The following is a 72,089-nucleotide window of genomic DNA, read 5'->3' as shown; positions in this document are numbered from 1 at the left end:
GTGTTCTCAGTCTATCTAAACATTACATAGCTTGGTTCTGATTACCTTTCTCTTTCTTCAATAAAAAAATAACATAAATCATTATACAGATAATATGTATATTCAGATCAGAAATTCAATTTACTTTAATTTGTATACTTACTGGTTGTCCTGGGGGTCCGGGGGGTCCCCGTGGTCCGGGTTGACCCTGAAATAAAGAAGGAGAGTCAGAAAACGAAACATAGTCCTATATAAGGTGAATTGTTAAGGCAGTCCAAAAGGTTTGTCGCATTTACAAAAAAACATCCTAAAATTTGTATTGTTATTGTCCTATGATTCCTCGAGTTCAAATCTTATTCCTAATAACTTGGTGGGGGGCAATTCCTTTTGGCCCACTCGGTAGGTTACGGGTTTAATTCCCGCTTTCTCTATAACACATTATCAAGTAACTGAGAAAATACAGCAATTCGAGTTAGGTGATAATATTCGTCTTTGTTTTTATCCGGTATACCGGTACTGTCAATCATGAGGATAACACTGCAACTAGATATCAAAATGTATCGATTAATTGTAAAAAAAATAATTAACAGATAGAAAGTCCGATAAATAATATATCAACTTACAGCTTGATAATAACCAGTCATGGCAGGTCCAGCTTTATTAGCAGCTTGTTGATTCCTAAATCCAGTATCCGCTACAACACCCTACAACGAAAATGATATAATCATTAATATTTACTGATAAAAGCACACGTAATATATCGGGTCATATTTAGATGGAAATAAAAAGAATATGTGAAACATGATTAAATCTGTATTTAAAGAGACATTATGAATTAACCGATTGGTCAAAAAAGTTCAATTTGACGTGAGGTGACTAAAGCCTTATATAAGATATTAATGGTAATTACTGTCAATTTACTAGTTGTCCTACAAATGTGTTAGTAGGTTTCATGATTCAATATTGGTCAGTGCTTAGATTTTCGACATTATTTTCTTAGTGAGGGCGATAATGCCTCTTTAAGACAATCACATCAGTTTTAAGGGGCTGTTTGTGGGAACGGTGGGGTAAAAGCTTATTTTTAGAAGTCAGTAATTTTCAATGATATATCCATGATTAATTATAATATACATTTTAGTAAGAAACTTACACTATCGCCAACAGGTTGTCTTCTAACCTATATAACAGCAAAACAAGAAATAATTATTAAAATCGTGAAGGCCTTTATTTATTTTTCATGCACATAATTGTTAAATATTTCTGAAATTGGTTGTCAAATATTAACCATGTTGTCCACATGTTCAGTATCCTTATGTGTTCCAGATGTCATTTCCTGTTCAAAGGACACGGTGAACCGAGTGGTTTCGGCTAGACTATTTGACAACACAATAATATAAATATATTTTGCATAAATTGACATTTCTATCAAATTTTATACAGTATTAACAGATAGATGGTTATTTATGTCTAACGTTGTAATTAGGCTCCCATAGAGATAGATTTAGACTCTTAGATTTAGTTACGATATGTGAACATATTTCTAATTGAATGTGTATTTCTTTATACGTCTTTTGAAACTATGTTCTAGAATAAAGTGAAAAGATGCTTTTCCCCCTCGAAGAAATTGTCCTTACCTCAGCTTCTACATTATTATTTTCTGAAAACAAAAGAAATTTATATTAATCATCTTGGCTTATGAAACTTAACACTATTTACTGACCATTTTAGATCCAGTTAAAACAAACTTAAGATCCCCAAAACTGGAGCCAATATTTGTGTTCTTTTGAAATCTCTAACTTGACCAATCTATTATGTTTACATTCATATTTTAATGTTTTGATTAAAACACATATCACTCACAGATCAATTAACAAATATGTTTATAGAAATGCCAGATCACGTGGTGGCACGTTGTAAACAAAATCATTAAACTAGTAATATTCCATATTTCATGTTGTAATCAAAATCATTCAATTGTAAATGTATTTCATACAATTCTGTCCTGTATAAAATCATTAGAAATTGGAAAATCCTGATAAAAGAGTTCGTGATAGGCCTAGTCAGGAGCAAGTTCGTGATAGGCCTAGTCAGGAGCAAAGTGTGGGGAACGGATCTATAATCTAATTTCGCAGTGGTCGTTTGGACAAGAATGGTTAGTTTATTATATTGGTGAGAATTTGTTTAGTTCTACAAAACATGCATCTAAAACTAATTTCGTTCTATAAATAATTCTAATCTAAAACTAATCCCGTTCTACAACTAATTTCGTTCTACAACTAATTTTGATTGACAAAAGTTAACAGTTATAGTTCGTCTCACGAAACAAAACTTTTTATCTAGTTCTTCTTGTTCAAGACTCATTCATGTGTGTTTGGTTTACAAGAAACCGCCCAAAGAATCATGATACTGGAATATTCGTGTCGATAGGCCGTAACAAGCATTCATCGGCAACAGGAAATGATACCAGAAAGTAAACCTAGCCATACATGTACAACTATTCTAAGACTATAAGCAATGAAGCTTTGTCCTAGGCATAATACAAGAAACATTCGCCAAATTTTATAAGACATCATATGGTGATGCTGTGTGTTGTTAATCATATTTCTGTATTATTAGTCAATACAGCGAATAGAGAAAGCACATCTATATGATATGCCTATTGTTATAACTTCTAATCTGCGTTCTACGCAAGACTCATTCCGACAAACTTACGTGGGCAAACAGCACAGCACTCTCCAGGGACCTTTACTGGCACAGCGCCGCCTGGGCAAGTGAGCTCTTGGCAGTCTATGTAATCACATTGCCTTTCGCCTTTAACGCATGTACACTGGTAACAGGGGTCCTCCTCCGGAAAGGGCAAAAATATGTCCCCATCATTAGCACCATCACATGTGATCTCATCTAGAAGGTTAGAATGTTGGTAGTTAAAGTTAGTGTTAATATAAATCAAGGATAAGGCTATATAGTAAGTTAAAGTTAATAAATAGATTAAAAGGGAGATCCAAGATGATCAATTATATTATTAATTACTATTAAAAGTGAAAGTGCTTTTTTAAACAATAAAAGTAAAATCAGTATATGTTTTGTTATTTTTAAATGCATGCTGTTAAATTGGCATTTTCCAAAGAATAAACACAGTGGCATCATTCTATCAGCCCGGATAGAGCAGAAAAGTAGGACCTTAAATCCCATTTCATTCTATCATGTTCTATTCTATTCAGTATATTAAATTAATGGCTTCAGCTTATCACATTCTATATTAATCAGTGAATTAAATTAATTATTTTATCATATTCTGTTCATAAAATTATATTTTGTCGTATTTTTGTAACTTGACATTGTAAAAGACAGTAGTCGAAATGCTCAACAATACATAGAACAAAATGAATATGGTACAGATAATGTCAACTGTGGTAGGAAATCAAGTTGTTGTCTACGTAAACCCAGTACTAGACGTCATCTCTTTAAGATGTACCATCTGGCAAATGATAACAGGCGTTCCAAGAACAGTAAGCATACCCCGTATTGGACACGACACCAGTCGTAATTTGTTGTTAAGAGACTCAATGCATTTTAGAGAGGTGAGGTTTTATAGCTGGGGATTATTGTTCTAAGTAATTGTCTTAAGTTACGAAACTTTGTAGGTGACATGCTGCTTTACATTTTAAGGGTTGAAAGACGCTGAAACTAAATATGTTCTAGTACAAATTTAAATGTACTAGAGTTACAGAAAACTAATTATAAACTGATGTGTCCATGGATATCATTGACTGACGTATTTATTTCTAACATATGTAATAAAGTACACGATCACGTTAGCGTAACCTTTTATTAATTAACTGCTTATTTGGATTTCAAATTTGAAATCAAATTCTACAGGCCAATATTAAAGGAAGTGCAAGTAATGAAATTCTACAGTCCAATATCAAATGAAGTGCAAGGCCATAATAATAATGGGTAAGGGCGACTTAAGTTGTATTTCTATCAGTGGTTGTGGCTTCATACTAAATTGCTGACGTTAGCTTTAAGGAACTATTTTAAAGCAAAATTCAAAGTCAAATTAATTGTATTCACAGCGTCAACTGTTTTGTCTTTATACATGAAGGAGGGGCAACACTGAGGCGTGGAAGGAGGAGGGGCTTAACTGTCGTTTAGAATGATGTCAACGAGCATGATGTATAGCCAAGTTCTGCAAATAGGTTTATTTATTAAACTTTAGATTCCCTTACTATTACGGTTCTAACGCGTTAATTAATAAATAGGTTATGCACACTAACCATTAACTTTGACTTTTTATGAATAAGTAATATAACATGATCTTGATAGAATTTTTAAAATAAAAAGCTTAATAAAAAAAAAGGTTCCAATTTTAGCAAGTTTTAAATATCAAAAGAAATTGAATTTAAAATCTATAAGACTTGAAGCGTACAAGAGAATTATTAAAATATAAGTGAACCATGTGTTAGTCCTGAATGACCTAGTTTGTGTAGAGCTGACGTTAAACCTCAACTTCTCTTATTCGTTAATCAAAGTTTTGCTAGAAATATAATTCAAGGGTTGTCGAAGAGACCCGAGATATAAAATCTGAATGGAAAGTTTTAAGTTTATTTCCCACAAGAAACACATACGTGAAAAACTGCTTGCCACGTATTGCAACGTTCCTTGTGTGTGTGTGCTATACCATTTAACCCCATGACACTTGAACTGAGACCTTTGACCAGGTCACGTGACTATTACCAGGAACATTTCTGCAGACTTGGTAAAATTCACTCTGGACAAGTTTGTTAGTAAACACGTAATTCTATTATAATATTTGACATTCACGCCAACAATTCACGAGAAACTTTATGGAAAATTTTCAGATTTAAATCCGATTTATAGAAAAATGGAAATTAGAAATAACCATCTTAGTGGAATGGAATATTATTCTTTTCCACAGAAACAAATATGATTATGCCAAAGCAACCGTGGATAGTATTTGCAGCCCCAAAAGGGCCGATTTTAGAGAAAGTCATAATATTAGAGAAAGGTTATTGTAGAATTAAAAGTAGTCAAAATCGAATAAAATGCGTCTAATAAATTGACGTTTTGGATATTTTAACGTCAAAAAGGTGTGATAAATGAATATACACCTGGCATGCCATATTAATATGACCGCTATTTTACTACCATGGTACATTTATAATGTGCTCACATTAGGAAACTGGCGTCTTAAAGTGCTGTAATACATGCAACATGCAATGTCAAATGGTGAACTCCTATTATTATTATTATTAGTGTAAATTAATCATGTTATAATTGTTATACTTAAATATTAATTAATATGCATTCACTTACCTTGAGCAGTTGCTAGGGCAACTAGTGCCAAACATCCTAAAAGCACCTCTCTCAACATCTCTTCACTTTTTCAGTTTGACCAACGGTCAAGAAAACATCCGAGTTAATAAAAGTAAAATAAATGTTTTCTCTAATTACTTTTGGAAGCCTGTTTCTAGGCCCCACTTACTAGGAAGAGCCGTGCTACCGCTTTATTTTAAGCGTAACAACGGATTCCTAGGGTATACGTGTTATTGTCTGACAATCTATAATGCCAACACGAGTCTAATATCGCCAACACATTTTATATCCCTTGCATAAAAAATGGACCAATCGTAGCTGGCAGAAGACGGCAGCAGAGTCTTGGAGACGAGGTCTACCGACTCTCTCGATGCACGATACGAGCCATGAAATACAATACCCCTCTACGTTGAAGCTAGCAAATTTTTAGCAAAATCAACTTTATTTTTGTTAATATTTGACAAACTTGTCAAGCTTTCAATTAAAATCTTGCATCCATAGAAAGTATAATTAATTATGCTAACGTTTAAATGGTAATAATTAGTTCAAAAATTGATAATCGATGCCCTTGCATATAATTTTGGTGTAGCGGGTTGGTGATGATTTATTTATTTTTCTCAATTGTTTTCATTATCTTTTAAAGGTTTCTTAATATAAGTATTTTGATACTGATGTTATGTTTCATTAGATTAAAAATCAAATTACTTCCCGAATTTGATTGCAAATTATTAGCCTAGAATTGCAATTTAAAAATGATCATTAGGTTTCAATATTAATTCGATCATAAATTAAATCTTTAAAAATTTTCCCATGGATTCTTTTCATCATTATGTACATTATTATTGAAAATTTCTATGTGAAAAAATGGGTCTAATTTAGCGTTTTCTTTCCAAAAAAATTATAAAAATTTCAACGCTCGTGGTTAAAAGAGCATGATAAAAATCTACAAATCTTGGTTTCTCATTTTCTTTAGATGAGAAACAATTGATTCATACTTTATTATTTACTTTTCGAAATGATTTAAAAAACATATGGTTATTTATTGTCGCGCATATACCGCGATTCAGACATGGCCATTTTAGAAATGTTTCATTTATCGGGTAGTTTTGCCGAGTAATGGTCTAACTGCAGGAATATGGGTCAAGTCTGTTAAGCATCTTGTTAAATTTACGGGTTGACCTCACAGGTTATGGCTTCTTACAAAACCACCCTCGTGTTCTAAAAATGGGGAATTATTCTCATCTCATGTCAAATATGGCTACAAATGTACTTATTTGGCTTATATTTAGGCTAAAAAAAAATAATAATCGGGACGTCTTGCAGTTACGTTTGAGTAGTGACGACAAAATAATAATCAAAACCTGAAATATCTATGGCATTGTTGGAACACGCTGACAGGAATAAAAATGCTGTTTCAAATGCTGAATAAACAGAAAATACCATATGTCTGGATTGTTGCAATTGTGACTTGGTACTTTCTAAAGAAAATGTTATGGCTAGAATTAGATGCAACAGGTGTCGGTTTATTCCCTAATTATTTGATTATTCTTTCTTTCAGAAATTTTAGCAAAAATTTCAAATAGAAACACAGATCTCAAATTGATCAAAATAAGTACAATATAGCGTTTTGGACATTACAATTGTTTATTACTAAATTTTAGATAACGAAATGGTAACGTTCCATGAGTTAAAAAAAATATATATATATATATATATATATATATTATACAATGGGGAAAACCATCATGTCCCTTACATCGCATCGTACTTTTTTTTTATCTATACAGCTGTTAACAATCAAAGGAACCTAGAGTTTTACGGGTTCTCAGGCATACTCTTTCTTCCAAAACACAAATATATATGATCACAAAAGATAAGACATCAAGAGCTGAAAAATGATGAATGTTCATATTCCTATGTTTCCACTACATTCTGTTTCGTTAAGTTTGTTTCCCCGACCAACTTTATGAAAATAGCCCGCAGGTAATGAATCCCAATCCGTTACATTTAAAATGTATCCAAATTTGGATAAAACAAAACTTTGGGTTGAGATCTAATGATTAATAAAATTGTGACACTAAGTAATATTTCAAAATGTTGATCTGCTAGTTAGGCGCTGGCTCACTAATGAGGGGCCGAAAAAGTCCCCCCCCCCCCCCGGATTTTCCAGTTTGCTTTCATTTTGTCAGTAATATACGATGAGGACTGACTAAGAACAACGTCTAGTTTTCGGAAGAAACGATCCCCCACCAGCACCCTCCGAGTTCCGTCTAATGAGATACTGCGTGCGGCAATTTTAAGCCAAGACATACGTGTGGAAGGTTTTATGGATATATACGTTGTATTTTCGCAATCAATGAAATTTCATCCATAAACAAAACATTGTATTGTAGAAGAGGGAAGTGTGGTTTTACGTCCACTCGACAGAAACGAGGCCATACATTTGAGAATAACATTATATTGTATCCATGTATTTTATTTTAATACTCAACTTGTGCTCAGTGGCAGGGCTGGATTAACTATAAAGCCAAATAAGCACGTGCTTGGGGCATCACGAGAATGGGGGCACCAAAGAATGTCTGCATGCTTCGTTATTTTTTTTAAAAAAATATATATTTCTTTGAAAATTAATTCAGAGATGGGAGAAAAAAACCGAGGTCCCAAGAGTTCGGCGAAACGTCATTGTTTGGTAAAAAATTCTCGACCCCCACCTTCCACACTTAGCCATGTAAATAAAATTACTTTTATCTGGGCTTTGCTAGCGTTTCTACCAAGAATCTATATCCGGGCAATGATAGGGACCAAGTCTGATCAAATCCGGAATCGTTTAATCCAGAAATCAATTTCCTAACCGGTAGACTAAAATGTTCGAGGTTCGAATCTTATTTTGCCTATAATCGGAAAAATGGAATGCCGGACGTGTAAATTGTTGACGTGTATGTAAAAAGACCCTTAACTGTTAGAATTCGACGATTTGTTCCTTCGTTCGTGGGAATTAATTTGATAAAAAAAAACTTGTCAAAAAAATAAATAAATAATTATTTAAGAGAGATTGCTTGTTGTGGCGACACCAGTTAATGTCCTCTGACGTTGCAGTGTAGTGACGCAATATTATGGGAGCAATTTTATAAAAATAACCTTGGAAACCAATGTTTTCTTTGGCTGGAGTGTTCGATACAAAATAAGTTTTAAATACTAACTCAACAGGTGATTAAAAGTATGCCCTTTAGTGATCTTTCTGGATCGAGTTCTGAAATAATGCTTACTTAGATAATTCTTTGTTTACATGAGCTGATTTTAAGGAATACAATAAGTAATCTGAAATGTCCTCGGAATGTCTTCTGTTTCGGAAAATCATCGACAATAATCGGGGCCTTATCTCCCATAACTCGCAAAACAGCGAGGCGATGAGTCAAACGATCGGATTACTCAATAAATGACCCTTTTTTTTTAGCTTCTTGACCACAAAAGTTGTTTCAGATTCGGTGTCACAATTCTCCCCACTGTGTTTAGTCTAGATGGTCAGTTCGTGTGATTAATCTACGATTTATTTTTTTCCCCGATCTTGGTTTCTTCTGGGTCCATTATTAGTATTGTGTTCTGGTTGTATTTAGCAATAACGGGGTAACGTACGTAATTATTCTCACTTATAAAATGTGATACTACCTTCCATTAAATATACTTAAATCTTAACAGGAATTGGACGATGCTCACTAAATCAGAACTGTTCGATTATTTTATGTTTTGCAATTGGAAATCTTTTGATTTAAAACATCGAAAATTTTTCAACATGCATCGAAAACTAAAGATAATGGGTACCTTTGTTGTAAATATTTATAAAGACTTTTTGAAAAGGCTTTAAGGCCCAGGTTCGGACATTATAGATTACTTTTGTTTGTAAAGATCTAAACTGACCGACATTTTGATCAGTCATGTTTGACCATTAGCTTTCCTTCTTGACCCTGAATACATAGTAAAGATAAGAGTTCGAGTCTGGCATCTGTAGGGTCATTCCAGATATACAAGCGGGAACTGTGTTTATAGGCCAGATTTTAATGTAAATAACCCAGACCTTCGTTACCAGATTAAACTTGGTTTATTTTTCAGGTTTAAAGATGCCGTAAAAAACCTTAATTGGATAGGTTAATGAACTTTATCCGACAGCGTTTGCAATATTCATATATAGGCTAATAATCGAGTTATTTGTCATCGAAGATTATCTTGGTCAGAAAAGTGAAAATCAGTCGCTCCATAGAAAAACACATTCTGGATTAAGAACTTCTTAAGCAGTTGACAAAAGCATTCTGTTGGAATTATGAAATAAAACAATCCTCAACCCGATGACCTTAGATGATATGTCTACTATAGAATCTGGAAAGGGTCATGTTAATGGTAGTATTTATCCCACACTAGGCTTAAATTCTAACAACTTCTTTAATATTTTAGCTAATGAACTTATGCATTGTCTTATTAGACAACAATAACTTTAACCAACCACAGTGGTTAAACGAATTAATTAAGAATATGTTAGATACAATTGCCAATATTAAACTTTATTTAGAGATGGGTGGGTTAGATCTTTTAATATTATTTATTAATAATTAAATTGTTGGGGTTAGTAGGGGCGTTTTTTTTTAAAATTCGATTTTACTTATTTCTTATTTTTATTTTCCGCTGTCTAAATTATACCATGTGGTCGAAGATATTAGTGTAATATACAAAAATAATAAAACATTATTATAACAACATTGTCTTTTAGAATACTTCTGTACTATGAAACCTTAGAAGGGCTATTTGATATTTTCTTGTAATGTCATGATAGTCAAAACAGATGAAAAAGTAGGGCAGTTTAGGACAAAGGCTTTATTGTGAAAGGGTCAGTAACCTAGCAACATATAATTATTTATAATTGTGTGGCCATTATTAATATGTATGTTTGGTAAAAGTATTTCCATTGTTAGCCTACCTACTATAATTATATCTTTTATTAGTGGGAACTGTTAAGTAAAAGTCCTGCTATTTAGCCGAAATTCTGCTACGATGTACATCATGTAGTGCTTAAACTAAAACAAACACATCTTAAGAAAACTCGAGAGAGTTAGCGAGAGAGAGAGAGAGGGGGGGGGGGTAACTTCTACCGAAAAAGAGTAACAACATATCCCTGTTTCGATGGGTATGTGCACAATGGCGGGAGACTGGAGATGGGACGTTTAACTTTGCCAGAATATCTTCTACATGCATAACTAATTTATAAAAGGGTGTTCGGATGTTCCCATTCGAATAATAGAAAACTTGTCGTTTCTGATATCTGCCCATTTTTTTCACAGGAATTTGTGTCATAATTCCGATGGTTCTTCTCGGCCCATGTAATCGTGTTATTGTCCGCGACCACACAATCACTCTATGAATAGTTTAATGATATAATCGGAAGATATCCCCTTACATATCCCCTGACATCGGAAATGAGTGTAATAAAGCCGTTTGGATAAAACGAAAATTCGAGGATCATGCCTACATTGGTGCCGACTAAAGAGAACACTTAAAAATTGGAATTAAAAAATAATAAGGTAGAAACGTCGCTGTGCGGTAAAAATCTGCTCAACGTGCACTAAGCATAACCAATATCTATTTATTGTCTAGAAACAAATTATGTTCTCGAGCAGGCGTTGAACCCCATTCTTGTTTATTTGTTTACAGGTGTCTACACCATATGGTACATCATATCACATACTGTTCATAGACTGTATATACTAATTACTGATATAGACCGTTAAAATACATGTTCCTGCAGGTGGTACCTCTTTGAAGAATCTGTTTTAACCTCAAAGTTAAAGTTTATGACCTTGTCAATTAGTGATTAGTCGGAGTTAAAAGTTTATATTTGTTGTTTATTCGCAAAAATACACAGCAGGCTTTCCTGTAAAAATATGATTAAATGTCTTCATAATAGATTTTTAATAATGGGGAGAAGAAGCATTAGTTTGGCCATTACAGTCCGACAATCGGTTTCGCGTAACTATTTGGATTATAACTTTACAAAGGGGTGGGGGGAGGGGGTCCGAATGGTTAACACGTGCGCGCTCTGCCATAAGGTCTGTCATTGGATCAACTGGAATGGTTTCGATTCCCCTGTTGTACGTGACGAGTAGCGTCGCCTGTCCAACCTTGTGGGGTTTCTCCGGGTCCTCCGGTTTCCTCCCATTGCTAAAGACCCCTACGCGCAAGCGAATTATTGAAACGAAATTGAACCATGTGTTAGTCCCGAAATGACCTAGTTTGTGTCGAGTGGACGTTAAACCCCATTTGTCTTTCTCTCTATATAACTTTACAAATCTATGTGTGTCTTAATGCAATATGGGAATTTACTGACTTTAATGTCTCTGTGTAATCCTTCGGATGAGCGATAAAATGATTATCTTTCGTTTTGTTTGTTCCTAGTATAATAATTAAACAAAGTAAATTAGAAACTATTTTACAATTGTGGTAAAACCGCAAGAAAGTTCAACTACATGTAAAGTCACTTGACAAATTCGGTTTATAAATTTGTCTTTGTTGCCAATAGTTCTTTCTTTTTGATTTTTAGCTGAATTAAGGCAATGACAAGTGTAAATATAACCTGACGTTGCCTATTCTTATCGTTTACAGATAAACATTTCGTAGTGAAGAAATGTAATCTTGTGGAATTTATATTTATTTTGTATTTTATTGGCATCCCCTGTAGGACTTTAATCAACATGTCTGTCACGATTCGAGATTTCACCGATACGCGTGAAAGACGACTCCAGATTTGAAATACCAAAATCTTAGCGAAAAAGAAAGACGATATGTTCTTTTAAATCTGCTTAGCAGGCGTTTTGTTCAATTTGGTTGGAAATTGTTTCGTCTTATTTACTGTCTTTTAATCGTGACATAAAAATTGTTAATAAAATCAGTCAAAATACGAAATATTATGGTGTAAAAATAATCCAAATAATATTGGTTTATGCTGTGTCTATTTTTTTTTTTGTCCATTCAATAATTGTTTTTAGCTGCAAGATATGTAAACTTTTGCCATACGAAGCAAATTTACTTAAGCTTGTTTTTGTATTATATAATTAAAATTTCAATTATGAAAATTTGTTATTTTATGAATATGAATAAATATTCTTTAAACCATTCAATGAAAAACAGATTTTAAAGCAAAATAGATGTTGAAGAAAAAAAAAGTTCTTCTATAAAGTTTTTCATTTTGTATACTCTTACGTGTTTATAGGATTAAGCATGGCGTGAGTTTTTGTGTTCATAAAATTCGATACTTTTGATATACATGGCATGTGCTATTAGCGCACAAAAATATTAATGTCTGGTTTTTGGGTTGGTTTTTTTTTAATCAAACTGCAGAGGCCCAGTTGCATATTTCAAATGCCGAACTTTTGACATCTCTTGCGGTGTTCGGGCAGATTTTTAACATTATGACTCGAAGAGTTGCCTCCCATTATTTTCAATAAACTTTATCTATCATGAATTTACTTATAAATTCATTCGCTTAATTATGGAATAGTTACATTAAAACCTGACAGAGTATATATATTTTTGTAAATAATGAAAGAAAAGATTATCTTGTGTTATGAGCTTAATTTTATTAGTAAGTATTTCATTGAATCAGTTTGAAAAAAAAAATTGTTTTCTTTTTTTAGAATATCGGCTGTCAATGGGTGCTACCAATTTACAGTATGGATAAATTATTAACAATGTTTGACATACAAAGAAATACACGAATGCATGTAATTGATTTCAGTAAATTGTTTATCAAAACATGATGTACTAAATTCGTTCATCTGTCTAAAAGCGGATTTATTTGGATGCATGAATTGTCAGCGTGAAATTGGTATTTCATAAAAAACGTAATTTATTAAATTTCTTTTTTCTGATTGTTTTGTTCCCGTGAACACGCCCATTTCCCTGCTCATTTCATAATTGGCTACTTTTTTAAAATTTAAGTTGTCTTTTATATGGCAGCTGTTAGCCCGACGTTTCCGATGATTTTGTCTCCAGCTTTTTTGATGGTTGACAGCCAAGGGAAGAGTTTGAAGATGAAGTCCTGTTCTCGGTCAGTTTTGTTTGAACCTCTAAAAATTCGGTGGGAGTGAAATGATAATTCTCATATAAATTACAATTCCGACATAAGTTATACAAACCACCAGCACCCCACCAGCACCATCAGCCATAAAAAATACGACTACTGAAAGAGTCATTTTGAATTAAGATAAGGACTGATTTAAGCATTGGACAAAAAAGCGTCTTAGAATACGGTCTAAAAACGGCCCATGGTCATATTGGTCCAATGATACAATAGTCGTTATTTTGAAGTCAAAGATGTCATCAAAAAATCTGTGATAATTGCCAAAATGCGGAACAGCGGTTCCATGAAAACTGTAGAAATTGTTGGTACGGTGGTATGGTGGATTTGGTAACTATATTTAATGAGGCAAATTGTTTAGTTTTCAACAAACTAATCTTTAATTAGATCCACATAAAATACGGGGTTTGGCTGAAAAGTTTTAAGTCTATCTGTGAAAGACCTGTACAAAGTCGATGATTTCCATTTAATTTTCTAAATAGTCCACCCGAGGTGTACATAATATGGCCAACGATGTTGCGAGGCCTGGGTGCCGTTCAGGAAGAAATTTTCTTCAGCCACGATAAAGGGGAGATACAGTAAAGCACCATTCCTCGTAATGAGAGACTATGTAAAAACTGCAACCTTCAATTAGTAGAAGATTAAACACATTTCTTATTGTATTGTCCATTTTATGATAATTTGAGACAATAATAACTGTCATCATTTATCAAGCCTCGTATAACTGATTCAATTTCAACTTAATATACTAATGAATAATGAAGAGTTTATGGAAAATGTTGGAAGTTATTGAATGCCTGTAAGAAAAGGGGAATATAAATATAGCTTTGTTAAAGTGATATGCAACATTAAATATTGACGATTACATCAACACTTGAAAATTAATGTTACTTTGTGTGATATTTAATAGATATTGTAATGCATCACAATGTGAAATATTTGTTGTAACTTCCATACTCAAGCTTGTACATGTAGTTGTTAATAAACTTTTTATTATTATTATTATATGAAAAGGTCGTTCACAGCTGAAATGACGTCATCATTACTAGTAAAATGACTTTTTCATTTTTGGAAACCGGTTTCATGGTTACACATCTGGTCAATCGTCGATCAGCCATCACCATGTCAAGCTCTCGTGTAACGATTTCTCCTTTCAGTTGGATGGCTGTCCTATAATATAGCCAGTTTTGTCCATTTCAGGTGATTTCAATGGGTATATAGGTTCACAAGATGGTCCGGTACGAAGACACTGCAGTTGCAGTTCTAATGTCTATGATTCATTCAATGATGGTACTTGTTGGTTGCAAAAGTTTGTTTCAACCCAATTGTTCTATCCTTTTCGGGATTAGAACTATTCAGTCAGCCTTCGTACCAACAATTAATATACATGTAACAGATTGGGAAAATAAAACGAAATGCGATAAATAGCAGTTTAAAAGGGAGTTGTTAAATAGTGAAGATAAGATAAGATGTTTATTGCATCAAAACGTCAATTAAGGACAATAAGACATTTGATAATACGTTACATAGAAAACAAATACATGACGTGTCAGACAAGTAATACATTCATGCAAACGGTACATCTACGGGAGGAATATAGTCTGATTGCATACTTTATTTCTTATACTGTACCAGGACCTTTTGGCATTTTTCCCTAAGTCTGACATGGGCTGTTTGAAACTAGAGTTACTGGATATACATACGCCCAAATAAACATACTTATTTACATTTTCCATGTTATAATTTTCAATACGGAACCTTTTGTTAATATTTTTCCCTTATTATAGAAGATAATTATTTTTAATTTGTTTGTGTTTACGTCCAATTCCCAGTCTGAGAAGAATTGACTCAAGGGGTTAAGACTCTTTTGAAGATCAATATCTGTGGAGGACACCAGCATAGAAGGGTGAGATTTTGGTATTATCTAGAGTGGGTGCATCGTTATCAGAATTGGATAAATAAGTGTGGAGATCATTAAACATGAATTATACAAGAGCTAAATCTGCCCATTGCAGGTCTTTCTTTAGTGGAATGTTTTAAACATTTATTAACATGACAAGACCATCATCAACTCTCGATGCCATATTATGATGCTTCCGATTTTCATTAAATTTGAATTCGAACCACCATTCAACAGCCATTGATGATTAACAGAAAATCTGGATAATCGAGACCTTTTTTTACATTTTCGTCACAACGGCAACAATGACAATCGAGGCTACAATTAAGGTTTTTAAAAAAAGTATTTCTCTGCTTAGATTGACTCAATTTCACTGAAACTTTCAGAATATTCCCGATACGTTATCTATTATTTAACTATTTTTTTTATCTAATCTTACCTAATGTATCTTCAATATTAATATTGAAGAAGATTTTACACCCATATTTGAAAATTATGAGTTAGAAAGCCCTTCGGTAGTTTTTTGAACACATGAAAAAAGAAAAACCAAAAAAAAAACCCAAAAAACAACAAAAAATTGTCAACATATTAAAATTGTCAACATTTTTGCACATTTTCATATTTTAATAAACTATTCCATATACAATGATGAAAAGTAAGTTTCATGGCTTACTTTATTCATTTTGGAAAGAACAGTACACTATATGTTCAAATAAACTTTGTCATTTTTCATTGACTTATTTCAAGAATAATTTATTTTATGTTAGTTATGCTTTAAAGATCTACATTTACTGGTATTTATTGGAGGATATCACTATTTCATTTTCTTTTTCGTGTAAGATTACTATAGTTTGCCATTTGGTATCACAGTAATTATGGAAAACTGTATCCAGGAAAATTCTGTTGGAAACTATACCACTTTTACAGCATCCACATAAGTGCATCACAAAATTCTATAGTAAACTATAATATGGATAAAATTATGAAATTATGTAGGAAACTATAGTATTTGTTAAAATGGTTAAAGTATACATATAAATTCTACAGAAAACTATAGAATGCTCATTATATGTTTCTCCACAAAATCTATAGAATAAGATATTTTTTCTGTGGTGTTCTACAAAACGTCATCTAGAAAACTATAGGACTACAAAACTGACTTGAGACTACAAGTTAGTTCTATAAAAAAAATATATATATTTTTTACCACTAAATCTATAGGAAACACCACTGGCTTGAAAATACAAGTTAGTTCTATAGTAAACTACAGTTTTTACTGCAAAGGCTATATACAACTATAGGATTACACAATAGACTCCAGGATACAAGTTTGTTCGAGAGAGAGAGAGAGAGAGAGAGATGGGGATTAACGTCCACTCAACACAAACTAGGTCATTTCGGGACTAACATATGTTTTAATTTTATTTCAATAATTCGCTTGCGCGTAGGGGTCTTTAGCAGTGGGAGGAAACCGGAGGACCCGGAGAAAACCCACGAGGTTAGACAGGCGACCCTACTTCTTGTCACGTACAACCGGGGACTCGAAACCACTTGTTCTATAGAAAACTGTAGTTTTTACAACCAATTCTATAACAACAGCACTAATGAATCTATACTATAGGTTTATTTTTCCTCTATAGTTTCTTCATGAACCTTAAAATACATATTATATAAGGTCCATGGCTTCTTACAGTATTCTATAGGAAATAACACTTGGAAAAAAACACATCTATCGATGAAATGAATAAAATGGGGTTTAATTAACGTCCTACTGTTTTTCTCCTAGTGGAAATGAAATGAAATGAAATGGTGGTTTAACGTCCTAACGGGGCTAATGAAGACGAGCATACACCATACAGTGTGCTATGACTATAAGGGAAATTTTGCCCGGACAGCGGCACTACGGCCTACTCTTATATCGAATTCTAACTGTCAAGGGATGTTTTACGTGCACGCCAATGTGTACACGGGACCCTGGTTTGTTGTCTCATCCGAACGACTAGACAGCTGTTCTTGTAATGCCCTCCATCCTGCATCACTGACATGGGGGGAAGCACGCCGGAAAATCTGTATGAACTTACTCGGCCAATGCAGGGTTCGATAATGAACAATTTCTGTTCAGGGTTAACAGAGCGATAAGCAATTTAATTGGTCTAGACTTTGGGATACTAACTCTCCTTCTACTTGAGATAGAATATTCAAACTTGGTGTAGGCTATATGTTTATTAGGTCGATGCCTTGATATAGTTCGAAAATGAGCATTTTCTGCTTACGGTAAGCAGAGATGAGCAATTTGATTGCTTGATGCTTTTGGGCATTATAACTTTGGTTGTAATTAAGTGAGAACTATGAAACTCCGAGTATAGATTCATGACATCATTACCTTGACTAAGTTTGATGAGAATTTTCTGCTTAGGCCAAGGAGCGATAAACAATTTGATTGGCCAAGGCTCTGGGACATAACAACCATGCTTTTAATTGAGGTAGAATGTTTAAACTGATAAAACTTAGTATAGCCTATAGTTGATAATCAGTTTGATTGCTCGAGACTTTTGCAAAAATCATGTAACGATTGTATACAGAGTCAGTTAAAAGCCTGATTAAATAAATGTGTTTTAAATTACCGGTATGTCGCTGAGCTGTGGGGGTGGGGTCTTATATACTCCCTTAGCCACCGTGGCTCCAAGATCCTATACAAATTCTTTTGAATCTATAGTCATGTGAAAAAAAAAATACAGAATGAATTTGATTTCCTGTAGTATTCTAGCATTCTATAAAATCCCATAAAGCTGTATAGGAACAATTACTTTGTCAAAAGGATTTTTCATAAGTGATGAGGGAAGTCAAATTGTTTATGAATGCTAGTCATCATTTAAAAAAAAGAGAGAAAAATGGGCAGTGAAATTCCCAACCTAAAATGAAATATTCGGTAAAATATCGAGTACTGCGCCTATCCCTACTGCCAAAAGTTACGGGCACTGTATGTACAATCGCACCAACAATACTGGCTACGAGAACGTAACTAAAAACGCTGAGATATACTGAGGGTTGAGAGATTATAAAGTTACAATTTCATATTTTCTAAGAAAGTCAAAACATAATTATTTCTATGTCTTTTGCTCAATAGGTTGTCAACTCACTATTATACGATCATAGGTTTCATTCTCACACCCGAAATAATAACACAATTACCTCCCTTGTTTTCTATTCTCCACCATGGAGTAGCTTTTTTCAAACGTTTGAATTTGAAGAGGAAAATGATATTTTTGCCAATTTCTCAACTGGCAATAGTGAATTATAGTATTAATAGGATTATTCTTTAACAAGGTGGGACTGTTTATAGATACCATCTATTTTAAGGCTTTATTTTTATACATTTTAAAAATATAACTTAAAAATATGAAATTGTAACTTTAAGGTTTGTTATCTACAACAATACATGTAGAGCATGAATCGGAGTTCTATGATGTGGAGGGGCCCCTGTCCACAATGGCATAACAGGGGAGCCAACTCTATTTAAGATGTCGTAAATATTAAATTTTCTTGAACAGCAAATTTGAGGAGCCCTTTTTGTATTAGAAACTGCAAGAAATAATGTCTTAATTGTATTAAATACATGAAAAATGTACTTTATTTCTTATATTTATAACTTTTGAAATAATATTATCTATATCGTAATTCACAGACTTTCATCTGGCAAATACAGGCAACATGGCGGACGAAGAAAATTCGCCTGAACTTAACCCTGAAAAAATAACTCCAGAACAAAATGACGTGCACGCAGACAGGGCAAAACCAACAACTAAGGTACTTGAATTAATTATCTATATTTCACAGTTTTCGGACTAAGCGATTTAAGAACGTAATGGCGGAATTTCTAGTGATCAATATGACCACAGTTAGCTGATTAATCATTTATGATTGATTAGATTCTTCTGCTAACAGAATTACGAACGTCGAAACTGAGACAGTTGAGTCTGTTAATATATTCTGTATCAGATATTGTCTACCCAAGACGTTATTTAGCACTTGTTCTTCTTAAAAACATATGTGTATAATTTATTACATAAGCAGGAATACATGTTACATGATCTCAAATGTTTTTGTTTTTTTTATTTCATTCAATGTTTTCTGCAAGACACACCCCCTTCGATTAGAGAAGTTTAAATTACATGTACCGGTACATATTATTTTGACAACATGATTTAGACCATTCAATGCTATATATTGTATTTAATTGTAATAAAAGTTCAGAAAATTATTTTTTATGGATGTTTGTGTTTGTTGCTGATACAACCCTACAGTAATTTTTTTTTTAAAATATATAATGTTGCAGATGAGTCTGTTACAATGGATGGAAATAACAGTATCGGAACCAGAAAAAAGAACCAACGCTTCTATGAAAATGCAAGACACATATATAGTTTATTTAATTGAAACAAGGTAGGTCAGTTCAATCATTTCTAAGTTCATCTGGATTTTCCGACGTGGTTTCCCCTTGTCAGTGGTGCAGAACGGAGGGCCTGACAAGGAAAGCTGTCTAGTCCTTCGGATGATACGATAAACCGAGGTCCCGTGTATACATTGGAATGCACGTAAAAGGTCCCTTGGCAGTTGGAATTCGATATAAGAGTAGGCGATAGTGCCGCTGCCCGGGCAAAATTTCCCTCATAGCACACTGTATGGCGAATGCCCGTCTTCATTAGCCCAGTATAGGAGCAGAACAGTAGGACGTTAAACCCCATTTCATTTCATTTCATTTCATTTCAATCATTTCTGGAGCTCAGAAAAATATTTGACAAATAAAATACTACCTACTATAGATTTTCTCCTACATACTACATGTATATATATATACAGTTTCATTTGTCTGTTCAAGTTGTCGTGTGCATGTGGGAGATGACTGAGCGGTCTAAAGTATGTGCTTAAGATCATGATATTTGTCATTCAGACAAGTTTTGTGGTTTTAATCTCAGTCTCGAACATTACAAGGAGCAGTGTCGTCTTCATCCCACTGCCAATTAAGACACTAGCAGTAGAACACAAGCCAAAATATCAACTAGAAAAATATTCTACAAATATTGCGGCACCCCGAATATTGGCCTGGATGCGTTGTCAACATTTGAAAATAATAGGTCATTGGCTAGATTATCCGGTCTTTTACATTAACATAAACAAAGTCTATGGGAGGTAACTAGTCCTAAAACAAGATGTTGACGCCAATGTTGCATTGCCAGTTCAATATCCAACACTCTTAAGCTTGGTGCAGACGGTTAATGTTGTTAGCTGTTCCATCTTGAAGTATCACATGACAGTAGAGCGCTCGCTGATTAGACAGTTAACCAGTTGCTTGTTGCCTGTTGTCGCCTACCGCATCAGATGAGCAATTTTGAAGCAACAGATGAACAATTTCTCGGCGACGAGCGATTTTCTGTTGTCGAATATCAAACATGTTTGATATTTGGCAACGAGAAGCAACTCGGAGCAACAGCAGGCAACTATTGTTGCCCGTTGCCGCAGATGAGCCATTTTTTCTTTCAACGACCAGCGATTTCACTGTTGCCTGAAAGTTGCTCGAAAAAGTTGCCCGTCTGCGTCTGGCTTTAATTTTTATATGCCCACATTGAAATGTGGTTGTATATTGTCGTCGCCCCCGTCTGTCCAGTGTCCACAATTGCTTGTGGACATTCTAGAGGCTAAAGTTAATATCCGACCATACTAACAAGTTTATTGATTTTCAATGGTTTATGATAATTTGAACAGCTAAATCCATGATATTAATTAATGTTTTGTATACCAAACGTTAGCATGGGCCAAACAAATTCTAATGATTTTCTGATAATTACTCAATGACTTGTTATTCTAAAATCAGATTTTAGTGTGTTATAAATGTTTCATTCCCGACAATGAGTGCCTGGAAAATTTAGCTGTTGTGGGAGTATGTTTCGTTGCCTGGCAACCTATCTTTTTTTTCTTTTTTTTTTCTTTTTTTAAAAATTAATCCTAATTCGTTGTCATGATTCATGTTTGTTTAGAATAATGCAAGAATTATGGGATTTATTGCGGGAAGGGGCACAACCCTTACTTGGCTTGGCCAAATATACTGGATAAATAACCACATAAAAAAACAAACTCCCGGTTACGCATGGGCAATAGAACTTTTCGCCAATTATTGACAATGGTCCTAGATCCTCTGTACATGTATGTTGAAGACTAGGAGGTTGTGAGTAACCGAGACTATGTATGATATTATAGTACAATAAATACATCCACTAGTTTGAGCTATCTGTTAAAAAAACTTCCCAAAAATAAAGAGGAAGTGATGTTCGTTCATTCCTTACTAATATTGTGGCTAAAAATCGTATATAGCAATATATTGCGATACTTGACAAAAAGTATTGCAATACTTCTGATAAAGTCTATCACAAACGACAGTTTTATTTTGAATAGTTTTATTGTTTATTTCTTTTATATGTAAATATGTAACAAACCTTTACCCCTTTAATAAGTATTATTTTGTCAAGTCAAAAATAAGTAATTATGATTGGCTTGTACTGGTCCAAATATGAAAACAAATAACACTCCTGTGTTTTAGAAAGTCTTTATGAACCGTCAAGTGCCTGGTGAAGAATTTATTACAACGCAGACCAAGACCAGTCGGACCAACTGATAGACCACTCGGACCAAACAAAACAAATACTCGGACTATATAAAAAGACCACTCGGACAGAACAAAAAGACCACTTGGACCAATAATAAAGTGTTGTTTTAATAAATTATTAATTGTGTTTGTTTTAATATTACTACTCAACCAATAATAAAGTGTTATTTTAAAGTTACAATTTCATATTGTTAAGTTATATTTTTAGAATGTATTAAAATAAAGCCTTAAAATAGATGGTATCTATAAACAGTCCTACCTTGTTAGAGAATAATCCTATTAATCCTATAATTCACTATTGCCAGTTGAGAAATTTGCAAAAATATCGTTTTCAACTTCAAATTGAATATAGGAAATAGGAAAACAAGGGAGTTGACAACCTATTGAGCAAAAGACACAGAAATAATTATGTTTTGACTTTCTTAGAAATTATGAAATTGTAACTTTAATGAATTGATAATTGTTTTAAGACTACTCTGGCCAATAATAAAATGTTGTAATAAAATGTTGTTTTAATAAATTGATAATTGTGTTCATTCTAATATGCATTTACATTCAATCGTTTCTGTTCGGAAAAATACACCAGAAGTCTTAACCGAATGGCAATTCCCAGTGTCTGTTTATTCCAATCTACACTGCTGGTATTTATTGTGCATGCACTCCAGAACCGTTTGACATGAAATCTGGAATATGCCTATCCTCGTTTTTCGAGTCCCTTGTTACAAATGGCGCTGAAACGCACTATGGTACACGATTTATGTACCCAGTAAGATCACAACATCAATGTTGACTTAGATTGACAAATAATTTGTGTCTTTGATGTCAAAGACTTTAGATGATATTGAGTTAGAGACTTAGCTACTTTAATATGTTTTTTTTTAAAAGAAACATGTTTCATATACAATTTTTATAATATATACATGTATTTACTTGTCAGAGTAACTGATGAAAATATGAAAGGATATAGTGATGGAGCAACATCTTTATGGAGGAGATACAGTGAATTTGAACTACTAAAGAATTACTTGGAGACAACTTATCCTACTATTATTATTCCACCTTTACCAGAGAAAAAAGCCACATACACCTGGCAGAATGCACCTACTGATAAATTTGATCCGGAATTTATAGAAAGACGTAGAGCAGCATTAGAGGTATACTTAATTCCAAGACAATTTATATTTTATTTAATGCATGCGCAAGCCCAAAAACGACCATATCAAGTATTACTTGTGTTTATCTGCATCTGCTCAGATTTAGTTTTCAAACTGGGCCAATTAAACCTAATTTACAAATTATTAAAATAATTTTATTCCAGGTATTTTTATTAAGAATAGCTTCACATACTATATTGTCCACGGATAAAATTTTCATGGGTTTTATGCAACAGGTAAGTATTTTTTTTAACTATTACATGTAACACTATGAACCAAATTTTACACAAGTCCCTTTTTATCTGACCACATGGAAATGGGGTCGTATATTGCTGTCATTCCCCATCCGTACACAATTTCTTGTGAACACTCTACAGACTACATTTATCATCTGATTGTTTTGATATTGATATATGTTGTTTACATTAGTCAGATGAAGAAGCCTTGTTAATTTTTATAATTTCCAATAATTTCTTCTGAAGTTATGGTCCTTAATTCACTTTGTTAAACCTTGTGAACGCTGTAAAGTTATCATCCGATATGTATGAAACGTATATAGATCATTTAAATTAGTGACACAAAGATTCCTTTTTAATTTCAGCAATTTCCAATAATTACATCTAGAGATATCACCCTTGTTTAATTTTGTGAAAATTTGAATTATAAAAGTTATCATCTGATCTGTACGAAATTTATATGCATCATTTAGATTAGTGGAACGAAGAATCCAATTGAATTTCAGCAGTTTCAAATAATTACTTGTAGAGTTATGGCCCTTGATTCACCTTATTGTACCTTGTGAACACTTGAATGATGAAAGTTATAATCTGATCTGTATGAAATTTATATGCATTATTTGAATTAGTGAAACGAAAAAGCTGGTTGACTTTCAACAATTTCTGGAAATTACTTCCAGAGTTAAGGTCTTTTTTTCAGTTTGTAGACCTTGTGAACCCTCAAACGGCGAATATTATAAATTGATCGGTATGAAATTGTCTTGTAAATAAATGCCCCCAATTATCTGCAAAAGAATATATATGCAACAACCCTTGTCGGCCACTCAGATGATTTAGCTGCTATGGGTGTATGTGTCGTTGCCTGGCAACCTATTCTTTTGTCATTAATTTAAAAAGGTTTGAAGAAATATTCAGGTTGATAATTATTTGAGAGCAGACAAAACTTCCTTTTCAAACATGAATTATATGCCTGTAATTGAAACATAGTTTGGGTAGTTGATAATATTGATAATAATGTGCATTTTTACCACAATATGGGACATGGTGTTATGTGATTTATGTATGATTTTATGATTTCTAGGATAGTGGTTGGAAAGATGCTGTATATAGTACAGATTTTCAGAGCAAGGTAAATTTTGCAAGCCAACACTGAGGCTGATGTCCCCTGCCGAAATCCCAAAATAAGCAGATGATACATATTAATTATTTTCACATTTATCTTTTTAAAAGTATTGAGCAATCAAACTGATTATCTATGCTTAGTCTAAGCATAAAATATTCACGATCAAACTCAGTCAGGTTTTGAAGTACCTGGTATTGAAACTATACACTAAGTTTCATCCCTCTCCATCAGTTATCTTGTCCCAAAGCATCGACCAATGAAATTGCTTATCTCTGCATAGCCCTAGTGGAAAATGTGCATGATCGAACTCTGTAAAGGCATTCACCTAATAGACACCTACACCAATTTTGAACATTCTACCTCAGTTGGAAGGAGAGTTTCAGCTATTGTGTTCCAAAGTCTCGATCAGTCAGATTGAATTCTCTACTTCGCCTGAGCAGAAAATGCTCAACTTTGAACTTTGTTAAGGTATTGATTGATGTAGTGAAATTATACGCAAAGTTTCGCCACTATCACTCAATCAGAATCAAAGTTGTCGAGCTCCAAAGTCTCAACCAATCAAAATGCTTATTGCTCTGCTTATCCAGAGCAGAAAATGCTCATTATCAAACTTAGTCAAGGTATTAAAACTATACACCACGTTTAATCACGCTCACTTAATTAGAACTAAAGTTCAACCAAAAGCATCAACCAATCAAATAGCTTATCTATGCTTACCCTAAGCAGAAAATGCTCATCTTCGAACTCCATCAAGGTATAAACACCCCACACCAAGTTTGGAATTTCTAGCTCAATTAGAAGGAAAATTATTGTGTCCCAAAGAGTGTGACATACAGAGAGAAGGGACAGACCCATTTTAATAGTCCCCTGCTTTCTTCGAAAGGTGGTGGACAATAATTGTTAGTGCCTGTGTTACTGAAATTTTTGTGTATCCTCTATGGAGAGGGAAATGGGATTATTTTGAATTCTTGAAAAATACATTTAGTCCTCAACATTAATATTATACCAAGTATGAAACATATTTAAATTAATTGTTGCTTAACATTTGATAAATATTAATGGTTGTACAAATTACATCAATACAAATACATGAAGATTATTTTTATCTTCAGGCTGAATCCAAATTAAAAGCGATAAGTGCTTCATTTCGTCTTAGAAAACCAGACAGACGATTTGAAGAGGTTAAAAATTATGCCAATGAACTTCAAACTAACATTTCAAACATTCTGAAATATAGAGCCGTAAGTATTTCATTTACTAAGATCACTGTGCCGAAACCAACTTTTGAAATGTAATGTGGATTGTGTCTTGTTTTCAGGTTTGTCCTATGTACATGTAGTTTGTAGTGTGATCCTTCTGGACTTACTAATGGGTTAGTCTCAAAATGACCCACTTTAGTGTTGAGTGGTATTTAAACCCCATTTCTCTTTCTTGATATCAAAGTTTTGCAATGTTGTAAAATGTAGTTCTAATAGAGATAATTAACTATTAGTGTCTAATAATGTGACAATTATTTCTAGCCTAAGGAAATTACATTCACAGGCAGTTTTTTTTTATCCTGAAGGATTCTGTGATGTTTTTATTTGTTAGCATATTAATTGATCGTGGGATGACAATCTCGATTAATTAATACTGAAGGGTAAATCTCCAACAGATACTATTGTCTCTACCAGCAAGTTTACAGAATGTTCTCAACTACAGGAAACTTTAAATTGTTAAGAAATGTATTGAAATAGGTTTCCTATCATATTAATTGTAAACAGAAATAACCATGACAATCTTAGTCTCGAATCATCTAGGTAAAGTGTTTATTCTAACCAAGGCCCATTATTTGTTTTTTGATCTTTAACTATTTGCTATAATGTTTGATATTGTAGAGAATGGCTGATAAATTATATGCTATACATAAAGTTCATGGTAATTATGCTCGTGTTTTTGGTGAGTGGAGTTGTATAGAAAAAGACATGTCTGAACCATTACAGAGCGCTGGCCATTATATGGATGTGTAAGTATTTTAACAGTCAAGCTCTTTATCATTATGGAACTGCAGTGGTAGAATGTCTTGAGTTTGGATCCTGGTGTCGGCCGAGATAAACCCTCGCGTTAGTATATGAAGAGAATCTGGAATCACTTTTGTTTGGGCAAAATTTTCCCCCTCACATTGCACACCTACCCACTGAAATAACAAATATTGTATATGAAAGTGACCAAATGCACAACATTTTAGATTACAATACAATATTTATAAGCTATCATTGCATGTATGTGCTAGTGTATTCTGGTGGTTCAAAGTATAGAGTCTACATGTATATGAAAAAATAAAAACCCTGAACAGTCAGCATATCGTCTATACTAAAGACGATATGCTGACTGGGGTTTTTTTCATATTTAAGCTGTATAAACTTTAAATTCATGTCTATTTCAGGTTAGCTTCATCCATTGATCCTATGTTAGAGGAAGAAGAACATTTTGCTGATCAACTTAAAGAATATTTAGCCTTTTCAGATTCTTTACGGTAAAGATCACTTGACTATTTTTATGATGTATTGACCATGAAATACAGTATCATAGATAAGACAGGAAACCAACAGAAAGTAAGGCCACTAAACACAAATTAAATCAGTGGTTTTGGGTGGTGGTGGTGTGGCACCACCTCCCCTTACCCCCCCCTCCCCCGGCGTTAAAAAAAAATTTCTGGCAATAGAAAATTTGTGCAATTAGATGTTCATTACCAGTCACTGGTCAAGCATCACCAGTTTTGTTAGAAACTCTAGTATTGTAGAATAAAGATAACTAGATAATAAATATCATGTAGTAATATGTTTATCTCTTTTAGGTCTGTGTGTCGAAAGTATGAATGTGTACAATATGATTTAGAAAGGGCCGATGATAATTTGTCTGCTAAAGCCAAAGAACGAGATTTACTGGTAATTATAACTATTAGTAAATATTAATGGGCATGTGGCTTTATTCTTTGGATCCTTAAAAAGGGTCTTAAAGCACATATTAATGTAATACAGGATTTACTAGTAATTATAACCATTCTTTGTAAACATTAACGGGCATATGGCTTTATTCTTTGGATCCTTAAAATGGATCTAAAAGCACATATTAATGTACAGTAGAATCTGTACGATCAGCCACTCCTATTCAGCGACATCTCCTTGTTGGCGGTCACGATAAATTCCCCCCAGTAGAAATTCTATTGTTTCATCTCTTTAATCAACGGTCACTTCTCTAATGCGGCCAGTGGTCACTGTTTTAGTTATAAATTTAACAAAATATCGCCCATTCAACGGCCATTGTTGAATGATACCATCTTATCGTACTTCGTTTCACCTCCGGTAATCCTGTGATTAATAGTTAATTATCTGGCCCCCACCGATCAGGTAAAAAGAACTGTGAAAATAACAATAAACCGGGGATTATCTGTTAATTAATCTTTTGTTTTATTATTGTTTTCACACGTAGCGAGAAGCATTATTTGATAATGATTGACTAAACTATAAGTATCGACAAAGCTGAGTTTTGTCACAATCATTTAGTATCTATTGTCCATGTCACTTTGTTGCTAAACAGAAGTTTTAATGTCTTCTATATTACATACAATGTTACACCCCCTGAAAATCGGTGACAAATTTAGCGATGTTTTTTTGGACATGCTTTTGTTGATAAAATAAAATTAATTCAAGGATTTTCTTTACACAAATAGATAAATATTATCGATCTCATCACAATGGTAGACAGTAGTATCAATGTAGGTACAAAATTACACAATTACATCAGTGATTTGTGTCAAAGAATTTTCGTTCAAAGCAAGTTTTAGCGATGACCAAATTTACCGATGCAAGTATTAATGTTTGCTCAAATGCATCCAAGCGTACAATTTACTTCACATCAGCTCTACAAACACTGAGATTTTATTAAGAGGTCACTCCCGTTAAGCGGTCAGTCATGAAAATTCCTGTGAGCGGCTGCTTAATAGAGATTCTACAGTAATACTTTATTTACTAGTAATTATAACTATTTGTAAACATTAAAGGGCATATGGCTTTATTCTTTGGATCCTTCATTGTGTCAACTGGTGTGGTTTCAATTCCCAGGTTGTATGTGACATGGATTAGGGTCGCCTGTTCAACCTCGATGGTTTCTTTCCACTGCTAAAGACCCCTACGTGCAATCGAATTATTGAAACAAAATTGAACCATATGTTGGTCCCGAAATGACCTAGTTTGTGTCAAGTGGACGTTAAACCCAATTTCCCCCTCTCTCTCTGTTATCCTATATTTGATCGCTTAAACTTAATTTCATGTTACATCAACTACTACAGTATTTGGATATGTGCAGATGGTATTGTATTAATTTTATTGGTATTTTTGTTGCCTTATTTAAATTATTAGCATAGATTCTTATTGAAATCTCCGCAATTTGATTAAGGTTCAAGGGAAGTCACCAGGAACGTTTTCTTTATCTGGTGTAAAGTCAAAGTTATTTGGTAGTGATACTCCCGAGCAAAGAGAGTTAAAAATAAAACAGTTAGAAGAACAAATAAAACAAGCTGAGATTGAATTAAAACAGGCAACACAAGAAACACAGTAAGTATATGTTGTTCTTTAGTAAACAGAGAATAAAAATATACATAATAAACTAAATAAAAAGATTTTTATACCAGCAGTACAAACGACTGGTTGCTTAGATACGATTTGTTTTGGGCCCCGATAGGGACAAGAGAAATGCATAATAGATTTGAATAGCTGGAATCTGGCATATTTTTGTGGTACTTTGTCTTTGTGTTCAAACAAAATATTGAGTTAAATATTTACATTATTTATGCTTGTACCAGAAATATCTAGGTATGTTGATCCAACTTTTTCCTGTGATTAATAAGATATTAAGAACTGGGGCCTGTTTCACGAAATTTTAACTAAGATAAAATCCAAATTTTAGTAATTTGGTTGGATAATATACTATTCAAAAAAAGTAGGGGATATTTGATTTTTAAGTGTTATTAAAGTCACCTAATGAAACTGACGAAGAAACAAATGACAAAATGAAATGAAGTTCACATTCATCGATTTATTCCAAATGATCGTTAGACTAAGTAAGGCACAGACTGACCATTATAAGGGTAAAATGATACCCGGGGTCAAACAGCAAAGTTACCACAGCATCACAACCAAGTCAGTAACGGGTAAATCTTCCTCTGTTTGCCAAACAAGCATTGATCCGACGTGGCATACTCCTAATGAGACGTCTAAGGTCATTTTGGTCCAGATTATCCCATTCCTGTTGCAACGCAGCAGCAAGTTCTTGGACATTGGCAGGACGTTGTTGACGTTGACGTAACCTCTGTCCAAGCATGTCCCAGACATGCTCGATGGGGGAGAGGTCGGGACTCAGTGCTGGCCAAGGTAATGTGGTGATGTTCTGTTGTTGGAGGTAACCTGTAACGATCCTGGCCCTGTGACATCTTGCGTTGTCATCCTGGAAGATGAAACGGCGGCCATGACGTCGTGCGAACGGCACAACATGGACTGCCAAGATGTTGTCCCGGTAGTACTGGCCTGTAACACGCCCTGCAACAACATGTAAAGCCGTTCTTCCAGCAACAGTGATGCCTCCCCACACCATAACAGAACCACCCCCAAATCGATCATGTCTGATGACGTTAACGTCTTGGAAGCGCTCGTTTCGACGACGCCACACCCTCCTACGTCTGTCCAAAAAATCAACAGTGAACCTTGACTCATCTGAAAACATCACATTGCTCCAGCGTCGATTATCCCAGTGTTGACGATCCCTACACCAACGACGTCTTGCCTGAATGTGATGATCTCTCAAACAAGGGATCACGCGAGGACGTCGGGCGCGAAGGTGACCCCTATGCAGTCGATTCCGAATCGTCTGGCCACTCACTCTCTCACCAGTGTCTGTTTGAAGACGAGCGCTGATCTGATTTGCTGTGATGACACGATTTCTCAAGGCCAAGGTACGGATAAATCGATTCTGGGCTTGAGTTGTCGCCCTTGGTCGACCTGAGCGTGGTCTGTCCTGTACAGATTGTGTATCACGGTATCTGGACCATAGCCTGCTTATGACAGACTGGGAAACATTCATCGTCCGCGCCACAACCGCCTGTGTTGTGCCGATCTGTAGCATGCCAAGGGCACGTAACCTTTCATTTTGGGTAAGCCGAGGCATATCAAAATTTGTTTTCTGGTCACTAAAACAATTAAACTGATGTTTCCACCCTGGAATTCAATGCCACAATGACTGTAACATTCAAAGTCAGAGTCGTGCAAATCTTGGGTTGGACCCCAATGATGATTCCAAGCATCACCTGCATTCCATGCGGTAGCTATTGGTACGTTTGGGCGTCACATGTAACTGGAAATGTTTCTTCTGTTAGGTTCTATAGTGACTTTTTTCGTAGTCATTTGCATATTTTAGTATTATGCCCCCAAAATCACATATCCCCTACTTTTTTTGAATAGTATATTAGACTGATTGTAGTGCTTAGCCAATCAAAATTGAAGTATCTACTAAAATTTGGATTTTATCTTTAGTTACAATTTCGTGAAACAGGGCCCTGGTGTTTTAGCATCCACTCAACACAAACTAGGGCATATTGGGACAAGTCCTGAACACAAACCCCACAAGGTTGGGCAGACAACAATATTTCTTGTCACATAAAAGCATGGTATCAAAACCACATCTCTTGCCACAATAACAGACCTCAGGGCTCACACTGGCTTTCATTTTTTTCCTGCCAAAATGGGTGATAATTTTTATATAAAAAAAGGGTTCATATTTTTTTCCGCCAACTGGAATATTTTATCTGCCCAAAATGTGTGATAAAAAAGACAACATGTAACAGTTTTATGTCTCAGGTAGAAATAATTACCGATATATACAATACAATATACAACAACTTTAAAAATCTTTCTTTACATAATACATCAGAAGTTTTTATATATATTTACTAAGATAAAATTTTATTTTCGGTGACTAGTATTTTCAGTAGACCTATTTACACGCCAGATCACATTCAAGGAGATTGCCAATTTTCTGTAAAATTTATGTTTTGCATGTACAATAGGCCTATTGTTATTTTCAGGCACCGTAAAGGTATCAGAATCTGAATCCCTGATAGAATGATTTAAGTTTCAATTATATTTGTATATGAGATGCTTAGAATTATATGTGTCATTCACTTTTACAGCATTTTGGCTATTTAACCCGTTCTTACGTAAACAGAATTCAACTATCAAAATATTTCATTCTTGTCGAAAAGAAATGTCGGCCATTTTTGTTAAAACTAGTGTGATATGATATTTAAAATATATTAGATTTGTTCAGCTTTAAAAATCCAGCTTGACTGAGTTAAAATAATATTAACATAATGTTTGTAGATTACATGTTCAAAGTGCCCTGAAGGATATAGAGAGATTTAAACGACAGAAAACAAAAGATTTACAAGAGATATTCACCAATTATGCCATTATGCAAATTAAGCAGTGTAAAAAGGTAAGGATGTAGTGTTGTTGTTTGGGTTAGTTATTGTTATACATAATGGATATTTTTTATTAAAGTGCCACATGGAGCAAGTTTGGAAACAAGAAAAAGTTTCATGTCTAAGTCTTATTCGCACACCCTAAATGACAAACTGAAAAATTGAGCCTTTGAAATTACTATGATAGAAATATCATTGTTAAAATACAACTAACAACATCCCATTGTTGTTATAAATACCTTCTTATTAACAACTTTGGTATCTTCTAAGAATGTTTAATGTGAAGTCATTCAAAACATCTGGTTTAATACCTTTATTGTGAATTGTTTGATGAAGAATGTAAACTGATCAGATTGAAATATTATTTTAACAGTCATTGAAATTGACAATCACAAATGACATTTTCTTCTTTGGTTACCATTTGGGTAATGGTTGCTATGCTTCTGTGGAAGACATCAGGGAATTATGATGTTATGTGTGCAGTAGTCGAACTGGGTGGACATGGCTATGTAAATCGTGAAGTGTCTCATACACCAGAAAATATGGTAATAATTCAAATGTCTGTATGATTATATTTTTAACTTTAATTTTTAAAATTCTATTTTAGGGAATTGCTATATGGACAAGTGCAAAAGATTGTTTTGTAAAGATGTGAGAGATAGAATAAAGATTATCTTCCTTTACCACCATTACAACTGTTATAGTTTAACTATTATCAAGATTGTCTCTTGATTTACGCTAAGTGACCTCTCTTCTATCCTATTTTTATATTCGACACAAATTGAATATTATGGTTTAATATAAGATGTGTATTATGAGAAAACAAACCACTCTTTTTTACTGTTTTACACTTACACACAAAATACACTGGTTAATTTATGATCAAGCATAATTATTATTATAATAGCTTTGTGTAAAAGCAAGATTCTTTGAATGATATGATTCATTGATAAAGCTATAGTAAATGTACATCCAGTGATGAATTGTTGGTATGTGAGTTATTCGCGTTTAAATCAGCTCTGGTCTTTCTCACCCTTAAAAAAAAACCACCAAAAATCTTTCATGGATCAAAAAAAATATACTGGTACTAAACTCTGAATCTGAAGCTGCTGAACCATACATGCAAATGAACCTGGCCATCTGTGGAAATTGTAATTGGTTATGAGGTAATAAATCATATATCTGTTAATATTATTTACTGACTAGTATATTTAATATACAGGATTATTTGACTATGTGAGTAAGATTGTGATTTAAAGCTAATAATACATGTAAATTAGCGTTCATAAAATCAAATCATAATGACGTTTGTGTAATTGATTTTATAAGATTTTGATTTTTATGCATATACCTCCCAGTATATATAAGTATGCCACTGATAAATGGTAACAACTATTATCAACTCAATAACTACTACCACACTTGATGGCAATTATGACAATTTCATTGGTCTACAAGGTTAGCTGGACCAATCATCACATTAGTCAATACAGCTTCTGGTGTTTCTATGTGTATTAAATCTATAATTATTCTATGGCCGCAGCATGTAGTATATTATAATCTGTTTGATAATCACAGAGAAATTGTGATTTGAAAGCTCTGTCAGTTCAAATATACATGTTTTCATGTTTAGCCTAAATCAGATCAACCTAAGAAACGACTAGATAACTTATCAGAGACACCAATTGTAAGTGTAGTAGTGGTTGATAAGCTGATAATGTTTGTAATCATTGCTTAAGGAATATGCCTACTAACAAACTCTTGCGTAGTGCTAATTCCACACTTAAAGTATGTTATATGCATATACTGATAAGCTTATTTATAAACATACTTTGAGTCTAGATTATTGTTATTAATCCTCTACTAATCTTTGATTAAAATATGATGTGGAGATTTATGTTAAAAACATTAAATACTGTATTTTGTTATAAATTATTATGTTTATTTATTTTGTTGTGGAATACAATAGCAGAAGTCACATCTGCTGATGTAAAACTATTTATAGAACTGTTTGGGTGTTTATTGAATTAGTAATGATATTATGTTATTTGTTTTGATTAGAATAGCTCATTGTGTAAAGTCAAGGCTAGAACTGGAGTATTGCTTCTCATTTCGATCATATTGAATCTGTTATCACTAAATTGTTAAGTTGAAAATTTTGACAGGTTATGCCTATACCCCTACCAAGGTGTCTCATTTTAATTATATTTACCAGTCTTCACTCTTGAAAGTTAAAATTTGCATCACTTTTGGCTCTCAGTAAATTTATTTGCCAAAAAGTTTAAATATTTGTAATGCCAAAATAACGGGTTAGTTATAGGTTATTCAATGACTGTATTCAATGGCTTTATTCAATGATATTTGCTTGTATTTGCATGTAGTTATAGAATAAATTAAAATAAAAGCCATATTAATGAATGAAGCAGGGCGTTGTAAAGAGACGTTGAAATATAAAGTTATGATTATTTCTTTTGTTGGGATTATTAGTTGATCATTTATTTTAATAATTTTGTAAAAAAATCCAATATTTTAAAAAAAAGAAGGATGTTATGGACATGGAATGGTATTTTGAGCATTAGAATGTTATCTTAGGTGAAAATATCTCAAATACTTTTTAAAACATTGCTTAATGGGTGTATTTTGAAATTAATGAAGTTTGGACAAGGAATACTTATTTTAGTCAAATTTGATTCGGGGCTGCAATTATGACACTGAACTTTTCGGCTAGAATATCCTGGCTTCATGTAAAAGAAGGAGTTGGTGGAAAGACCACTGTCCGGACAAAATTCTCATCCAAGCATCATGTTAGTTTTAAACCGACCAAAGGATTGCATTCCTGTCTTATCAAATTTCATTTTATACTCACATTTTATAGCGAGTTGTTAGTAACTGTGTCGATTGTTGTCAATGTTAAACATTTATTTTCTTTAAAAACAAAAGTATGATATGCAAAGATCTAATTTCATGAACCGTAGACTAGCAAGAGATATGTATTTCTGAAAGACCTTGCTTGAGTTCACAAAGCATTCTCAAACTTAAGTTAAGAATTTACTCAACTTTCAATCACTGTTTACGAGAAATATCTTTGATCCAAAAGCACAAAACTTTGCATATACATGTAGTTTCTTATTGATGTATTTGATACATTAATATAACGAACCTGCTTTGATGACAACGTTAAATAGCCTAACAGAATATTTACTGAAACTCTTTAACAGTACTTGGAAATATATAGGTCACAGTATATATACTTATGACCCAATTTAACATTTTTGAGGGGAAATTATAACTTGTAAATTTTATTTCATGTTCTACAATCAAAGTAACAGGGATGACACCATGAATTGGTCAAATTCAATCAAACTAGAAGAACTTCTAGCATGCTCAAGTACATATGAATATTCTCATTACTCTACTTTATATCATTAAATTTACTATTAAGTGCAATAATATAATTGAAAGTGCTACAATACAGAAAGTGTTAAGTGCCATCTTTAATTTCTATAATCTATATGTATTAATAAGTTATAATATGTTTACTAGTCATTATGATAATTAATTACTATATCATGACATTTCTTACATGAATTTTAGATGATAGGTTAAAAACATTATTTTGTCAGATTTGATTGAAACAAGAATTTGTTATATACACATTTTTTATAAAAACAATTCCTTGAAACGAAATATAAAGAATTTGTCTTGTAATTATATTTTATAGAAATGTGGCCTGTTCATAAATGTTTAACATCCTAATTTTGATAAATATCATTGGTGGTTACAATTTGTAAGATTTATAAACATTTGTGGCCAATACAGAAGATGTTCTTTAAAATATGGTTACAATTTGTAAGATTCGTAAAGAATTTTGACCAATAGAGAAGTTATCCTTTAACAAAAGGAAATCCAAGTTTTGTATCTGAAGAGGATGTGATTATATTTGTTTTTGTAAAATCAGTACATGAATCCTCGATAACTGAGTCTAAATACAACTTGAATAAAATAATACCAATATTAGTTAGTGTGACTGTCCTACATGGGACATTACCCCCAGTCTATGTTTTCTTTTATATTAAGCTCCTTTGTTATTGTCAGGTCAATTTTTTTGAATAAGATAAAATACTCTGGGCTTGAGTCAGCTTTCATATTTAAATGGCTAGACAATTGAACAGATATTGGCAGTTTGTCACATATTTAACACAAAAGTTAAATTATATGAGTATTAGTGTTATTATTTATCTGAATTCGTGTACCATTATTTTGATTGTTCGACTTAAGTATTATAAATGTGATGTCTCTAGGCTTCGATTGCCTCTAGTTGGTGTAGGTCTTACCAGTTTACAAAAGAAATGAAATGAAATGGGGTTTAACGCCCTACTGTTCTGCTCCGGCTGGGCTAATGGAAACAGGCATATGCCATACAGTGTGCTATGAGGGAAATTTTGCCCAGGCAGCTGCACTATGGTCTACTCTTATATCGAATTTCAATTGGCAAGGGATCTTTTATGTACACACCAATGAAAACAAAGGACCTCGGTTTTTTGTCCCATCTGAATGACTTGACAGCTGTCTGTGTCAGGCCCTCCGCCCTGCACCACTGACAAGGGAAACGACGTCGGAAAGTTTACAAAGGAGGAAGCATTAGAGGTCCCTAAATGAAATTTTGACCGAATGATGTAGTAGACCATTTATGTTTATCGTTTGTTTTGTTCTCGACTGCTCTATAGATGTCTACCATAAATCCATGCACACCGTGTGTAGAGTTCGACTAAAATAAAAATTTCATTGGCTAATCTTCAAAGTCGAACATAATACTGATTATATAAAATTTCTCCTAGATCCTTCTGTCTAGAAGACAAAACAAAGTTTGAACTATAAAATACAAAACAAAATAAGATCTATGGTTTAATCAGATTGCTAAAAATGTTTACTTTTTGTAAAACATCTGATACCACTTCTCATTTATCATTAAAGTTCTATTAATAATGATCAGTAGATAATTTCACTAAATTAAATTTTTGTCTGATAAATTGTAAGATTATTTTGATAAACCTAAATCTAGTGTAAACATGAGAATTGATTGAGCTCAAATAAAATATGTTGCAAATTGTTTACATTCTCATAAGCCAATCTGTTCACCTACTAGCTAGTTTCCTACCTCCAGATGCATGATAGAATCATTTTATTTCTGTTACTGACATCTTTGTAGAATATCAGTAATCAGACTAGCCCAGTGAGCATGTTAAATCCTTTACTTTTATCCATATCAAAGTCTATAAGTACCTCAGTACCGTAACTCAAAATAAAATTTACTGCAGGACAGTTTTATTCATTAACTGTAGAATACTCTATGGAAGTGAGTAATGAATTAAGAGATATTGTATGATATTTATGGGTATATTGTCTTATAAGTCTATCAGCATATTTATGAGTAAAATGTTGATTATTTTCACCAGTAGTTTATGTTATTATATACATTATATATAGCTAATACCAATTAATATCTATGGTATAGGACAAATAACCCATTTTATTGTGAAAACATAGGCCTTGATCAACAATTGTAGTATGTAGAACAGCAACTCTTGATTTTCTTATTCTCTTTTATATTGTCTGTGTTTAAATATTTATCACAGGCCAGTATAATAAGATATGTTTGCTTCTGATGGCATGATCAGGAGTTCAGTAGACAAATAAAAAAGGTGAATCAATTTTTGAAATTGTGACGTGAGCACCTAAGATAATAAAACCACTTGTATTTCGCAAACTGTAAACTGTGTCAATATTTTGGAAAATTGTTTAGTGATCGTCTTAAATACACATGAACTGATTAATAAATTACTAACTTCATATATAAAACAAATTTTGGTGCATGATGTAATATTAATGTCTACGTACTAAAGGACAATATACAATTTAAAGGATCCGTAATAGGGATGTATTCAACAAAATAGTGTTGTACCATGTTGTACAAAGAAATTTGAAAAGGGACCAAACAAAGCATTTAAAATTAATTATTCACTGTAAATTATTTGTATTAAATTATATAATTGTTGTATTAATGAAAGAATTACAGTATGTTGTTTTTTTAAAAAAACACAATCTTAGTGTGTATGTAAAATAAACTAGGGTCATAATCATGTATATGTCATAGTATATTAAAATATATTCATAATATAATTAGAAGTTAGAAATAGATATAAATTCACATTTGTATTATAATAATCATATCACTATAGATAAATTTGTTTATTGTTATAGATACATTTTACGGCTAACAGTGGTTAGCTACTTGTGAATAGAGATAGAATTATTTGGAGATTGATAACATTTGATAAGCAATTTCAGGTAACAGTGTAATCGAATTTGTAATCAATTGTGATTTCACTCTAAAGCTTCCACCACCAGCCCTATAGTGAGTGAAGTTCTGGTATATGAGCGGTTATCCATGTACAAACCTAACCCCTCCCATGCTCCAATGAACCCAGTAAAGCTCTTGAGCGTGATTTGCATTTTTGAGATAATATCCAATTTCTCACAACTTAACTGAGATTTAACTGATATTCTTATTGGAAATTCAACTTTTTACAATATTATAGTTTGCAAGGTATTCCTATATAGCTCAAATCACACTCCGGGACTTCAGGTGAGTTCTCTGCTGCATGTATGCTATAACGCAATTGAAAATTCACTGGGTTTTTTTTTTACTATTGACGAACATAAACAAGGAATGTTGTTTATTGATTATAATTGTCAATGATAAATTCGATGAAAGAATCTGTATATTATACAAGTACATCTATGGGATATGGAGTATGTCAGTATATATATTATATAGGAAAATATGTGGCTAATTGTAGGTGGTAGACATGTTGAATTGGCTTTATATACCTTACATGACTCACACACTAATCTATAGAATAAAAACCACAACTAAATACAATGTGATGATGTACCATTGTATTGTTCATATTCACTAAATCTATCAAAAAAGTCTCAACTATTAAATTTTGTTATGAAAGAAATAAGAAACTCCTTTTTTGAGACCGTTATCATAGTTACAAATCTCTCATGTCAAATTTCAATGATCAGGTAATAAAATTTTTACATCACAATCAATTTAATAACATGTATCAAGTCACAAAAATATATCTTTTTCTAAATAATGTTTTTGTGTTGCAACAAAATGCACATAATATGCTTTTTTCATATTTTTCAAAAGAAATGTACTTTCATATTTGATTGTGATTAGTATAAGATGCGCATACAAATTAACCATTTATCTATTTCAATCATTATTTTTTTCTTGACAAAATGTAAAATGGCTTGTCGGAATCCCATTCATGACATAAACTAAAAGCAAATCTATTATTTAACACTGTCCAAACAAGGAATTAATGCATCATGAACTTATTATGACCTGAAGGGAGTCAACATTAATACAGGTCCATGAATGGGTAGTTTCTTGAACAAACATTCCTTTAGTATGGCTAGATTTGTTTTTGTGGTTTTGATGCATGGTGTTGAGATATATTCCACTTTTAGCCCAAATTTGAATTAAAATTAGTTAACAAGTTAGAAACAAAACTCAATAGAGCTTGAAACAAATTTATAACTTGCTGCCCCATCACTAAATGAAATGTCAAAAATTAAATCAACACTTTATTTTTGACAAAATTAAAGGGGTGTAGCACCTTTAAGAAAACTAAAGCAAGACTTCAAAATTTGTGTTAATTTTTGCATATAAAGAAAATTGGTCTCATATTTAAACTTTGGATATTATAAACAAGTTCAGAAAATAGTTATAACTAAATTTACCAGTTTGTATATATTCAAATGCCATCTGTGATCATTCATCATTGGTTGTCTAGAATCATAAATACTCATATATTATTATATAATTCTTTATATATATATATATCAACCTCTCAAATTAATCAAGTTGTGCGCATTTATTATAATACAAATATTTTCTAATATTTTATGTAAAATGACATTATCTCATAATTTGGATATATGGTGTATTCCATGTAGTGAGTTTTGTGGATTTTGGTGTGAATATGGATACTATTTTGGTGTGAATATGGATATTTATACTGTTTTGGTGTGAATATTATGGATATTTATACTGTTTTGGTGTGAATATGGATATTTATACTATTTAGGTGTGAATATGGATATTTATACTGTTTTGGTGTGAATATATGGATATACCAATTTAGTATTTATCTACCCGATCTCATCAGAATTACAAGTAGAAATTACTAAACAATACGGTTACTTAACTTCACTATTGAATCTTCTAGGATAGCCATGTATTTGGTCAATCTGATTAAAACACATATCTTATTTCGTTTCTTTTTTTTATATTCAAAATTTCGTTTTACTTGTCTTTACTACTAGGATCTGGAAGAGTTGCTATATAACCCGTGTTCTGGATGATGTGAGGGATTAACCAGTTGCACAGAACTGTGGGTAATCCACTATAAACATCAACGCTGATTGGTTAATCAAATATCTGACATCATTGGATCAAAAGCCACTTGTATGACCTCTGACACGGCCTCACACTACAACTGGTCAGATCTTCATGTAGTAGAGGCCATAATAAAACGAAACAAAATATAGATCTGTATTTTGATCAGATTGTGTAATTGGTTTAATGCAGATAATATCTTTTAAAGCCAAATAGATAATTGTCAGTTATAAAGCTGTTTTGTTATATTAGATTCAACACAGTATATATTGTTATTGTATTTTGTAGAACTGGTTGTATCATTAATTTTACTATGTTATGTCAAATTTTTACAGCTCAAGCAAGTAAAATGTCTTGTATGAAATCTATTGTATGACTTATCTTATTTTGTCCATGTTTGCTGGTAGGGGACGCCCTATGTATGTTAAAAGAACTTCTAACATTGCTGATTTTTGCCCTGTCGGTGTATATTATGAAGTGATATAGCCATCATGCTATTTTTACCCGAATCTTCATACACTCATCAGCCGCATGCTGAAGTGCCGTCATTTGCTGTTTAGAGGAGGGTGGGAGGTCATATAATTAGACATCTAAACTAGTGTCGTTTCTAGAGCAGATCTCAGAACCATTGAGTATTACATCACCAAACTTTCTACACACAAGGCCATAGTACTGAAATGGTACCTTATGGTGGATCTTGTTTATATGTTTGTCGCTATCTAGTATTAAAACAGTTTCAACAATACAAAGCCCAACCTCATTAAAATTAAACTCGCTGCAACAGAATGTTTCATTGACTAATGCCTCACATCAATCAAAATGCAGGTTATATAACAACTCCTCCAGATTCTAGTGTAGTAAAGACAAGTAACGAAATTTTGAACTATAAAAAATGAAACAAAATAGAATCTGTGTTTTGATCAAATTGTGCAAAGTCCAAACTCCAAAGTATAGTTAGTTTTTGCTTTAACAAACAAATTAGCATGGCAGCTGTGACTTTATAGAGGGAACTGTCAGTAGTGATAAATCAACAAACCAGCAGAATGTGCTACATTAGCTGCACTTCTTGCTCTGGTAAACACATGGCTGTACTAGCTGCACTTCTTGCTCTGGTATACTAGCTGCACTTCTTACTCTGATAAACACATGACTGTACTAGCTGCACGTCTTACTCTGGTAAACATATGGCTGCATGGGAATACAAATAAGAAAGTGGTTGGATCAAACTTATTATTTAACCATGTCCCTTGCTTTGTTTTTGTTTTCTGATAGACAGTTCCAGGGCAAATTGTATTTGAAGTTGAAACTATTGAAACTATTTTAATACTAGATAATGAATAAAATGTACAAATTCTGAAGCTGCTGGAGTTCAGTATTAACTATTGTAGTCGACAATGAATTCTGTACACTCTACCCATGACCATTTTAGAGTTTGTTGCTTGTTTGGTCCTTTGAGTTTATGTACAAAATTCTCTTCTGTAGAAATCTAGACTCCAAGTCAGAGAAAAGGTGAGATTTTTTTATGGAAATTCACCATATCACAACAAACACCCAGGGCCGGATTAACCATGGGGCACAGGCCCAGGGCCCCCCCACATTAGAGTTCCCCCCCACAAAAATCTCAGTTGCGTCCAGCCCCCTCCTCTAGAAATGCCATCATTTCATAGCACTCGCATGGATTGGTCCACTGAAATAACGCCAGAATGCGCTAATTTTGTGGCAGAATTTTATTTTTTTTCTGGGGGAGGTACTTCTAAATGGCTTCACACAAGTGCCTGAAATGCCAGGAAATCACGTTTCCGGCCTCCAATTTCTGAAAATTTTCGGGAGGTGGGGGGTCCCCGATCCCCATTGCAGGGCTTCGCGCCTTCGGCGCACACGGTGGCCGGCTTCACCGGCCACAGCCGGTGATCAGGGGCCCCCCACATGTTCCAGGCCCCAGGGCCCCCACCATGGTTAATCCGACACTGCAAACACCCAACTCTAGCCAAGTCAAGTGGCATGGTTTTGATCCTAAGCTTGCATATGCTAAAAAACCCTACACACAATTGAATTATTGAAATAATTGTACTGTATGTTAGTTCTGAAATGACCTGGTTTGTGTCAAGTGGATGTTAAACCCCATGTCTCCCTCAGACAACTGACTTTATTTCACTGTTTGATAATGACACAGATCTTATTACTCATAGGATCATAATAAACTAACACACACAGAAAACAAACAACTGAAAAGGAGGATGGAGAAATTTGGGATTATATCTTTTGAAACAGAATGCACATGAGTGTTGTGTGCAAAATGGGAGTGATAGAAATGTTTTCACCTACTCTTTTTTCTGAAATCTAACTATCCCAGTGAGCCCCACAAACTTCGACCCCGAAATATATCAACTGGCTTGATATTCCTGAAGGTTCTTCTTAGCCCCCTGATGAAATTTTACAGATGTGAAGAAAAAAATACAATTGCATTCATTTTAAATATATTTATTATAATATTGTTAAATACAAATGGTATTAATCTGTGTACTAATCAGCAGTATATATTAAATATATATTAGGATATGGCATGAGTAATTCAATTTACTTATATAATTATACTTAATATACACCTTGCACTTTTATCAATAAAGTAAATAAATTTTTATAATAAAACCCTTACCACTATTCTTGTATAACCTTTCAGTGATTTTATAATAGAAATATAGAATAGATAAACAAATATTACTAGATTTTATTTACAACACTTATAAGAAAACTAATTATATGATATAAATATGAATGTATATAATTACTCTTTATATGATAGAATGTTGGTACTTAAAATAGGACGGAATGTTATACAGTATACACTGGATGGAACAAACACAAAATACATTTACTAAAATAATAGTCAACAATAACAAAATATTGAATATTCTAAAATGAATATGTTAATAAATTAAAAATGGACGGATCTGTTGAACTAGTATCTGAAAGCTTTTCCTGAATTGCTTATACTGAACACATTGGACAGGACACATCTGATTGGCCCAATAAAAGACACAGTCCATGTGAGAATACTGGATAGTCAATCTGATTAATATCAGACGGACACACAATTACCATCAACCGAAATGTGCATTCTAAACATGTGACAACAGTACAATTTTAAAAAGGCCATTGATGGTACTTTCTGTATCGCTGGTTTTGATTGGTAGGTTGATCTGGAGTCAACTAATCACAATCTGTGCAGCAAAGTAAACAACTGAAAATAAAACAAAAAGAAATACCCGGTAGTAAATTCAGCTGAATTACACTATAAAATCAGGTTTTCATCCCCCCGCACCCCCCCCCCCCCCAAGAAAAAACAACCCAAAATTTATATTTGACTTTCAATTTCAAGAAATAATCCTAAAATACTTGATACTCTGTAATTAATCTATAGCAATCTATAACAGGCATTATTTTAACAAGAACCACATAAGTAAAATTAATACTTAAATCATACTTTTAACAATACAATAATTTAACAAAATTGATATCACAGTTCAATATAAAAGCCTTTAAAATGATATTAACACAGTCACATAAATATATAATTATTATACCTATGCCAACAATCAATACATGTAAATGTCAATTTTACACATCAAACATTGAAATTGACAGAATTATAGCATGTGACTTACTTTATGTTAATAACATCAAGATTTATATTAGAATATGGTCAATACATGTCCCTGTATCCTTAATATAAAACATCAACATAATAACAATATAAAAATTATATATACAATATTATCACAGATATTTGGGAAAGAAATTATAATACAAATACTGGTAAATAGATCTACATAAACATATCTGAAACTACACTTTGAGACAGTGACTTTGGGGTGTTGTTAGACAACTAATGGAATCTACAGGAGTTTCTAAAGGTCATTCTGTCCAAAAAATTCTTTATAAAATGTTGTGATCCAAAAGCAATTTTGATTTCCATATCTTTTTTGTTTGTTTTTCTATCCCATTACACTGAGAATAAAGTTTTGTACAAGCACTAAAATCAATATTGGTATATACCTTGGTGAGGCAAACTTTTATACAAGTTACTCACCAAAATCAATATATGGTTGGCCAACACATGACAGTTTACTTAAACAGGCTCTGTCAGATATAACCATGATGCCATTTACCCTACGAAAATCAAACTGAACTCAGCATTGAACTGGAACCATTCCACAAAATTGGTGTTAGTGTGAACCATAACCGGCCCAACAACATGAAGTAGTCTCGATCCCAGATCAAATACAGTTCAGCTAAGATTCTGGTAGTGTCCTGGTAAATGGAAACTGAGCCAGGTCTAGTTATTTCAGTACATGTACATGTATGCACATCTAGGACAGCAATAGCATATAACTAGCTGTTTATGCCTAATATATATGACAAATAACCAGCTATGTCTACCTAATATGATTTATTCATGAATCGTATCACCACTTTCTTTTTAAAATGGTGGTCCTCCTCTAGAATTCATTATTCCTTTGAGCACAATACTGATCACATTAACACAAATTCAATTTAATCCAAGAAATTTTCAATCATTTTCCTGTTAATCGCTAATCACAGTGGTATTCAGTATACCACACACACAAGCAAAGCTAACAATACTTTTATTTTGCACCAGTTCAAAGTCAAATCATATTTTAATTTTTAGAACAGCAACCTTCATTATTCTTCAAGATGTTTGTGTCTTTTTTCCTTTGCTTTTTGAAAACTGTCAAAATTAATTAGAGCTTGTTTTTCCATTTCTTGAACACGCTCTCGTCTTTCTTTTTCAATGGTGTGATTATCAGGTATGGCTTTCATGTCCCCACCGTACATGACCCATGGATGACTGATGACATCAATAGAAGAATACCTCTTAGCTCTATCAACAACTAATAGATGTTCTATCAAATTTTTGGCAACTGAAAATAAAGGAAAATAATGTCTGTGAATAGTTTTAAATGTGAAACTGGTAAACTTTTATGAATAGAAATGTGCTATTATGAAGCACTTCAGAGAGAGAGAAAAATGGGGTTTAACGTCCACTCGACACAAACTAGGTCATTTCAGGACTAACATATGGTTCAATTTTATTCCCATAATTCGCTTGCGTAGGGGTCTTTAGCAGTGGGAGGAAACCGGAGGACCTGGAGAAAACCCACGAGGTTGGACAGGCGACCCTACTCCTTGTCACGTACAACCTGGGAATCGAAACCACGCTAGTTGACTCAATGACAGACTTTACGATACAGTGTGCATGTGCTAACCATTCTGCCATCCAATGCCCCATGAAGCACTTGAAGGCAAGGCAATCATCCAATATCCATATTAACAAAGACAATAGATAGACTGTAAAAGCTGATATTTACCAAGCTTGAGAACCTGCACATCTATTGGATTGGCACTTACAGCTAAATTAGTATTTTATGGAATAGAAATCAGATGTTAGTTAAAAATACTTACAATTTGATGTATTATCCCAGTAAGGACTTATAAACTCATATTCTCCAGCTTTGATTAAATTAAACAATTCTGTTTGATTTCTGTCAGGACTACGAAATGGTGGAAATCCACACAATAATATATACATAATAACACCTACTGCCCACATATCTACTTCTAAACTATAACCTGAAATAACAATTATTATTTTTTATATTGATACACATTTTCTCTTTGACATCAGGGAAAGACAGACAGAGAGAGAGAGAGAGAGAGAGAGAGAGAGGTTTAATCCACTTGACACAAGCTAGGTCATTTCCAATGGTTAGCAGTGCAGCTGAATCATAGGATCTGTTATTGAGTCTACTGGTGTGGTTTCAATACCCCAATTGTATGTGACAAGGAGTAGGGTTGCCTGTCTAACCGCATGGGTTTTCTCTGGGTCCTCCGGTTTCCTCCCACTGCTAAAGACCACTACGTTCAAGTTAATTATTGAAATAAAATTGAACCATATGTTAGTCCCGAAATGACCTAGTTTGTGTCAAGTGGATGTTAAACCCTATTGTCTCTCCCTCGAGCTGTGTCCTTAAATAAAACAAATTATCTCTGTATTCCCGTCAGGTACATACCGGTAGGACAGTGCAATGTAATTTTAATGTAGCATGAACATTCTGTATGAGATATGATTTCTTATGATAGGTAAGAACATGACAGAATGTTCTGGCATGTTCTGTGTCCTGTGACATGGGTAATGAAATCAAAGCAAAGAAATCAGACACACTCTCCCACCCTGATACATTCACATTTAAAACATTTTTTTTTTCTGTGCATTTGAGATAAGCTACCATCCCATAATGTGACCAGTTCTGATAAATTACTAAAATATCACTCCAAAAAAGACCATCTGCACTTCTAGATGACAAATTTCTAGATTTTTAATTTTTAGTTTGACAAATTTTTTTACAAAACAGGATTAAACCTGGCATCTCAAAAAAGGGTAATGGGACTAGAACCATCCTTGAATCTTCTCATATCATATAAACAGGTTAATAACTTTTATTAATAACTTCAAGTCTCAAATAATCACAATATAAACAGAATTTTATGTCATCCTATGTCCAGAAATACCTTGTTTAAGAAACCTCACCCGATGTGTTGCTTAGCAACCAGACTTACGGCCATGACTAATATGTTGGCTGATAATATTAACCTTTATTCTGTCAATACCACTCTATATTTAAATGTCATTGTGTAATTTGAATCAATTATAATTAGAAGATTAATATTACATTATTGCTCAAAGTGATACATCAACGTAGGTCAAGGTGATCGTAAAGTCATAAGTATCGGTTAATAATTTAACAATAGGCCTATGTAATTAAATGATGCATATGAAACATTATGGTTTACTTATTTTTTGAAATGATTACTACAAACAAAGCTTACATGAAAGGTAATGAATAACAAATATAAATGAAAGAAATGAAATGAAATGGGGTTTAACATCCTACTGTTCTGCTCCGAACTGGGCTAATGAAGACGGGCATGTGCCATGCAGTGTGCTATGAGGGAAATTTTGCCCGAACAGCGACACTACGGGCTACTCTTATATTGAATTCCAACTGTCAAAGGATCTTTTACATGCATGCCAATGTGTACACGGGTCCTCGTTTTTTTGTCCCATCCAGACGACTAGACAGCTGTCCTTGTCGGGCTCTCACTCCTGCATCACTGACAAGGGGGAACCACGCTGGAAAATCTGGATGAACTTTCTCGGCCAATGCAGGGATCTAACACCCGACCTCCAGGCTAGAGAGCCAGCGTCTTACCCACCATGACCCCCCAAATATAAATGTCTTAGAGTTAGAGTATAATGCATTACCATGGCAACCTGCAATGACATCATAGCTAATCTCATCGTTAGTTTAGTTTCAAAGTGGAGTTCAAAAGAAATGTAGAAAAGCTTTACTATGACACTGGTGTTTACCCATAAGAAACCATATTTGCCAATAAGAAATGTAATTTACCAATATGAAATGTAATTTACCAATAAGACATGTTATTTACCAATAAGACATGTAATTTACCAATAATAAATAAATAAATAAAATATTATTTATCATCAAAGACAGTATAATTAGAAACAGTATTTACCTATCTAAGACAGTATAATTAGAAACAGTATTTACCTATCTCAGACAGTATTTCTGGTGCCACATAAGTAGGTGTTCCACAAACAGTATAAATTAAATCCTGTACTTCCATAGCTAATCCAAAATCAGCTAGTTTTAAAGATATGGCACCATTTTTACTCCTATGAACCTACAAGTTAGATAATACTTATACATAGCAATCTAGCTACCGGGTATGAAAAAGAGAGGGAGAGAAATGGGGTTTAACATCCACTCGACACATAATTCAATTTTATTTCAATAATTCACTTGCGCGTAGGGAGGAAACCAGAGGACCCGGAGAAAACCCAGGTGACCCTACTCCTTGTCACGTTCAACTGGGGAATCGAAACCACACCAGTTGACTCAATGACTGACCTTTTGATACAGCGCACACATGTAACCATTCGGCCATCCAACACCCCTAATGTTATGAAGGCTGCTTTATTAATTAACACATGTACATGACACTGGAGAATACGTTTTTATATGCCTACATATTCAGAGTTATCCTCCCCATTCCAATAGAGGCTATAGCTTTTAACAGATTTTTTTCCAATTTGATTGAAGCATTCAGACTATGATGAGTTTTCCTTGTTCTCTGTCCATCTCTTAGAAAATGTGGGTGTATCTTGCATGGCAACAGCTTGTTAAAAAAAAACATTTTATACACAGTTATCTCAACCTTAGAAATATGGTATTAGTAAGTTAGTGGACTGACCACTAAACTGTCATAAACCATTATTTAGATTTACTTACTATCAAATGTTGTTTAAATTAAAATTAAACAAAAGCATTATTTGGAAAATGACAATATATAGAACAGGTTTCTTAGATAAGGTTTTGATTTCGTCTAACAACTACAAAAACACAATGAAATTGATTTTGTACAACTTGGAGGTTAAGTATGTATTAGGGACTTACTAATAAATTTTCCGGTTTTAAATCTCTATGTACAATGTTTCGAGAATGAAGATAAAACAGGGCATTACATAAATCTTTCACCATTTTGGAAGCATCTATTTCATTAAACTTAACACTCTGTGTGATGGCATCAAATAAATCACCTCCCTGAAAAGAGAATTAAACATGTCTTAAATAAAATGAATGGGATTTAATGTCTCATCACGGTTTTACCTTTTTTTTAAACATCTGTTATGTAGACTGTAATCAATCATGGTTTAATGTTCTGTTCCATTTGAGTGTCCAGAAAACTACAACACATTGGCTAATAGGACATTAATCTGATTAATTACTGAAACTTGTTTACCATGATATCTATATATATATTTGTGACTGTCGTTTGTCTGTCTGTCTGTCTTTCTGTTCGGGGTTGGCGGCTACACTAGGTCTGCCCCGAATCTGAAATTTGGGGTATAAGGTTACCTCGGACCGGGGAGTAACATAGGCCAGGTGGCGTTAGTCCACCACTTCCGGTTTCGGAGTTATTACCCCCGAGCAAAGCCGGTCTGTTCGGGGTTGGCGGCTACACTAGGTCTGCACAGAGTCTGAAATTTGAGGTATAGGGGTAGCTCGGACCGGGGAGTAGCATAGTCTACCACTTCTGGTTTCGGAGTTATGACACCCGAACGAAGTCTGTCTGTTCGGGGTTGGCGGCTACATCGGGGTTGGCGGCTACATCTGCCCCGAGTCTGAAATTTGGGGTATAGGGGTAGCTTGGACCAGGGAGTAATATAGGCCAGGTGGCGTTAGTCTACCACTTCCGGTTTTGGAGTTATGACCCCGAGCGAAGCCGGTCTGTTCGGGGTTGGCGGCTACACTAGGTCTGCCCCGAGTCTGAAATTTGGGGTATAGGGGTAGCTCAGACCGGGGAGTAGCATAGGCCAGGTGGCGTTAGTCTACCACTTCCGGTTTCGGAGTTTGACTCCCGAGCGAAGCCGGGTATCCTGCTAGTCATGATATATCCTATGACTTAATGAAACTTGAAATACATGTTTATAACCCAAAGATATTGGTTCCTTCCTATGACTTAATGAAACTTGAAATACACGTTTATAACCCAAAGATATTGGTTACTTCCGATATTCGCGCATATCGGATCGTAAATTCCTGAATTATGGCCCTTGATTGAACAAAAAAATCACGTTTTTAGCCTAGGTCGCAATTTTTATCTGATTTAAGAAAAAACGTGTGAATATATCACCATTTCACACTAAGATTTTGGTTCCTTTTGATAATCGCGGATACCCAAACTTAACTTCCTGGATTATGGCCTCAGATTGTTAGAAAAATCGCATTTTTAGCTTGCAGATTCTCTAGAGGTCACAATTTTTTTCCGATTTTAAAAACCATTTAAATACATCACCATTCCACCATAATGAAGGTTGAAATCAAATTGCAGGAAAATCGAAATGAATCTGCCCGACAAAATGGCCGCTCTTTGTACGCAAATTTTGTAGAAGTGTGTAATACGAAGGTTGTGGACCCTCTAGTCTAGAGGTCACAATTTTTATCTGATTTTGATGAAACTTAAAACATATCTTTATATCCCAAAGATCTCAGTTTTTTTGATATTTGCACATTTCAGGCAATAGCTTTCTGGATTATTGCCACTGATTGTACAAAATATCGCGTTTGTTTTTAGGCGTATGTGGGCGTATGCTGCCTAGCACCCGCTGGTTGAACTGGCCATGACTGATAGCAATGAATTATTTGATGGATAAGGATCACAAGGGAATAGTATCAGAAAATGTCTATCCTGTCCAACTTTTTTCTAATTACCCAATTTGTCATATATAGAACGGAAGTGAGATGGACTTGAAATAAAGATCAAATGTTCTGTTAACTAATCACGACACTCGCAACTGGGGGCTCTTAACCCAGGGATCAGTATAGAGCATAGCAGGGAGGGGGGGGGGGGGGTGTCTGAAAGTCTATTGTTCTTACTTAAAATAAAATTACACAACCTGGAGATTAGAAAGATAATAATTAAACATGTTCAAATTCTGTGTTGAAGTCAGAATTTAAGGGCTCTTTCTGAAAATTATTATAGCCATTTTCAATTAAACTTTCTGAATCTTAAAAAACACATTTCTGACATACAAACTTTAAAAACACTATGGCCATACATACTGCATCAGTAAGGCATAATATCTCAAAAAGGGTAGCATTTTACGACCTACCACTTTATATAGGCAAATCAACTTTTTAAATTCCTGTCTGCATCTTTTACGTGTTACATAAATCATTTTGGGGTCATCGACTTTCCAATATTCAAGTCAATATATTCATTCAGGAAGAGTGACAATCATGGTGAAATGTCAAAATATAAGATCCCTTTATAAAATTATTACAGGCTGAAATATTTACATGGAAGAATATAGGCCTGTTGGAAATTGTCCAAACCTAATCTAAATTTAATCCTTACATGTATATATTTTATAAGTTAATCTTTCCTTACAAATACATGGCCCAAACAGCCCGAACACATTAATCTCGATAATAAACACACGTCAAATACAAGGTTAATACGTCCAATATCACAGAGTCAAATAAAACTATAATGATAGACACTTGAATAAAAATCCAATAATCTTTAATATATGGGTGGGACAATTTCATACCTATCTTTTATTTTTATAAATGTACCCTAGTTTCATTTGATAATTTACATTAAATGTCAAGTATTAACAATTAAATCTGTATGTCAATGTTCCCCACAAAGGTATTCAAGAATAGTCAATGCGCTTCCATAATGTGTTTTCAAAGCATAGTGTATGTTGAAGGAATGTAATTTGTTACAACTCTTAAAACAAGCTCACAAAATAATTAACAACTCAACCGGTATTTTCTAATTCAAAACAGTGAATGTTAACAACAAATGCAATTTATTATTGTTTAAACTTCAAATTTTTGCATTCAAGTTGAAGAAAAAGTATTTCATGGAACTGAACAAATGTCCTATCCATTAACGCAATTGGTGTGTTCTCTGTGTCAACCTTGGCATATCCTTGCATCTTCCACATTTTATACCAAATGTCTGCACCATAAAATCATGATTTTCAACATTGTAATTTTGTTTTTTTAAATAACAATCATGGTGATCTGATGTTGTTACATTCAGAATTTTTACTTTTTAGATTTATAAAATTGCTGCAATTTTATTGCATCTCAGTATATTAACTGCCAACATAACTACCAGTATATCTTATATGGCAAGAGTTAAAATGATAACAGAAAAAAACAAATGGCTTACCTTTACCAGTTCCATGACTAAATAAATTCTATCTTTAGTTTCAAATTCTTCGTATAATTTAACAATATTATAATGATTACATTCCTTCATGATGTCAATTTCATTTTCCACCATATGTTCTTTTCCTTTTAATTTACTTTTATCAATAACTTTAATTCCAAATTCTTGACCCGTACTTTTCAATTTACTTTGTTTAACAACAGCGAAATTCCCATCCCCTAATATTCTTCCTAGTTCATATTTTGAGGTCACATATTCATCTTTACTAACTTGGCGTTCAAATTTTTGTCTTCTGATAACCTTGATCTTGGATCTACGAGTTGGTCTCTCTTTTTCGTTCTCTTTCATTTTTTCCACTGTTTTTTCTTGATCTTTTTTCTCTTTAACATCATTTTTATCAGTTTCGGATTTTTCCTTTATCTCTTTTGAGTCTTTAGTTTCCTTTGAATCTTTAGTTTCCTTTGAATCTTTAATTTCTTTTGGATCTTTGTTTTCTTTTGGATCTTTGTTTTCTTTTGGATCTTTATTTTCTTTTGGATCTTTGTTTTCTTTAGCCAATAATTTTGTGTTCGTTTGGTCAATGCTGTCTGTTGTCTCAATATCTGATTCTTTCTTTGTTGGTTGTTTTTCTATTTCTGGTATGGCTTTCTCTTGCTCTTCTTTATTCTCTTTTTCTTCTTTCTCTTTTTTCAATGCTTCTCTTTGAGCCTCCTCTTGTCGCTTTCTCTCTGCTTTTTCAGCCTTCATGCGATTTTCCTCCTCTTCAAGTTTTAACCGTCTTTCTTCCTGCTCTTTCTTGATGTGATCTTGCTTTCTTCTTTCTTCTGCTTGTTCTTTTAATCGCCGACTTTCTTCTTTTCTTCGTCGTTTAGCATCTTCTTTAGCTTTAACCGGATCCAAATGTTCTAATGGCACTAGCCCTTGTTTTCTTTTTTCTTCATCCAATGCTCTTTTCTCTGATTCACGCATCTTTTCCATTCTTCTTCGCTGCTTCGACTCCTGGACACCAGCTTTAGATGGTGAATAAAAGGCATTTTGGTTATCCTGTGTTGTATCCTTACTGTGTCTGCTACTTAAATCATGTATATTAGAATCTGAGTCTCGGTAAGAATCTACAAAGCCACTGTCTCGTTTATCCGTTCCCGGTTGAACCACTTCTGCTTTTGCTTGTCTTAACTTCTGGTATTTGTCCCAACTCTTCATTATACTTTTAATCTGTGCGCTATCAGGATAGAAGTCTTCAACAATTTGCCTGACCTCTGTGTCAGTAAAAGTCTCCTCACCAAACCCAATGAACACATTATCGTGACGAAAAAAGTCGGATACACTTTGCACTTGCTTTCCTCTTATGGTATACAGTTTTTTAATTCCCTGCTGTCGGCCTTTAGCTGTAAAGGCTTCCGAAATATCACTCATTAGCTGTTCATAAGATTGAACACTTCTACGATTGAGAAGAATTTTCACATTATTCCGAGAGGCACCATTTCGAACAATAGTAATAACTTTAGGTTTACTGGCATAGTTTTCAGAATTTGATAAATTTTTTGATGATATGCCCAGTTTTCCCGGCCATCTCTTTGTTGCATATGATCCATTTGTGCGAAAATAACGGCCTGGAGCAAATGCATTATTGGAATAACCTTGATATTTGTAACTGTCCTGGGGATCCCCATTAAAATCAAGATGAGGATTTTTAAGTGGTTTACCTGAAAAAATAAAATGAAAATTCATGAGAAAGAGAGAGAGAGAGAGATAGAGGGAGGGAGAGAGAGATAGAGGGAGAGAGAGAGCTGGGGTTCAACATCCGGTCGTCCACTCGACACAAAATAGGTCATATTTCGGGACTAACATATGGTTCAATTTTATTTAAATAATTTGCTTGCGTGTAGGGGTCTTTAGTAGTGGGAGGAAACCGGAGGACCCAGACAAAACACATGGGGTTGGACAGACGACCCTATTCCTTGTCACATACAACCGGGGAATCGAAACCATGCCAGTTGACTCATGATCAATGACAGACCTTATCATACAGCGTGCACATACTAACCATTCAGCCAACCAATCCCCCCCCCCCAATGAGATTCAACACCTATTCCTTTACCAATTTGCTTTAAAAGATGTATTATTGAAGTGCTCAATCTGTGTATTACAGGTCTGTTATATAAATGTTATATAAATTACCAATCGGGCATCTATTCAAATGACAAGGTCATAATCAACTAGACAGTTGAATGGCTGAGATAATGATTGGATAAGACAGTATGCCATAATTTTGTAAACAGATCAAATGGAAAATGAAACTATGCTTAGTAACATTGCTACAATAATATTATTGTAGCAATGATACTTGACAATCAAGATTATGTAGACTATTTGTTGTCAACCAGCGGCTGCCAGGCATGATACGCCCACATTTTGCAAGAAATGGATAGTAGTACAAACTAAACAATAAGCGATTTTTCGTACAATCAAGGGTCATAATTCAGGAAGTTACAATCCAATATGCCCGAATATCGACGAGAACCAAGATCTTTGGGTTATAAAGATATATTTTAAGTTGGATCAAAATTGTGACTTCTAGAGGGTCCACAAACTTGATATACCATATATTTACACTATTAGCATACGAGGGGCGGCCATTTTGTCTGGCTGTTTTGGTCCAATTTTCACGAAATTCAAACTCAAGCATCATTACAGTGTAACGGTTATATATTCAAACGTTGTTTTTAAATCGAATAATAATTGTGACCTCTATTGGGACCACAAGCTAAAAACATGATGGGACCACAAGCTAAAAACATGATTTTTCGTACAATCAGGGGCCATAATTCAGGAATTTACCATCCGATATGCGCAAATATCAACAGGAACCAAGATCTTTGGGTTATAAACATGCATTTCAAGTTTCATCAAAATCAGATGAAAATTGTGACCTCTAGAGTGTCCACAAGCTAAAACGTGATTTTTCGTACAATCAAAGGCCATAATCCATGAAGTTATGGTCCAATATATGCCAATATCGAACAGGAACCGAGATCTTTGGGAGATAGACCTATATTTTAAGTTTCGTCAAAATCAAATAAAAATTGTGGACGGACGGACAGGGGCACAACAACAATATACATCCACATGAAAATGTGGGCATATAAAAATTCAAACCTTTATAACTTCACTCAGAATAAAGGAATCTGACTGTAATATAATATAACATCGGTGAAGTGTCAAAAGGGTGTATCTGAGAAAATTAGTCAAATACACCTTTTTGCATTTTTAAAATCTCCCATTTCTGTCTAAGCTGTGTATCTCTACGCCAATTAGAACTGTTCTGGGTATCATGTGTCCAAATGTTGTACCTTGATTTGTGGAAATTTTGAAATGCAAAAGGTTCCATTTCTTAATCTTTAGAAATTTAGATACACCCTTTTGACACTTCACCGAAGATAAGTATTGTAACTATGGCACTTGACAGTCAAGATTATATAGACTACATGTTGTCAAAAATTCAAATATTTATAACTTTGCTTAGAATAAAGCAATTTAACTGATATATGTTTTTCATGATCTATTTTAATCTATTATATCAGCCACTCTTTATCTAAATACTAACATAATCTAACTAATTAAAGTCACACTTTATTGAAATGTATACAATAGGGATAAATACAAATATTTTAGTTCCAAAAAGCAATCTTGAAGATGTGAGAAATGCAAAATTGCTAAAGCACAATTTTAACTACAGTAAGGGTAAGACTGTGTAAATGGACAAGAATATGTTCGAGGATATTACACTGACTAATTCTCAAATACAATCAAAAAAACACATCTTACTTAAACGCTGCAGCTTTATAAAATAAAGATCGGGCTTGTTTACTTGGTGCACTACTTTCACTCTCTCATTTTTACGCTGTGTTTGAATATAGGGACTAGAAAATATTTCCGGTAATCTAGACATCTTGAAAATCTTTTCAAGTTACTTCACACTCGAAGTAGATCCAATACACAACCACAATATTTGTTATATTGCACATCAGATGATTAGCGTATTGCAATAACTAACTACATGGCCTACAATATCCTTCAACGAACTGCATGACTAACACTTAGAATTATTTTTGAACAACTAATATAAATTACTGATTTAACTTCATATATATAATTTTTATCAACTAAATACGTAATGATATCAACATTATGATGATCCTATTCATAAACTGTTTGTTAGACACCCTTTTATAAAGAGGCTAAACACCTCCAATATAGAATTTCAAACCAACATATTCAGGATTTAGTTGTCAATGACCAAATAGAAAATACTAACAGGGTTAGAGATTAATCTTGAATAATAACTATTTGGTATGAATTATAATTCACTCATAAGAATCACTAATAGCCTGTCAACAATGGAAATTCATTTACGGCAATAGTACAATTGTGGGTTGAGTTCTTACTACAAGACATATTGATGTATTCGTGACATGATTACAAATAGATTCTATTGATATGGCCCCCCCTAGGATGTATGTACATAATATGATTTTTTTATGTTCCATTGTACCTATATTTATGGTTTTAAATGATTGAAAAATGTTGCGTACTTGAAGAACAGACATTGGTGAGTGACAGGTTCAATATAAATGTTTATAGAAAAGATCAACATGTTAATTTTAAGAAGCTTAAATAAGTCACGGTTTTAGACATTATATTCAAATAAATGAAATAAAATGCGGTTTGATGTTTTCTTTTTTTGCAGCCATCAAGATAATGAAGGTGGGCATGCACCATGCAGAGTGCTATGATGGACATTTTGACTTGATAGTGGCATTTCCTTTTCCTGTTTGTTGAATTCTAGCTAATTAACCCTTACTTTCATTTAATTTAATAACATAATTGTTCTAATGATCAGAAAAATAAAACTATAGGCATAAAATTTTGATTAAACTTTTAATTAGTGAAATAATATAATGAATTAAACTGTGGCTTTCTAACATTAAATCCAGAGGAATCTTCTTACAAACAACCATGGCTAATTAAAACCCAAACATGTTTCAGCCAGTTCTGAGCATACATTTATGTTTCTGTTATTAATTATTTGTTATGTCAATTTGATTTATATAATTTGATTCTAGACAAACAATATTCTGATGATGTTCAGCTGATGATCAGTTATCCATAATGGCTACTAGGCTGAAGTTTTGTAGACCAGGAGGCCTGTTGTTGGACTGGAAAAATTATTTGATTTGATATCAAAATATACTAAATGTGGACGTGTATTTATCAGATCTTATATATACATAGCTGTATTAAACTATATTTCTATTCAATTATCTAATACATGGGTAATATGAGTGGTTAATAGGATTTTTTATTGAGATATTGATTAGGAAGACCAATAACAATGTTAAAAGGCTCCATTTACAAAAGATATTCAAGCAAGTGTAGCGGTCAAACTCAATATGAACATAAATAGATTGTATAGATATAGAATATGGGTTTCTAGCTTTTACTTATTGATAATAGATCAATATTATAGTTAGCTCCACTGATAACCACAGAGTAATAATAATTATAGCATGTTTATTACAATCAATCAACTACCTAGGTATGTAGACATCGAATATATTATAATGCTATCAACTCAAATGGATTTAACCTTGAAGAATCATGGTTGAAGGAAAGTTCAGGTGTTTTATTTTATAAATCTTTAATGGATATCAGATTTATTTTACAGAGCAGATCAAGGTTAAATGAGTGCATTATAAATTAAAGGGTGGGATAAAGAAATACTGGTAACCGGTTGAGCGATCTGGAAATGGCTTTTATAGTCATGTAAATCTTTGAACATGTTCACCTCCAATCTTTCATTGAGTGACATGACACAGGTCTATTCGAAACATTACTAAGCCGAAATTAAGAAACAGTAACAACTGTATAGGGATCATTACCTATGCTTTATAGCCACATATACAATCCTTTAAAGTAAACCAACAATGCTAGATCAGTTTGACAAAGCACAACAAGAAAAAGGGAGAGTGATTTAAACATGCACTTATGTTTAACTCAGTCATTTTGGAACTAACACAGTTTATTTATAATTCAATAATTTGTGTTTTGTGCAAGAAATCAGTAATACATAGAAAATAACATGTCCACTAAAACTATTCTATACCAGAAGTCCTTAGACAAACTTTTTTTTATCTATACCATATCCCAGTGGTCTGCAATTTTTAAAATCACATGAGGCTAAATATATTACAATAAAGAAGAAACATCCCTACAAAGTTTTTTATCTATACTATATATGTCCCATTGATCTGCAATTTCTGAAATCACCTGAGACTAAATATATTAAAATATAGAAGAAAGAAGATACATCTCTTGAAACCTTATCTTTTACATCAATGAAACATTCATAAGCTAATAATCGATACTAAGAATTTCCATGAGGAGAACAGCATTGACATTTAAATGAAATGAAATGGGGTTTAACGTCCTACTGTTCTGCTCCTAAACTGGGCTAATGAAGACAGGCATACGCCATACAGTGTGCTATGTGGGAAATTTTGCCCGGGCAGCGGCGCTACGGCCTACTTCCAACTGGCAAGGGATCTTTTATGTGCACGCCAATATGTACACAGGACCTCAATTTTTCGTCCCATCCGAACGACTAGACAGCTGTTCTTGTCAGGCCCTCTGTCCTGCATCACTGACCAGGGGAAACCACGCCGGAAAACCTGGATGAACTTTCTCGACCAATGCAGGGATCGAACACCCCCGACAACCAGCGTCTTACCCACTTAGCCTTGACATTTAAATTAAGTATTTCAATTTAAGCCGACATATTCATGCAAATGGAAGAGAGCAATGGATAGGATAAATCTAAAAGATTGTGTGCCAGACCAAATCTCGATGCTTAATTCCACTAATTTGCAAACTGTTCAGTGCTTAGCGTACTATAATAAATTGAGAACTTAAATACAGAAGGAAATAACAAAGTATTTATAAGGAAATAAAATGAAGTGGGATTTAACATCTTACTTTTCTGCACCAACTGACCCCGAGTTCACAGAGCAATCTCAGAATTAAAATTAAGAATTTACTCAAAACTGTTCACCATATTCTAACTAAAATATAGCCCTTTGTAAAACTATGTGCAAAGTTTTGTGTTTCTGGATTAAAGATATTTTTCATAAACAGTAATTGAGAGTTGAGTAAATTCTTAAAGATGGGTTCCCAGAAAAGTATTTATCGGGTGGTTATTTCCAATAAAAGTATGGCAATTTTGGTATATATGGAATGTAGAGATATCCAATCTTACTAGAAAAATACTGGATTCCCCGAAAAACACTCATGGAGCGTATACAGGACAAAAATGTAAGGGTTCCCCTAATCAACAGCCCGACGATTATGACCTTCTGCACGCACGATGTCAAAGGTCACAAGCGAACATTGAGCGCTTGATGTACAAGTTGATAAACTTTATGAAGAGTTAGACGTACAATACTTTCTGAGATAAAAATGACGGAAAAAGACGTGGGTAGTGGATAATCCGAGAATTTAATTAGGATTCGATATTTGTAATAAATAGTAAGCGATTAAAGACAACATCGTCTTATGTATGCAATGATTTCTCCTCTGACTCCCAAGACGTTTGATCGAATTTTAATAGCAGGGCATTCCTTCGCAATTACAATGTTTGAGAAGGATTTGAAGCATAATTATGACAAATTAATTAGTTTGAATATGTTTTTGGTCCATATATACCATTAAATCACCCAATTTGTACGCGGGAACCCATCTTTAACTTAAGTCTGAGAATGCTTTGCAAACTCGCCCGGATAATAAAGATGAGCATCTACCATGCAGTGTGCTATGACAATGAGGGAACTATTGCATGGACAGCGGCACTATAGTCCAAATCCAACTGTCAAGGATTCTTTTAAGCACTTGCCAACATGTACTCGGGGCCTTGACTTTTTTTGTCCCATCCATTTATAGAGTTAACTAAAGTACATGTGAGGACTGTCAGACAGGGGTGACAAAATACGATCATATTTCCTTTTACCTGAATCCAAAATCAATCATATTCATTTTAATCTAAACATTCTAAATAAATGGTATCTAGTGCATAATTCTTGTCTTTTCATACCAATAAGGAATATTGTTTATTTAAAGATGGTGACTGATCTAAAGATTCCATCAGAACAATAGAAGTTCTGTATTCACTGATTATTAATTGATTTTTCTTCTCGTTGTCAAAGTGACTTATAACTAATAGAACTATGTTTATCTTCACTAATAGTTACCAGACTAAGCTTTTTATCTTGATAACAAACAGGCCATTTAAAGATCACTTTTTAAGTATTGCATAATCAGTGGCATAACAGGGTCAGTTGAGAGGTGCAAGTGTGAAGGTGCAAATTCTCCTCTGAGCATAACTACAGTAGAAACATCACCGAAAGTAACAATTTTAAGGCATGTCATCAATGTTCAAGAAATGAAATGCAATGGTGTTAAATGGCCTTCTTTTCTGTACCTACCAGGCTACGCTTATGAATGCAGACATAAGCCATGCCATGTGCCATGAAGATAATTGCACCCATATGTCAAACCCCATTTCCCTTCATCATTCATTTGTTATCAAAATTTTGTAGGGAAAATAGGAATTGCAATCATGTCTTTACTTGACCTAGAGCTGGGGTTTAAAGTCCACTCGACACTAGGTCATTTCAGAACTAACATATGGTACCATTTTATTTCAATAATTTGTTTGTGCATAAAGGTGTCTTTATAGTAGAAATAAACAGTAGGACACTATGAAAGCCCCTTGAGGTTGGCCAGGTGACCCTACTCCTTGTTTTTACAACCGGGAAATCGAAACCACGCCAATTGACTAATTGACAGAACTTATGACACAACACAAACCATTCGGCCATCGCCCCCCCCCCCCCACATACACACACAAGCTGAAAACGCAATTTTCTGTACAATCAGGGGCCATAATCCAGGAAGTTACAGTCTGATATGTGCAAATAGCGACAGGAACCAAGATCTTTGGGACATAAACATATATTTTAAGTTTCATCAAAATCTGATAAAAATTGTGATTTCTAGAGGGTTCACAATCATGGTATTACATACATTTACACTATTTGGGATCAAAACCACGCCACTTGACTTGATGACAGACCTTATGATTGACCCATTGACCACACCTTCCCCTACCCATTGAACAAAGAGAAATGAATAGTGAGAATATTGCGATGTGGGTCTCTTCCTACCCCTGATCTAGAGCATATTTGATATAAAACACTGTTCAAGAAAGCATTTCAGTCAATTTCAGAAATTCTTGACTGACAGGCTAATGGACTTAACAAAGTAAAGAGGTGACACTTGACTGCAATTTTCAACCAATACAAAAAAAACACACTAATAACTTACCAACAGACCATAATTCCATATCTGCACTGCCATATTTGATACACTTGTAACCTTCAAAACCTGCCAAGACATATGATTGTCCATCTTGTAAGTCTTCAATGTCTGTTATTCTTTGACCACCATCTTTATCATAAATTTGACGAACACCATAGGGTAAGTTCAGATTAGACGGTAATTTACCAGTAAGCTCATTCAGAAGGTCATTAAAATTAAAATATCGATGGGGTGTGACAAACATTTTCTTCCCTTTGAAATACCGATCTCCATTAACAAAGAAGTTGATTTTTCGAGGTCTTCGAAGATCTTTATATTTGTCAGTAAGGACATCTTGTTGATGATGTTGGTTAGTGTTCATTATGCCAGGGCTAATTAAGGATGTCATTTCTATCAGGATGGATCATTGAATTATTTAGATGTGAGATAATACATCTGAAATGAATGAAAAACATGTGTTTGGTTATTTACAGTATATAAGTAAGAACACGACACAACAATAATACAACAGTTACAGTCAAGACCAGAGTCAAAACCACACTTGAGGTACTATACAAATGATGGAGATACTATACAAATGATGGCGGTACTATACAAATAATGGTGGTTCTATACAAATGATGGTGGTACTACACAAATGAATGATGGAGGTACTACACAGAGGAGGTACTACACAGTGGAAGTGAATATGAAATAAAGCTATTTCACACAATATACAAATGATAGTGGTACTATACAAATGATGGAGGTACTACCAGCATACAAATGATTGCAACACTATATATAAATGATAGTCTTGCGTGTCATGAATGCATCGTCTCCTTAAGTGATTTTTTTATAAAATATTCAAAAATTCATTAAGTTAAATCCTCACCCTCATTTAAATTGAATGAAACCTTTCTAATGTCACCAGTAAGACAGAAACTCTCAATACAAAGGAATTAGGCTGGTTTTGTTATTATCTATTATGAAATCTAAATATTTGTCACTACTGCAGCTGGTTCCTTTGATTAAATCACAAAAAATCTATAAACATTTTCATATAACCAAAACCCGCCTGGATGTATCACTATTCAGACAATTCTGGGATCCATTATCAAAATGTCATGTCATAAATTATATTCCTCTGTCCAAAACACAATGTTTACTAAAACAAATGACATTTTGGATGCCAGTCTTAAAAGAGACAAGATCATTGGACAAATGATTCAACAGACAGAATAGCAAGCTAATTAAACCTCATTTCATAATATTATTCAATACTTTATAATACGTTATGAACAAAGGAAAGGCTTGCTTCATAGATATGATTAAATCTAATTAAATCTAATCAATGCCAATTGTAGGAATACTGGTGGCTCAGGCACAGATTAAAGAGACATATTGGAGACACTCAATGACTAAATCCCAATTATAGACAATCAACTGCTAAATAATATAAGAGATAACAATAACACAAAATAAGGAGAGGAAAGAGATATTGGATTTAACAACCACTCGACATATTAATCAGGTCATTTTGGAAGAAATATATATGGTATAGTTTTACTTAAAGAATTAGCTTGCTTGCAGGAGCATTTGGAAGGAAACCAGAGAATCCAGTACAAAAACCCACGACCTTATCACCTTCAAACACCAAAGAACCAATGGCTTGCAGGCCCAAAAAACGCCATGAAGCAAAAAATACAGTAATCTGAATCTGCATTAGTTTCAGGAACCTTAATCAGTAATTAAGCTAGAATTGCTACGAGTCATACAGAATCGAAGTAATCTTCTTAGTCCTGACCCGAAGCAACGGATTCAGAGATTAGAGATGTAAGATAAAGAAAATAGTTCTTTATGTGAAGAAAAACATCTTAAAATGTCTGTTGTACATTTCTAGAAAACCAGTAATTGTGTCTATTAAGAATTAAAACCACATTCTTACAATGAGCTTACTGATTTGTTATTTACAAACTTATTTTTTAAAAATTTGATATGGAATATATTGGCATGAAGTCCCTTTAAAACAATGTTATCTAATGAATTGCTATGAATGTATTGATTAAGTTGTTATAATGAGTTCTATAAAATCTAGATCATCTGTTTATATTAAAGGGGTTGTATCAGTGAAATCAATCATGGATTTGAAACAATCTAGAGGATATGTCAATGACAATGTTACCACAAACAACTGAGCAGCAAATTAATATCGCTTTCCAATTTAAATTGTTGTGAATCCAAATGTCTGGTTTTGAGTTTGAGCTATATGTATATTTTTGGGCAAGTGAATATCATAAAAAGGGGGTTAGAAATCTTAATCCAACTGTGGAAAATAATTATAAACATAGTATCACAACAATATACTGTTTAGGTAATTGTTATACATAATCATTTGTTTGTGAACAACCATAGAAATATCAGTTTATTTCTCAGTAATAAAAACAGAGAGAAATGCATAATCATATATGACACAAAAAATATTTTTGATTAAAAAAAAAAGTAATTATGGTAGTGTTGCTTTGACTTTAATACTAACAATGTAGAAAATATCTCTAGGTGTAATCTAATCGAACATTAAATAGCACATTAACTGAAACAATATTATTGATAATCTAGGTGTAACTACCATGGAAATCCCAATATAGCTCATAAAACACTTGATTTATTGTTTTCAAAGCATACATACGTTTCGTAACATCTGAGTTTCAGAAACATTCTGTATGCACAGCTACAGGTAGCTTTACTAAGAAACTTTTAACATTAAAAATATCTATATTGCAATCCTTTAGTGATTTGCCCATTGACATATGTTATATACACATATTAAATGCAAACATAAGAAGCAATATAATTCATTTCTATTTTATATGTAATGATTGCAGTACAATTTATCTGACCAGATACAACTCGATCAAACTCCTGATCATTATTTGAGTGATTGTTAACACTGTGTAAGCTACAATATTTTGAGTGTTGAGTTGAATATGTCCAATGAAAATCAGTAAAAAAATTCCTTTCGGATGATATAAATGGGATTATGCCAAAACTAACAGGCGTCACCTAAAATCTTATAACTAACCTCACTTTAATCTGGCTGCATCCAAGCAGAGAGTGTCTACGACAGATATTCTGAGACAGTCTTAGGAACCTCCACATATTTTTTTAGCAATGATCAGTTAGTCAGTGCAACTGCAACACATAGAGGTGTAGCCAAAGTTTGTGACAGCTGGTCAGTACATCAGTTTGCAGCTTCATCCCCACCCCTAACCTATTAAATGTAACAAACAACACAATACACATTAAACCGCCTAAAACTTGTAAACAAAATGTAAAAACATCACACAGTTGTGAAAATGTTAAACTTTTAAATTATTAATTATTCCAATAAGTGTTCCCTGAAAAACTTCTTTTTTACTTGCCATTTTACAGCTATAAACAACTAATTAGTTTGCTGTGTTTAAAAGGTTATTTTCCCTATAAAATACTATTCAATAGTCTTATCACATTTAAAGGTCAAATGATCTGTACTCTTAATGTTCAGCTCCAGAAGTCAATCATAACCATATTACTTCCAAAGAACAATTTATAATTGCTTGAAAAAAAATTAGTATGGATTGGTGGTATCACAGCAACACACAAGTTTCAATTACTTGTTGGGTTTCCATACAAGTATACAATGTCATATGATATATGTATATTTTAATAAAATTTCAAGTATCAATTATAGACTCAATAAGCTCATACTACCAACTGACCTACATGGCAAGATAATAAAAATGTTTATTGTTTATTCAAGCATTTAGATAAAACTCAAGTAGATTAAATATGCATGAATGATTACTTTAAAAGCTACTGGTAAAATAACATTTTGAGATATCAATAATGTTTTCTTTAAAGGGATGCATGACTATAAAGTCAAATATTGATCACTCACAATCAAATGTACCCACACTCATGTATCCAGGATAACGAAAAAGTGGAAGATACATAAAATTTGAAAGTTTCTTTAAGATACATTATGGGAGATTCGATAACGAGTTGGCAGCTCTCACTATAATAGCTAAAAACTAGATAATGTAAAGGCAATTTGCTGAAAATTTCATTTAAATTAATCCACTATGAACCGAGAACTAAGCGATTGAAATTTCCGCCTAGCCTCAATCATCATTACTAAGTCAATACGATAAACAACATAGTCTTGATTATCCATTTAATCGTTAAATCGTGAAGGAAGGTTATGCAGTAAATTGGCTCATAATCCACTAAAGATCGCAGGCTAGCAATGTCATCTAGAGTTGATTATGGTCTGGGTAGGTTAATTAATGTCTAATTAATAATTTAGATAACATTTCAGGCCTAAAGAAAGACCTGCAATAGACAGATTTAGCTCCTGCATAATGTATGTTTAAATCGGACTTTGTCAGATCAGATTCAGACATTCATAAAAATACATGTTCAATACATTCATAAACAGAGAGAAGCCAAATTTGGGGTATATACCAATTAGAAAATTAACACGAATAACTGTTGAATTATAGTCTCAATTTTAATTGTGTAAATCTTTTAATTTGACTATTGCCTCTGGCTTGCCAACAATCTGCATTTCTTGATAAAATTCAGTAATTTCTGTCATATTTGAATTTATTCTCCGACATTGTGCAAGTGCAATGATTAATCCAGAAAGTAGGAGAAATTATTTCTCAATGGGTTTTAGGACAGGATAATTGCCACGTGATGTGGACCAAGGTAGGGCAAATCACTACTCTACAAGAGTGGGATAATTTGATAAAATGTTTATATTCTTTACTACTTGGGGTTTGCTTGAATCAATTTAGATATTGACCATTTATTGAAGGAAAACAAAACCCTCTACCTGAGTGGAATAATTTGGAGTTTGGTTGAATTAATTTTAATATGGACAAATTATTAAAAGAAAACAACATATACCTATATTAATTGATTGGTCAAATATTTCTCTACAGGCTAATTCATTTGTATAGTCCTGGTACAGATTGGGCAGCGGGCACGCTAAAACTTTTAAAACCATGTATAAAATAAAGTCGAATTTCGACTATTTCCAGAACACAGTAAGGGGGGGTGGGGGTGGGGAGAGAGAGAGCAAGAGAGAGATTTAACACAAACTTGGTCATTTCGGGACTAACATATGGTTCAATGTTATTTCAATAATAGGTAGGGATTTTTAGTAGTAAGGAAAAAAAACGGACAGAGCAAGAGAGAGATTTAACACAAACTTGGTCATTTCGGGACTAACATATGGTTCAATGTTATTTCAATAATAGGTAGGGATTTTTAGTAGTAAGGAAAAAAAACGGACAGGCGGCCCTATTCCTGTTCACATACAAGCGGGGAATCAAAACCACACCACTTGATTCAATGACAGACCTAAATATCTAAAGCACATGTGGTAGACCAAACAGTCCCTCCCACCCCCTTTAGAAATTTCACAACCTATACTGATTTGCAGAGACAATATATAGCATTTATTGGGTAAAGACAACAGATTCTGATAAATATTTCATACAACGCTAAACTGATCAAATACGGTACCTATTGCATGAACAGACATCAATTAACAAATATCAAGAAATCAGTTGGAGTAACAAAGAATTCAAATATTTATACGAGTACTATGATCATTAAGTACACTACTTTGTATTTCTAATAGTTTTCACGGTATAAGTATCACAACAAAATATTTTTGCATTCACTCTTGTCAAATTTAAATTTTTTCCAGGGAGGTCAACAAATGCTTGTGTGAAATGCTTTGCTCTAAGAAAATAATTAGGTGTGCCTCATTTAATTTTGAATATAATACTATATGAAGTTAATTACATTTACTTTCTTGTTAAAAGTGATAAAGTCTCTTTAAGGGCATTGAGTACTCTAAACTATACATTTTAAAGCTAGCACTGTAAGTTTTGTTCATAAGATATGACATGTTTTGTTATTTGGGGTGATAAACTATCCTGCGCAGTTATGCCTGCATGGATTTTCATCAAATTTGGCATGAACAATGCTAAATGCAAGTCCAAGAAACCTGCAGGACACTTTTTGTCTATAGACCGTGGTTTGTCTGGTATCCATGGAAATGCAAAAAAAATGATGAGTTTTCTTGGAAATTCTATAAGTTCATGCCAAAAAGAGATATCGATAATCCCTCCCTTAGATCTAAAGTACAGGTTATAAGTGACATTTTGATACTCAAAAGTATTTCAAACTCTTGGTTCATTATTTACCCTCAAACAAGATTTTGTGATTTTTGGTAAATTCTTTGAATAAGTACAAGAAGTTTTAAAATACAACAATTTGGACATTAAAAGTAAATATTTTTACTTCGATGCACTACTCCACCGCTCTCAAAATCATTTTATACATTCAAAAATGGTAGTTTTCGACCAACAAAAAAAGAAATTGAGCGATGATTCTGTCATGATAGATGTTAGACCTGGATAATCATGTCTTAGAGGGAATTCCTTCTAACGTCATATATAGATAGAAGTCAATGGTCCAGTGTGAAACTGTTGCTGGAGGCAGCCAGGGCTCTATAAAAGTTGAGTGTGCCTGTGCACACACTTGAAAATGTGCCTCCAGGGTCATACTGAAACATAGGGATGTAGCCAGGATTTGGTGAGTGGTGTAAAAAAATATTTGGCGAGCGGAGCTAGTCCAAAAATTTTTGGGAGGGGGGCGTGGTCTTTTATGAAAATAAAACCCTTCTTGGTGTATTTTCAGAGCATTTGCTGCCCTTTGTATTTGGTTCAGTGCAAATCAAATTTCCATTTATATATTCAAATTTTACCAAATTCACTTAATTTCCATCAATGATACAGGGATCTAAAAACTTTTTGACACCACCCGACCGAGCATAAAATTGTCCCGCCCCACTCTGTTTCTCTGGATAGATAAGTTGAGGATCTTTCGGTATTTGTTGTTTTGTTGGGTTTTTTTCAAATATTACTTTATTACTTTGAGATTAAAAATTAAAACGATTCTTAAAACGGTGTTTGTGTTTTATTTGAGTACAACGAATTATTTATTTGACTTATGTTTGTAAAGTTGTTGTACGTGTCTCACGAATATTATTATTATTACGGTGGAATGAGAATCAGGTCAGGCAGAAACTGAGAAAGCTCTCATCTTCCTCCTAGTCCTACTCTCGGGCCGTAGCAAATCCACGGTCAACACAGGTAAGAAATAAAATAAGAAACATCGTGAAAATTTGCAGGCACGTGTTGGACAATTACGACATTCAAACCTTTAACATTGGAGTGCCGTAAATTGGTCTGGGTGACCTATTTACGGCAAATAAATATAAAGACCGTAGAATAATTGTAAAATGGATAGATCTAGGCCTACACATCTTCTAAGTATAAATAAACAAAATACCAATACATCTTTCTTTAAACTAATTTAGGATGATAGGGTCTACTACGGCACACAAAAATAAATTATGCCGTGACAGACATGGTTTGCGTACGTCGGCTTTTACCATGGCTTTGCCGTTTAATTGCCGTGGTAAATTTCGAGCGCCGAGTTCGTGTACAGAGAAGGACGAAGGGGTTTAAATACGACTGGGCGGCTTTCTTCGATTTTTTCTTTGTGCTGGGCGGCAAAAAATAGTGCCCGACGTGGCAACATCTTTAAAAATGTGCCTGCAAAAAAGTTTTTTTTAAAGCAAATGTGCCTGCGCACACCGTGCGCGGAAATATCGATGCCTGGAGGCATCCATGATCGTTTACGGCATACAATGTCTCATTTGCGATAAATAGGTTTTTTTTCTTTCCGCTTGTATCTCCATTATTAAACAACCAACGTTCAGACTGTTATGTGTCCTCACGATTATTTTACACATGGAATAAGTATGCAAAGTCTTAATAAGATTGGTGTTAAAAAGTTATTGTATATCTTAGACTACTTAAAGCTCTTAATGCATATTATTTCAACTATCTAAGGCAGGAATGGCCAATCTCCAACACATGTGCCAAACGTGGCACATTGGGATGACTAGAAGTCGCATTCCATCTCTGTGATAATAATAAAGTAAGGCAGCAAGTCAGTTCATTTTGTTTTAAGCGATTTTAATATTGTGTACACATCCTTTTTAGTGAATGTAATCTTCATTTCAGTTGAAAATATGCTAGTAAAGATAAACTTTTGTTCTGCAATCGTCCTGCAAATATGCTAAATTATATGTTATAAAATAGGCGTTTGGTGGCTGAATGGTCCAACGTGTGCACTTTGGGTCTGTCATTGAGTCGAGTGGCGTGGTTTCGATCCCACGTATGTGAGAAGAACTTTGGTTGCTTGTCCAAACTTGTGGCTTTGCTCCAGTTCCTCCGGTTTCCTCCCACTGCTAAAGACCCCTACATACCAGCGAATTAATGAAATCAAATTGAACCGTATGTTAGTCTGAAATGACCTAGGTTATCTTAACCACAGTGTTTACGAATGATAATTACCTCCTAAATACTGTATTCATGAATTACGATTACCTTTTAAGTACGTTATTTCTATGAATTACGATTACCTTGAAAATACTTTATTTTTTATGAATTACAATTACCTCGTAAATACCTTATTGTTCTGAATGACTTTTGAAACATTGATGAGCTAATTACCCTTACCCAATACTAGCTCATCAGGGCCGGCAGAAGCAATTCTTGATAAGGGGGGGGGGCACCATCCTAGGACTTTACGTGAGAGTCCAGGGGCCACCTTGGCCCCGGAAGCTCCTGGGGATCTAGATCATCAGAAACGCTTTCTGGTTAATGAAATTACTCAGCAATGAAGTTAAATTTTATTTCTTTTCTAGATCCCTTACCATGCAAACAAACTCGATGGTGGTTTTCTGCGATGCTGAACTTGACAAATATATGTATAATAATACCAATTAAGATTGTCGACACTCTAGGAGGCACAATTTTTATATGATTTTGATGAAACCGACAAATGTTATAACCGAAAGATCTCGACACGTTTAGCTTGTGGACACTCTAGACCTCAAAGTTTTTATTTGATTGTCAAACCGTTCAAATATATCACTGTTACACCATGTAATTACGTCCTACGAGTTCAAATTTCGTAGCCAGCGTGGGGCAATTTAAGGGGGGGGGGGGAGGGGGCAATGCCCCCCCTCTCCCCCCCAAAAAAAATTGCTGACCTTTGCTCTAAAATGCCTACTGTAGACTGTGTCGGGTGTGCCCCCCCCCCCACCCTCTAAAAACTTCACTGCCCCTCCCCAGCCAGAAACTGAGAAAGCTAGCTGGCTACGGGCCTGCTGTGATCGACGGTCCTGCACAGAATTTACCGTTATGATGAATGTATTATGTTATTCTTTTGAGGCTTTTAAAGTTTTTATTTCAATAATAACACAACATATATCACCAATAAACATACAAAATACATGAAAAATGATTGATAAATGGACACCTGTCTGAGTGACAAGCGACAAATCATAATCATTGAGAAGCAAATTGTTTGCCCTAGAAACCAAACTAAAATCACTATTACGATGTTGTAACCCGTTCAACAAAATTTACAAAATATAAAATGATTTGAGAAACATAATGTAATAAAAAGACATCGAAAAATATTCTTACTTTGTCCAGTAGATTGGTTATTTCCACGAAATTGTTTAATGGTCTTCTGTCGGTAAACAGTTAAATGGCCGCCATATTGTGTACCTGAGTGACCTGGTTAATTTGCATACGACCCCTTCACGGCTTCAGGTAACATACTTTCAGAGAATGGCGCGAATGTAATGGAACAATATCGATTTAAAAAAAACAAAAACATTCGTACGTAGCTAATGAAAGTAGATAGATTTTTCTATCAACTTATGCTATTATCATTAATTTATTGATTTATATTCCGATATAAAGGTTCTATGGAATTTTAGAAAAAAGACTCGAGAGTAATGGTAAAATCTTTGAGAGATTTTAATATTTTTTTTGTGGACAAACCAAAATAACTATCTAATACAGACGACTGTTTTCATATAGTGCCATACTAGAGAAAAAGTATGGCACGTACTACGAAAACTTTCTTCGTAGTGCCATACTAGAGGAGGGGTTGGATGGCCGAATGGTTAGCACATGCGTGCTCTGTATCATAAGGCCCGTCATTGAGTCAACTAGGGTCGCCTGTCCAGCCTCGTGGGTTTTCTCCGGGTCCTCCCATTTTCACGAACTTCGAACTCAACTATCATCAGGGTGTAACGGTGATATACTAAAACAGGTTTTTAAATCGGATAAAAATTGTGTCCTCTAGAGGGACCTTTGGGAGATTGACCTGTATTTCAAGTTTT

General features: G+C 33.7%; 3 protein-coding genes across 5 annotated transcripts in view; 1 reads left to right on the top strand and 2 right to left on the bottom strand.

Moving 5' to 3' along the window:
* LOC126820597 (fibril-forming collagen alpha chain) overlaps window positions 1–5,582 on the bottom strand; it is a 22,125-nt gene extending 16,543 nt beyond the window's left edge. Inside the window, exons 1-6 of one of the 2 annotated variants that reach the window (XM_050548642.2) lie at window positions 5,317–5,581; window positions 2,692–2,880; window positions 1,614–1,636; window positions 1,130–1,156; window positions 603–683; window positions 143–187 (exon numbers count right to left, since the gene is read on the bottom strand). In XM_050548642.2, coding sequence (XP_050404599.1) covers window positions 143–187; window positions 603–683; window positions 1,130–1,156; window positions 1,614–1,636; window positions 2,692–2,880; window positions 5,317–5,374 — 423 coding nt within the window. In that variant the 5' untranslated portion in view covers window positions 5,375–5,581. Of the gene's footprint in view, window positions 1–142; window positions 188–602; window positions 684–1,129; window positions 1,157–1,613; window positions 1,637–2,691; window positions 2,881–5,316 lie in introns of both variants that reach the window. The other variant, XM_050548643.2, reaches the window with a different exon arrangement.
* Window positions 5,583–19,036: 13,454 nt separating this feature from the next.
* Window positions 19,037–40,862, top strand: LOC126821049 (sorting nexin-4). The gene is made up of 12 exons (XM_050549344.2): window positions 19,037–19,142; window positions 19,672–19,778; window positions 22,934–23,150; window positions 23,315–23,386; window positions 24,468–24,515; window positions 25,622–25,750; window positions 26,387–26,514; window positions 26,935–27,024; window positions 27,346–27,436; window positions 28,947–29,104; window positions 31,922–32,036; window positions 32,630–40,862. The coding sequence occupies exons 1-12, from the start codon at window positions 19,047–19,049 to the stop codon at window positions 32,675–32,677; spliced, it is 1,299 nt and encodes a 432-aa protein (XP_050405301.1). The 5' UTR covers window positions 19,037–19,046; the 3' UTR covers window positions 32,678–40,862.
* Window positions 40,863–43,020: 2,158 nt separating this feature from the next.
* On the bottom strand, window positions 43,021–71,469 carry LOC126821369 (serine/threonine-protein kinase DCLK1). 2 transcript variants are annotated; one of them, XM_050549779.2, is made up of 7 exons: window positions 71,383–71,469; window positions 61,787–62,215; window positions 52,349–54,054; window positions 49,057–49,203; window positions 48,151–48,283; window positions 45,983–46,150; window positions 43,021–45,441 (listed from the first exon to the last, which is right to left on the bottom strand). In XM_050549779.2, the coding sequence occupies exons 2-7, from the start codon at window positions 62,166–62,168 to the stop codon at window positions 45,203–45,205; spliced, it is 2,775 nt and encodes a 924-aa protein (XP_050405736.2). In that variant the 5' UTR covers window positions 62,169–62,215; window positions 71,383–71,469; the 3' UTR covers window positions 43,021–45,202. The 2 variants fall into 2 exon arrangements, with proteins under 2 accessions (XP_050405736.2, XP_050405737.2); XM_050549780.2 differs by lacking the exons at window positions 61,787–62,215; window positions 71,383–71,469 and adding an exon at window positions 56,177–56,558.
* Window positions 71,470–72,089: the final 620 nt, after the last annotated feature.

The sequence above is a fragment of the Patella vulgata genome, chromosome 5, assembly GCF_932274485.2.
Source record: "Patella vulgata chromosome 5, xgPatVulg1.2, whole genome shotgun sequence".
Taxonomy (NCBI): domain Eukaryota; kingdom Metazoa; phylum Mollusca; class Gastropoda; family Patellidae; genus Patella; species Patella vulgata.
This window is presented reverse-complemented; position numbering and strand designations above follow the sequence as displayed.

Excerpts from the sequence above, each read along its gene's own strand:
- LOC126821369 (XM_050549779.2), bottom strand. The coding sequence starts at position 62,168 with ATGACATCCTTAATTAGCCCTGGCATAATGAACACTAACCAACATCAT. Across the intron at positions 46,151-48,150 it reads AGAAATACTGTCTGAGATAG|GTTATAGTTTAGAAGTAGAT; the intron begins GTAAATACTGTT and ends TTGTTATTTCAG. Across the intron at positions 45,442-45,982 it reads CTGGGATAATACATCAAATT|TTGCCAAAAATTTGATAGAA; the intron begins GTAAGTATTTTT and ends CTTTATTTTCAG.
- LOC126821049 (XM_050549344.2), top strand. The coding sequence starts at position 19,047 with ATGGCGGACGAAGAAAATTCGCCTGAACTTAACCCTGAAAAAATAACT. Across the intron at positions 27,025-27,345 it reads GCCTTTTCAGATTCTTTACG|GTCTGTGTGTCGAAAGTATG; the intron begins GTAAAGATCACT and ends TATCTCTTTTAG. Across the intron at positions 27,437-28,946 it reads CCAAAGAACGAGATTTACTG|GTTCAAGGGAAGTCACCAGG; the intron begins GTAATTATAACT and ends AATTTGATTAAG.